The sequence below is a fragment of the Brassica napus genome, chromosome C8 (genome assembly GCF_020379485.1).
Source record: "Brassica napus cultivar Da-Ae chromosome C8, Da-Ae, whole genome shotgun sequence".
NCBI classification, from domain to species: Eukaryota; Viridiplantae; Streptophyta; class Magnoliopsida; order Brassicales; family Brassicaceae; genus Brassica; species Brassica napus.
In genome coordinates this window covers 12,316,954-12,389,042 of record NC_063451.1, presented here as the reverse complement: position 1 = coordinate 12,389,042, position 72,089 = coordinate 12,316,954, and the positions used below count along the sequence as shown (strand labels likewise).

Below are 72,089 nucleotides of genomic sequence, written 5' to 3'. Positions count from 1 at the left end.
GTGTATCGATCGATGTTCCTCTAGAATCATCGATCGACACTTATATCTGGTCAATAGACAAACCTAGAAAGCGAACACCATTCGGTTTGTTCATAACCGATTGAGCTCTATAATATCATGCATACAACTGTTAAGCATCTGTAGGATTATGATAGAACATGGATTTGACCCACTTTTACCCATGGTTTATAAGTGTTTTAACTACTAATTATTATATTATAGAGTCTATTTAGCATATTTATAGGATCAGGAGTGATTTGGAGGAAAATGATGATTTTGGAGCATTTTGGAGATATTTGGAGTAAGCACCCAAGATGACCATCGAGCCCGACCATCGGTCGACAATGAAGATGAACAATATTACAATATTACCCCTAACAAGTTTGGTCTCAGCCGACTTAGAGCCCATGTCTTCACCTATTTACAATATTACCCCTAACGAGTTTTAACCTAATTATATAAGTTTTGCCAACATGTTAGAGGCAAAGTGTGCTTTCTTGTTTTATTATTTTCACAGCAAGGTTTTCTAGGAAAATTAGTAGATTGGAGAGAAAATCCAAAGGGATTTGCGATTGGAACTTCATTGATATCTATTTATTTATCTATGCAGTTTTTATACCTTATTGATGTTACGAATTGTTTGGCCATGTCTGAGTAGTTCTCTTGTTAGATTTTAGGGTTTAAATAGGTTATGAGGGATTAGCCCCAACTATAGATTGCTAAGTTGTGATATTCATCTTTAGGATTGTCATTAATGCCTGTTTCTAGATTAGCTACCTAGAACTTACCCTAGGAGTTGTAGACATAGGCGATAAGCTTGCATCTCACCCTGAATCCATCCTAATTGAGCTAATATTACTAGAGTAAGGCGAGAGCTGATCTAGTAAGCTTAGTGAGCATATTCAATCTGCGCATTAACGCTTGACCAAGAGCGTCGATCGATATTTCAATCGAATAATCGGTCGACGTTTCATCAAGTGTATCGATAGTGTATCGATCGATATTCCTATAGAATAATCAATCGACACTGGTCAATAGAAAAACCTAGAAAGTGAAAGCCTAAGGGTTTGTTGTTAAGTGTTTAGCTCTATAATATCATGCATATAACTTATTAGGTATCTGTAGGATTATAATCCTGATTTCCTGAATAAAAACCCTAACTCTAGCTATTTCCATTTAAGTACCAAAACCCCAATCAATCAATCGAGTAATTACTTGCTCACAAACATGTAACTTACATTTAAATCATTAAAAAGCCTAGCTTAACTAATCTGATTAGATTTATTAGGTTCCCTAGCTCTATGTGGATTCGATCCCTAAGTACTACAACTAAACCTCTTATTTGAGAGAGTAATTCACTCCTTAGGGTAATTTGAGTGATATCAAATTTGGCGCCATTGCTGGAGAGCTTTCATCGCCTTATAGATTTTATCTTGTTTAATCTAGATTTTCATCTTAGAAACCATTTTTGACACAAAATATTCTTGTCTTTTCAGGTACGTGCCCAACAATACTAGAAGCAACAAGGAAACTCAACTGCTATTCTCAACAGATCTTGCAAGTTTGGAACGTTCAATCCGCAATCGCAAAGGAATACCCTCCTCATTGATCGACGACAACACTAGTTCGTCGCTCGATACTCGTCAACCACCGCTGACCCAAACACCAGTCTCGTCGACCGACACTCGCTCCCCTCCGTTGACCAAAGGCACTCTTCCGTCGATCGATATCGTCCACCCGACGTCGATTGACTCTTCAGTCCGAATATAGATCGATACTGAGCTGCGAGACATGGTTGCGACCTTGATTCATGTACGTGATGAGAAGGGATACCTGAATGACCAGGAGGGTCATCTGCGTAATACAACAAGTCAGAAGATAAATGCTCAGGGGGCTGTAATCCCTGAATCTGATACTGATGCTACATGAGCTACACAACCTGTAGATGAGGCTGCTCGACCCAAAACATTGGCTGATTACAACCGTCAAGATCGGTTCTACACCAACATATCAGCCGTTCGTCCTCCAACTATTCAGAGGGAGAACTTCGAGTTGAAGACGCAGTACTACACACTCATGGGACAGACACCATACTATGGGTTATCTCACGTGCATCCTATGGACTATCTGGAAAGGTTCGAGGATCTTATATCTGCTATTAAAGTCGAGGGAGTCTCTAAAGACTACCTCCTATGCATGCTCTTCAAGTACTCACTTGGTGGAGATGCTTCGCATTGGCTTAAGCAGTTACCACCAGGATCTCTCACATCCTGGGGCGACATCAAGAATGCATTTCTATGCAACTTCCTTGATGAGGCGCGTGTTGAAGACTTGAGGAGCAAGATCGCTACATTCACTCAGGAGCCTGCAGAATCATTCAGAAGCTCCTGGATCAGATTCAAGTCTTATCAGAGAGATTGTCCACACCATGGATTCAATGAAGTACAGCTGCTCAGTACTTTCAACCGAGGCATCGCGGTGCAATATCAGATGGCCCTTGATGCTTCCATCAATGGAAACTTCAACACCAGGAATCCATAAGAGGATGTGAGAGTTATTGAAAACTTAGCATCCAGCAGCAGCACCAAGAACACTGACTTTGAGAGGAAGAAATCTGCAACCATTCTTGGGAATGATCAGATGGTTAAAGTGAAGGCAAAGCTGGACAGTGTTCACAAGCTTCTCAGGAGGCAGGTCTGCTTAGTTGAGGAAGCAGAGGCTGTAGACACAGAAGGTAGAGCAGAGGTAGAAGAAGATGTGAACTTCATTAGTGGAACTGGATTCCAAGGTTCTGGAAACCAGAGTGAGAACAGAAACTCCTATGGCAATGGACAGAGGGGTAATTTCAACCAGAGTTCACAGTATCAGAAACCTTACAGCAACAACATGGGTTATGGAAACTCCTACTACCAGAAGCCACCACCACCTACTCAAGAGAACAAGATTGAAGAGATGCTTGATAAGGTTCTTGAGGGACATCAGCGCATGACGGTGGACTTCAATGGAAAGATTGACTCTGTCTACACCAACCCGAACACAAAGTTTGAGACTTTGAGCACTCATGTGAAGAAGCTGGAGATGCAGGTTGTTTAGACAGGAGAAGCTGTTAAGAGGCAAGAAGCCTTAACAAGAGGGGTAGGGGATGATGTGACGAAGCACCACGTGAATTCCATCATAGATGATGATTTCTGGCAAGTAGTGAAGCAGGAGAAGCTGCAAGAAGGAGATTTTGAAGTAGAAAGCTCGATGAGTTTTGGCGGATCGCATTGGTGTCGATCGACGCCGGCCTTCGAACATCGATCGACGGACTTAAATCAAAACCGATCGACATGCTCTCCAGAGCATCGATCGATGACACCTACGGAGTCAACCGCATCTTGCAATGCCGTGAGGATCGTGACTCACGAGGAGTTCGCAGCAAGAAACCCACATCCGCCCAGCCTTGTTTATGTCAAAATTGATTGACAGACACTTCCCGCCATCGATCAACAGAGAGAGACCGCAATCGATCGACAACCTCCAGCGCCCATCGATCGACGCGCACCTCTTACATACCGAGTGCAGATGCCAAAGATAGACGTCGCACGTCTCAATGCACTCAGGCAAGAACCCAAACCTTCAGATAACCCACCAGAGGCCACCAGTACACATTCAGATGATGCAATAGATCCTATGGAAGTTGATAGGGTTCCTTTGGGAAGAACCCTGAAGAAAAGGAAGGAAAAAGTGGCGAAATATCTGAAGAGGGGAGCTAATGAGAAGGAAATGGAAAGTTTCGAAAAGAGAGTCTTTAGGATTCCTTCAGAAAAGCCATTCGAGGAGGACTATTTTACCCACAGATTGTGGATGTTCTTCTGAGACACCAAAGAGACCGAAGAAGACATTAGGAAAATGTTCTGTGAAGCTAGAGAAAAGATGAAGAAGAGGATTACACTGAAAAAGAAGAGTGATCCTGGGAAGTGTGCAGTACCATGCACGGTGAAGGGTATTGAGTTCCCACATGCACTGTGCGACAAAGGAACATCAGTCAGCATCCTGCCTAAGGTTATGGCAGACCATCTGGGTCTCAAGGTTGAGCCTTCCAAGGAGTCATTCACTTTTGTAGATTGTTCTCAGAGAAGCTCAGGAGGAATCATAAGAGACCTAGAGGTGTTGAATGGTAATGTCCTAGTTCCAGTTGATTTCCATGTCTTGGATATTAAGCTAAACTGGAACTCTTCTCTATTACTTGGGAGAGCCTTCTTGTCAACAGTAGGAGCAGTGTGCAACATGCAAACCAACCAATTGTGCCTAACGCTTATAGATCCTCATGTCCACTACAACCTTATTCCAGTCAAGCAGCCACAAACGTTCACCAGAAGAATCGATGATTCAAGACTAATCGCAGCATGCCACTGTGGAGCCGAGTATGAGACGGATTATTAAGCGTCGATCGAAACTCACACTGCGATATCGATCGACAGTGCCCACCAGAAATCGATCGACATTCCCAAAGAAGAATCGGTCGACAGTAGTCCAGACGATTGGCAGAACGACAACTACAATCCCATCATGGCAGTAAACAATGCAACGCCTGAGATCCGCGATGACTTGTTTGATGAAAAATACAGAAGGAAAGAAATTCTCGTCTACAAATTCTGCCCTCTCAAACCAGAAATTCAGGCACAAGCAGAAACATATTCACTTCTTGCAGAAGCCTGTGGGAAACGAACTCGCTTAAGTAGAATAAGTGATGCAGACAGACGCGCAGCGATCAACCGAGGAATACAAGAATCGATCAACGGAGCCAACCACCAATCGATCGACGACAAATTTCCATCATCGATCGACATCCGTCTGAATTCACCATCCACTGTAAGCAAAAACCCTAATTATGATAACCTGTATCTAACACAAGATGAGTTTGGTATTTTCAGGGACCCAGATGGCTATGCAAGAGCAATAGCTGGACATGCACTACAAGTATCCATAGAGGACATTGCAGACATTCTTCAGATGGCTAATGGAGCAGATAATCTCTTCATGCAACAACGCAACGTCCCAGCACATCAGCAGATGGTTACAAACGAGTTCTATGATACAGCTGGTGGTCTAGACAATCGCCTCAAGCAGAAGTATAGACATCCTACTCGACCATCGATCGACGTTGACGTCCCTTCATCGATCGATAGACGTCCAGAATTAGGAAGAAGAGCCTATGACCTTTATGGAACTAGGAGATTCCACTGGGAAGAGAAAGATGATTATGGAGTCTACAGAGATGATCAGGGACTTGCCAGAGATGAAGACGAACACATCATCAGAGTATCCAAGGATGATATCAGAAGTCTTCTAGAAAGAGCTTCAAGAGATGAGCACAGCTACATATGTCTTCCAGAACACGCTAACTCATTCACACAGACCAAGCTGGTACCAGAGATCTACACCAAGGACGAGATCAACGAGATGTTCTATGGAGTCTGTGGAGCCCAAGAAAAGAATGAGGGTGATTTCAATATGAAGCTTAATGGTGTCTACTACCCACTGAATGATAGCATCAGTTGGTTAACTACATGCTTGGAGGAGATGAGGCAAGACATCACCATGATCCAAACACAGCGAGCAGCCGAAGCAACCGCACCAGCATCGATCGACAGTCACCACTCAATATCAATCGACCACGACCCACAACAGTCACATTCGATGAAGTTTCAACCAGATTTTCACACCAGAGCAGAGATTGATCAGTTGGTAGAAGAGATCTACAGAATTCTGGAAACTACAGAAGAGAGGCTTGATAGGAGATGTGATGACATCTATTTCCCAATGGACCTTACCATGAGCTCTTCGACTTCTCAGACAGAAGCAATACAGAGGAAGATACTAGAGATTCAGAGATACATCGCTCGTCGACCAGAAGAATCAGCATCAATCGACAGACGCAACAACAAATCGACCGACAATCATAGACGAACATCGGTCGACGAAGCTACGAACCGAGGCAGGCTAGAAACCAAAGGTAACATTTGACATGTCTGATACACACAACCATGGAGAGGATATTTCAGATGACACTTACGCCACACTTATGAGACATTAGTTCAACCTTGAGAGTCTTGAAGACAGATTGCAGAAGATAGAGAATACAACTGCAACAATGAAGGACATATGGCGCAGAGGAAATGAAGCAACGAGAGACTTCACTGGTACATGGTTCAACAAGCGCAAAGAAGAGATGGAGACTTGTTTCCCAGCAAGTTCCAACTTTGCACATTACTAGCCAAATCACCTCCAAAAGTCAAGCTAACTGACTATAACAAAGCGCTGAGTGGGAGGCAACCCACTATTAGGTAGTATTTAATTGATTTTCATTAATTTAGTATTTTGTTGGTTTTTAATTATTGCAGGTTATAAGAAAAAAGATACGAGTAGACGATTGCCGTGAGTATCGACCGACAAAACACTGCCGACATCGATCGATAGAACATCACCTGCCACGACCGATATCAACACCTTTACATCGATCGACATACATTCCGGTCTGGTATATCATTCTAACTTGTTACATTGAGTCCTTATGATTTAGTTATCACCATAACTCTGACTGAATTTACACTAGGGACAGTGTAGTTTAAGTCTGGGGAGAGGTTTACTGATAGTAGTTTGTTCATGAGTCTAATTAAAATGTTTTCAAAAAAAAAAAAATTTATTGAGTCAAGAAGGGGATGATGAACTATTGATTTTGCTTGTTATCTAACCACACCATTCTAGACTTACTAGTTGCAAATAGTACCAAAGATACCAAAGTGGATCAGCCTGTCAACTATGTTACACTTGCTGAGAGTGTTTGAAGGAACCAAAGCTGAACTCCAAGCTAATTGAGCTCAACTCTGCTTGTCTTGGGGCTTGGTATACATGGGATCAGATTCTTCAAACAAGTCTGGAAGGTAAAGCCTTGTGTAGATTTATCACCCTTTCTCTCTCTATTTTCGAAATATAGATAAAATTATAGATATAGATAAAAAAAATATATATATATATATATATATATATATATATATATATATTTATATATATAGATTTATTAGGAAGGGATTCGAACAGGACTTGGTGACTACAACCATTAAGGCTTGCTTCATAAGAATTCTATACGTACATGATTAGAACATAACTTGGTGGCTACAACCATTAAGGCTTGATTCACAAATAATCCTAGGATATAGGTCAAAAAGATGTGAACATGATTTGGTGGCTAAAACCAGTAAAGATTGATTCATGGAAGCTTGTCCAATCTTGTTCAATGATCTTGCAATATAAGTAGACTTTGACTGAGAGAGAAAATTAGTAGAGAGAGAGAGGATATGAACTATTGTTTACCTGCAGGTCCAGATACTTGTTTGAGCATCGATACCCCAAGGTAAATCCTACATTTTATTTATGTAAGAATTTAGGTTGGTAGAGAGGATTGTTAGACATGATTTGCTAAGTTGTTGACTAGATGAACTTGGTTGCTAGACTAGGATATAGTATGGTGTGCTTCTGAAATTAGGACTGTCTAAGATGTTGATTCTAAGTTTTAATATGTGAGTCCCTGCTGTTTTCAAACCTCTTTCAGAGAGACTACCTGTATGTTTTGCTTGAGGACAAGCAAAAGGGTAAGTCTGGGGGAGTTGATAGACCATGGATTTGATCTACTTTTACCCATGGTTTATAAGTATTTTAACTACTTATTACTATATCATAAAGTTTATTAAGCATATTTATAGGATCAGTAGTGATTTGGAGGAAAATGATGATTTTGGAGCATTTTGGAGATATTTGGAGTAAGCACACGAGATGACCATCGAGCAATACCATCAGCCGACATTGAAGAGGAATAATTTATCGATGTTCACATCTTGACATCGATCGACAGCGAAGCGTGCAGAAAGCCCGTTTGGTCTCAGCCGACTTTAGAGCCCAAGTCTTCACCAATTTACAAAATTACCCCTGACGAGTTTTGACGTAATTATATAAGCTTTGCCAACATGTTAGAGGCAAAGTGTGCTTTCTTGTTTTACTGATTTTACAGCAAAGGTTCTCTAAGATTCTTAGTAGATTGGAGAGAAGATCCAAAGTTATTTGTGATTGGAACTCCATTAATATCTATCTATTATTCCAATGTAGTTTTTATACCTTATTGCTGTTATGAATTGCTTGGTCATGTCTGAGTAGTTCTCTTGTTAGATTTTAGGGTTTAAATAGGATATGTGGGATTAGCCCCAACTATAGATTGATAAGTTGTGATATTCATCTTTAGGATTGTCATTAATGTCTGTTTCTAAATTAGCTACCTAGAACTTGCCCTAGGAGTTGTAGACATAAGCGATAGCTTGCATCTCACCCTGAATCCATCCTAACTGAGCTAAGATTGCTAGAATAAGGTGCGAGCTGATCTAGGAAGTTTAGTGAGCATATTCAATCCGCGCATTAATGCTTGACCAATAGCGTCGATCGATATTCCAATCGAATATCGGTCGACGTTTCAACAAGTGTATCAATCGATATTGCTATAGAATAATCGATCGACACTGGTCAATAGACAAACCTAGAAAGCGAAAGCCTAAGGGTTTGTTATTAAGTGTTGAGATCTATAATATCATGCATACAACTTATTAGGCATCTGTAGGATTATAATTCTGATTTCCTGAATAAAAACCCTAAGTCTAGCTATTTCCATTTAAGTACAAAAACCCCAACCAATCAATCAAGCAATTACTTGCTCACAAACCTGCAACTTTACATTTAAATCATTAAACAACCTAGCTTAACTAATCTGATTAGATTTATTAGGTTCCCTAGCTCTCTATGGATTTGATCCCTAAGTACTATAATTGAACCTCTTATTTGAGAGAGTAATTCACTCCTTACGGTAATTTGAGTGATATCAGGTTATAATCCTGATTACCTGAATAGAAACCCTAAGTCTAGCTATTTCATTTAAGTGTCAAAAACCCAATCAAACCAATTGAGCAACTACCTTGCTCACAACCTGCTATTTACATTTAATCATAATCAACCTAGCTTAATCACTATGATTAGATTTATTAGGTTCCCTAGCTCCTTGTGGATTCGATCTCTAAATACTACAATTGAACATCTTATTTGAGAGAGTAATTCACTCCTTAGGGTAATTTGAATGAGATCAAATTTAGCGACATTGCCGGGGAGCTTTGATCGCCTATAGATCTAGTCTGATTTAGTCTAGGTTACTCTTTTAAACCACTTTCTGACATAAAATTTTCTTGTCTTTTCAAGGTGCATGCCCAACAGTACCAGAAGCAACAAGGAAACACCACTTCTATTCTCATCAAATTCTGCAAGCTTGGAACGTTTGATCCGCAAAAAAAGACGCTCCTCATCGATCGACAACAACACTAGTTCGTCGATCGACACTCACCAACCACCATTGACCCATACACCAATTTCATCGTCTGACACACGCTCACCACCACCGACCGAAGCTACTCTTCCGTCGACCGATATCTTCCATCCGACAACGATTGATACTTCATCCCGAACATCGATCGATGCTAAGCCGCGAGACATGGTTGCGACTTTAGTTCTTGTACGAGATGAGAATGGAGACCTGCATGACCAGGAGGATCATTTGCGTAATGCAGCAGGTCAGAGGATAGATACTCAGGGGGCTGTAATCCCTGAGCCTGATACTGATGCTACAAGAGCTGCTCAACCTGTAGATGAGGCTGCTCGACCTAGAACGTTGGCTGATTACAACCGTCCAGATCAGTTCTATGCCAACATATCAGCTATTCGTCCTCCAGCTATTCAGAGAGGCGATTTCGAGTTGAAGCCGCAGTACTACACACTCGTGGGACATACACCCTACTATGGGTTATCTCACAAGCATCCTATGGACCATCTGGAGAAGTTCGTGGATCTTATATCTTCTATCAAAGTCAATGGAGTCCCTGAGGACTACCTATTCTGCAAGCTCTTCAAGTAGTCGCTTGCTGGAGAGGCTTCGCATTGGCTTAAGCAGTTACCACCAGGATCTCTTACATCCTAGGCCGACATCAAGAACACATTCCTTAGTAACTTGAGGAGCAAGATTGCTACATTCACGCATGGGCCTACAGAGTCATTCAGAAGCTCCTGGATCAGATTCAAGTCTTACCAGAGAGATTGTCCACACCATAGATTCAATGAAGTGCAGCTGCTCAACACTTTCTTCTAAGTGCAGTATCAGATGGCTCTTGATGCGTCTAGCAAAGGGAACTTCAACACTAGGAATCCAGAAAAGGCTGTGAGACTTATTGAGAACTCTTGGTATTCAGCAATATCACCAAGAACACTGATTTTGAGAGAATGAAATCTGCAGCCATCCTTGGGAAGGAGCATATGGATGAGGTGAAAGCAAAGCTGGACAGTGTTCACAAGCTTCTCAGGAAGCATTCTTGCTTAGTAGAGGATGCAGATGTTGTAGATGCAGAGGATAGAGTAGGAGTAGAGGAGGATGTTAACTTCATCAGTGGAGCTGGATTCCAGAGGTCTGGAAACCAGAATGGAATCGGGAACTTCTATGACAATGGACAGAGGAGTAATTTCAACCAGAATTCACAGTACCAGAAACCTCACAGCCAGAACTACAGCATCAACAACAACATGAGTTATGGGAACTCATCTTACCAGAAGCCACCACCACAAACTCAGGAGAGAAAAATTGAAGCAAGGCTTGATCGGGTCCTTGAAGGACAGCAGAACCTGACGGTGGACTTCAATGGGAAGATTGATTCTGTCTACAACAACCTGAACACAAAGTTTGAGTGTGCAGAAGCTGGAGATGCTCTTGTCGAGTTGGAGTACGTCGGTTTCTTCTTGATTCATTGCCATGGCCCTGGCCAATAGCTTGCCTCATCTCTTGTCTCATCTCCTCACGAAATTCCTTCATGCTAGCCTTGAGCAGATCAGCCATAGTAGTGACCATATTCTGATTCAGTTGCTCGGTCATTTGTTCCCTCAGAATCTGGTTCTTCCTCACTAGCTCGGCTTCTTCTTCTGAATCTTTCCCCATTGGTACCTGGAATCAACAACAACACTCAGCCAGTAAAAATAATTCAAGTAAACTGATCGCAATTTTGTAGATGAACAAAGAGATTTAAACCAAAATGAAGCAAGCGGTAACAGAAACTTGATTAATAAGCAAAGAGAATTCAGATCGACAGCTTCAACAATTCGATCAAGTTGATTAGAAACAAGAGATGATGAACTTTTAACAAACGGATACAGATGAACACGATCAAGAACAATCGATTCACACAACTTTTCACATTTTAAAAGCGATCAAAACAATAACGTGATTGACAAGAATCTGATAAGTCTCAAAAGAAATGAGATCAGAGTATGTTATTTGATCAGATTTCGACAACACACAAGGAGATCTAACAGTTCTAGACAGTTTTTAAGAAAAGATCACACGATCAACAGATTCAAACAATAGATCAATACGAGAATATGAATCGATAACAATCGGATCTAAGAACACGAAACCTAGATCTATCAATTTAGAAACTTTAAACAATTAGGTCGACACAAAACGATCAGATCACACAATCAAACAACCACAGATCACAGATCAATCAATGGTTAACGAGATACAAAGAACAGATCAATTGAAAAACAGATAAACAAAACAGATCGATCAAAATCTGAACAAGAAGATGAATAGATTGAATCGACACACGATAGAAACGAGAACTTCCCTAGCCAGAGATGCTCTGATACCAAATAATAAGTCCCTAGATTGCTTCTCTGGTTAGTATGGGATAGTTCCTTGCAAGAACAAATCAAAGAGTCAAGTTCTTCAAGGTTTGTGGATCGAATGGTGACACAAGAGGCTGCAGAAAGGCTTCCTGATACTCCTAAGTGACTAGATCGGATATGACACACCGAGATAGACACTCTTGGGTTGTTGGATATTACACACCAACAAGAACACTCAACAACTCGCAAAACAAGCAGTAGAGAGAACAAGAGAAAAGGTTTATGTGAAAGATAATTGATAATCATTAGAGATTTATGAGCATACTTAAGTAAGAGAAGTTGGAACAGACTCCAAGCTTCTCGAAAACTAAAGAGAGTTAAGGCACACGGCTCTCTTGGAAAAAGAAACACATGACAAGTTTTGAAAACAAAAGCATAACATGAAAGACATAATATAACATTAGGTTGATCCGAGATAAGGTTGGATCGAGATCATCAGCTAGGTGATTTGAGAAGCAAATCTATGGCCTCGTTAAAAACCTATCTTGGAAAACCCAGTGGGACAAAACTAAAGATAGGGAAAAAGAGCACACATAGATTGCTTGCCTAGTTGATGATCAGCTTGATGATGAAGTAGCTTGAATGGTGATAAGTGTGTCTTGGTTGATCAAGCTTCTACCAAGACATTCCTCTTGCTTCCAAAACATCTTAACCAATCCTCCAATAGCTTCCTTGAGCTTCTTTGACCTGGATCGAGTCATAGGTCCTTTAGGCATGGCCAAGACATCCTCATCACTCGGCTCATCTATGTCTCTATCATCTCCATTAGCTAGCTGGTCTATGATCACATCATTAAATATGGTTGCTAGACTAGGATATGGTATAATGTCCTTTTGATATTAGGACTCCATGTATGTTTTACTTGAGGACAAGCAAAAGGGTAAGCCTGAGGGAGTTGATAGACAATGGATTTTACCCACTTTTAGCCATGGTTTATAAGTGTTTTAATAATTAATTACTATGTTTAGAGTCTATTTAGTATATTTATAGGTTCAGGAGTGATCTGGAAGAAAGTGATGATTTTGGAGCATTTTGGAGATAAAAGGAGAGAATGTCCGAGCTGACCATCGAGGAAGACCAACGGTCGACATTCAGACGAAATAATTGATTGATACACACCTTGTGAGATCGATCGACAGCGAAGCACGCAGAAGCCCGTTTGGTTCCAGCCGACGTAGAGGCCAAGACTTCACCAAATTACAAGATTGCCCATGATGAGTTTTTAACCTAATATTTATAGTTTGCCAAAGTGTTTTTAAGAAAATGTGCTTTCTTGTTTTCTTTCACAGCAAAAGGTTTTCTAGGATTTTAGTAGAGTTGGGGAGAAGATCCTAAGAGATTTGTGATTGGAACTCCATTATTATCTATTTAATATCTATGCAGTTTTTATACCTTATTGTTGTTATGAGTTGCTTAGCTATGTCTGAGTAGTTCTACGGTTAGATTTAGGGTTTAAATAGGTTATGAGAGATTAGCCCCAACTATAGATTTCTAGTTGTGATATTCATCATTAGGATTGTCATTAATGCATGTTTCTAGTTTAGCTGGCTAGAACCTTGACCTTGGAGTTGTAGGCACAAGTTAACACTTGAATCTCACCTTGAATCCGTCCTAATTGAGCTAGGATTGTTAGAGTAAGGCGAAAGCTGATATAGTAAGCCTAGTGAGCATTATTCAACCCGCGCGTAAAGCTTGACTATGAGCACGTCGATTGATATTCCTATAGAATAATCGATCGACGGTGCACAAGGTGTATCGATCGATATTCCTCAAGAATCACCGATCGACACTTATATCTGGTCAATAAAAAAACCTAGAAAGCCGACGCTGATCGGTTTGTTCATAACTGATTGTGCTCTATAATATCATTCATACAATTGTTAAGCATCTGTAGGATTGTAATCCTGATTACCTTAATAGAAACCCTAAGTCTAGCTAGTTCATTTAAGTGTCAAAAACCCAATCAAACCAATCGAGCAACTACCTTCCTCACACCCTGCTATTTACAGTTAATCATAATCAACCTAGCTTAATCACTCTGATTAGATTTATTAGGTTCCCTAGCTCCTTGTGGATTCGATCCTTAAGTACTACAACTGAACCTCTTATTTGAGAGAGTAATTCACTCCTTAGGGTAATTTGAGTGAGATCATTTCTCCGAAAGTTATTTGAAAGAAGTACAGCCGTGGGGGATTTGTAACCGATTTGCTGCGCTTCCTTTTTCCACGATTAATCTAGGGATTTTCCGAAAGATATTCGGAAGAAGTACATCGGTGAGTTATGTACCCGATTTGATGTGCTTCATTTTTCCGCGAGTAACCTAGGGTTTTTCCGCAAGATATTCGGAAGAAGTACAACGGTGAGTTATGTACCCGATTTGCTGTGCTTCATCTTTCCGCGATTAACCTTGGGTTTCCGCAAGATATTCGGAAGAAGTACAGCGGTGAGATATGTACCCGATTTGTTGTGCTTCCTTTTGCCGCGATAACCTAGGGTTTTTCGATTAGTTGTGCTTCCTTTGTACCCGATTTGTTGTGCTTCCTTTTCAGAAAATGTCTTTTGGTAAAATACACATTGAGACTTCTTTAGCTCGGTAATGAGCCAAATCTTACGGGGTTTGATAAAATTTATTGTTGCCCTTTTTGTTTAGACAGAGAAATCACGAACTCGTTTTGGTGCTCTTCTCATGGCGAAAATTTGCGACTAGGTTTTGGATTTTCTCAAGAATTGTAGCTTTTGCGTAAGCGTTGGCCATAGGCGTAGTTTTTGCTAGAGTTGTTTTACCAGCGTTGTTGCGAACTGCGATTTTGTCTTTCGTATTGCCAGACATCGTTTTGATCAAGCGTTTTGCGGCTATGAGTTAGAGTAATCCGTACCCACCCCTCCTTCTAGCGCCAAACTGTGGGAACCAAAATTTGCACTGTCGAATTTCGTAATCAGAGGAAAGTCAAGAGACCCTAACTTTCCCTGAGGTCTCGGATTCTCTACGATAGCCAACGACAAGTGACCAAATAAATGCGGAAAATATGAAAAGATAACAAAACGAATTTATAGAAAAGGTAGATCTTATTTCGAATCCACGTAAGAGCATTGCGATCATTACAAGAGATTATAAAGGCTTCGGCCGCAAGAGCTATCAGCGAATTACCTAGTTATATGATCTCATTCAAATTACCCAAATGAGTGAATTACTCTCTCAAATAAGAGGTTCAGTTGTAGTACTTAAGGATCAAATTCACAAGGAGCTACGAAACCTAATAAATCTAATCAAAGTGATTAAGCTAGGTTGATTATGATTAAATGTAAATAGCAGGTTTGTGAGCAAGGCAGTTGCTCGATTGATTTGATTGGGGTTTTGGTATTTAGATGAAATAGCTAGACTTAGGGTTTCTATTCAGGTATTCAGGATTATAATCCTACAGATGCCTAATAAGTTATATGCATGATATTATAGAGCTCAACCCTTATAAACAAACTGATCGCCTCTCGCTTTCTAGGTTTGTCTATTGACCAGATATAAGTGTCGATCGATGATTCTATAGGAATATCGATCGATACACTTGTTGACCCGTCGATCGATTATTCGATTGGAATATCGATCGACGCATTTTAGTCAAGCTTCACGCGCGGGCTGAATGTGCTCACTAGGCTTCCTAGATCAGCTCTCGCCTTACTCTAGCAATCCTAGCTCAATTAGGATGGATTCAGGGTGAGATGCAAGTGATGACTTGAGTCTACAACTCTTAGATGAAGTTCTAGCTAGCTAAACTAGAAAAATGCTTTAATGACAATCCTAATGATGAATATTACAGCTTAGCAATCTATTGTTGGGGCTAATCTCTCATAACCTATTTAAACCCTAAACCTAACAAGAGAACTACTCAGACATGGCTAAGCAATTCATAACACCAATTAGGTATAACTACTGCATAGATAAATAGATAGATATTAATGGAGTTCCAATCACAAATCTCTTTGGATCTCCTCTCCAATCTACAAAAAATCCTAGAAAATCTTTGCTGTGAAAATAAGAAAACAAGAAAGCACACTTTGCCTCTAACATGTTGGCAAGCTATATATAATTAGGTTTAAACTCGTCAAGGGTAATCTTGTTAATTGGTGAAGTCTTGGGCTCTAAGTCGGCTGGAACATAATGGGCTTATGCGCGTTTCACCGTCGATCGATGCCCTAGGGTGTGCATCGATCGATTATTGTCTCTGAATGTCGACCAATTGTCTTGCTCGATGGTCAGCTCGGATGCTTTCTCCAAATATCTCCAAAATGCTCCAAAATCATCACTTTCTTCCAAATCACTCATGGTCCTACAAATATAGTAAATAGACTCTAGAATATAATAATTAGTTATTAAAACACTTATAAACCATGGCTAAAAGTGGGTAAAATACATGTCCTATCAACTCCCCCAGACTTATCATTTTGCTTGTCCACAAGCAAAACATACAGACAATCTTTCTGAAAGAAGTTTGAAAACAGCAGGGACTCACAGATTTAAAACTTAGAATCAACACCTTAGAAAGTCCTAATTTCAGAAGCACACTATACCATATCCTAGTCTAACAACCAAGTTCATATAGTCAATAACTTAGCAAATCATGTCTGACAATCCCCTCTACCAACCTCAATTTTTGCATAAATAAAAGTGTAGGCTTTACCATGGGAATATCGATCACATGATGCAAGGATGCTCAAACAAGTATCTGGACCAGCAGGTAAATAAAAGTTCATTTCCTCTCTCTCTACTAATTTCTCTCTCAGTTAAAGTCTGCTTATATTGCAAGATCATTGACCAAAATTGGACATGCTTCCATGAATCAAGCTTTAATGGTTTTAGCCACCAAATCCTGTTCACTTCTTTTTGACCTATATCCTAGGATTATTTGTGAATCAAGCCATAATGGTTGTAGCCACCAAGTCATGTTCTAATCCTTTACCTATAGAACTCTCATGAAACAAGGCTTAATGGTTGTAGCCACCAACTCTTGTTCGAATATCTTTCCTAATTTATCTATAATTTTATATATATATATTACAATTATTTTTTATATCATATCTATATATTTCGAAATAGAGAGAGTGAGGGTGATGAATCTACACAAGGCTTTACCTTCTAGACTTGTTTGAAGAATCTGATCTCATGTATACCAAGCCCCAAGACAAGCAGAGTTGAGCTCAATTAGGTTGGAGGTAAGCTTTGGTTCCTTCAAACATTCTCAGTAAGTGTAACATAGTTGACAGGTTGATCCACTTTGGTATCTTTAGTGTTATCTGCAACTAGTAAGTCTAGAATGGTGTGGTTAGATAACAAGCAAAATCAGTAAGTTCATCATCCCCTTCTTGACACAATAATTTTTTTTTTGAAAACATTTTAATAAGACTCATAAATAAACGAATATCAGTAAACCTCCCCCCTCCCCAGACTTAAACTACACTGTCCCCAGTGTAAATTCAGTCGGAGTTATGGTGATAAATAAAGCATAAGGACTTAATTGAAAAAGTAAGAACGATATACCAGACCGGAATAGATGTCGATCGATATAAAGGTGTTGACATCGGTCGCGGCAGGTGATGTTCTGTCGATCGGTGTCGGCAGTGTTTCGTCGGTCGATACCCTTGGCAATCGTCTACTCGGATCTCTTCTTTTTTTATGACCTGAAAAAATTCAAAAACTAGCATAAGTACAAAATTAATGAAAACCAAATAATATTACCTAATAGTGGGTTGCCTCCCACTCAGCGCTTTGTTATAGTCATTTAGCTTGACTTTGGAGGTGATTTAGCTAGTAATGTGGAAAGCAGGTACTTGCTGGGAAGCAAGTGTCCATCTCTTCTCTGCTCTTATTGAACCATGTACCAGTGAAGTCTCGCATTGCTTCGTCTCCTCTGCACCATTTGTCTTTCATTGTTGCATTTGTATTTTTTTATCCTCTGAAATCTGTCTCCAAGACATTCAAGTTTGAAATGATGTCTCACAAGTGTGGCATATGCGTAAGCTGAGATCTCCTCTCCATGATTGTTTGTATTAGACATATCTGATTTCACCTTTGGTACTAGCCTTCCTCGGTTTGTTGGTGTAGCTTCGTCGATCGATATCCTTCTGTGACTGTCGGTCGATATGTTGATGCGTCTATCGATCGATGTCCATGCCTTTGGTCGAAGAGCGATGTATCTCTGAATTTCTACTATCTCACTCTGCATTGCTTCTGTCTGAGAAGTCAAAGAACTGATGGTGATGTCCCATGGGAAATAGATGTCATCACATCTCTTATCAAGCTTCTCTTCTGCAGCTCCCAGAGTTCTGTAGATCTCTTACCATCTGATCAATCTATGCTCTGGTGTCAAAATCTGGTCGAGACTTCATCAGATTTGAATGTGACGGCTCAGCGTCGATCGATGTTAGTGTACACATTTGTTTTTACGTAAGAAACTTGGGTTTATCCATGATAACAATATGTACATATATTCCATGATAGAACGATCAGGTGCTTGTACACGATGAGATTGGTGTACATATGGACATCAAAAAAGGTGGACAATATTACAAAGTTGGTTTTGCACATGTAAACACCATTTTCATATCGTGTACTTTTCTTAACTTAACTATTTTAACATCAGTGTCAATGGAATTTTGAGGTATATAGCATATGCTACATTTTTTCCCTTCTAGATTTCTTACATAACTCTTCCACATCAATATGGAGACTTGAAAGTTGAAACTTTAGACATTGTCAAAGGGAATTCGACCAAAAAAAATCTCAACTTTACATGAATTGTCAAAAGAAACATGAACTTTTGGACTGACAAAAAAAAAACACAAAACTTTCATTGACTTTAGAATTAATTAACAATGTTTTTGTTGACTTGCCAATTTAGCACGCCGTCAGAAAATTTAACAGAAAAATTTAATGTCGTTTATATGGTTTGAAAACAAAAATAAGTAGATCTCTGGTTTCGAACCCAGGTTGGTTGGGTCAAATGACAAAGTATTTTACCACTAGGCTAGTGACACTTTCATTGGAGTTAATAACACATTTAATTTTATTTGGTACTCATTGAATATAAAAAAATTCTCTAAAAACTTATAAAGATTTTTAAAATTCCAAAAAATTAAAAAAATATAGAATTTTTTTATAAAATTAATTTCGAACTAAAATTAAAAATAAAATTTTATTATTTCTTTTAAAAAATCAAAAATCTTCCAAAATTTTCATTTTTTTTAAAACAATTGCTAAAAGTTGAAATTAATTATACACACATAAAAAGATACTCACATATTAAAATTAAATTAAAATTCTTAAAATAAATATTGTACCCATTATGAGTGCGATTTTAATTTTTAGCTGATAATTGTAACTTTATTTTTTTGCATTTTCTTTGAATTTTTAAATTTTTTGGAATTTTATTTTTAAAATTATTTTGGAATTTTTTCATTTTTAACAAAAAAAATTTATTTATAATTTAATTTTAATATTACTTTTTCTTGAATTTTTTTATATTTTTTTAGAATTTTAAAGATCTTTTTAAGTTTGTAGAGATTTTTTTTATATTCAATCAGTACCAAATAAAATTAAATGTGTTTGTAACCTCATTGAAAATGTCAGTAGGCCAGTGGTAAAATGCCTTGCTATTTGTCCCAACCAACCTGAGTTCGAAACCAAGGATCTAATTTTTTTTATTTTAAAATCATATAAAACGACGTCGTTTCATCTCATTTGAAAACGACGTCGTTTCATTTAACGCCAACATTTAACGTCTAGTTAACGTTGTTTTAACGGTGGGTTCACGGTGTGTTAATATGGCCAGTCAATCCTAAGTTGCTTAATAAGCTAAAAAAATCAACAAAAGTAAAGTGTTTTTGTGGCCAAGCTCGAGTACAAATTTTTTTTGGCAATTCGTGCAAAGTTTGTGTTTTTTTTGGCTGAATCCTCCATTGTCAAATTATAAAGTTAAGGGCTGAACTGAAAACAACAAGAAGATGGTGAATCATTTGTGCGGTTATGGGAGTCTGCTCTGTATAATTAAAAATTTTAGGGGTTAACTCAAGAGGACTTATATGCAACCCTAGAAGTTTTATGGTGAAAATGATAAGAATTGAAACTACAAGGACGAAAGGTGCAAATTAACAAAACTTTATCTCAAGGTTCAACAATGGCGATCTTCAACATGGAGCAATAACGGCATCGATCTACGGTACACCGAAGGTCACGACTCCGCCTGCTCATCCCGCCTCGTCGTCATTCCCCAGTCGCCAAACCCCATCTCCGATCCAAGAAAAAATCCCGAAATCTCTTTTCCAGTCACCTTTGTGGGAGCACCAATAGAGAAACTGCAAAAAATTAAAACTTAACCCTAGAATATAATCCTTCGTTTCCCTTTGTTTCCTTACAATTAAAAAAAAATTTGATTTTTTGCTGGAGCCCGCAACCCACAATCAACTCAGACGTGAGTTTTGAATTTTAAAACCCAAACCAGAAAAAAATCCACCGCTACTAAATCAAACCTGGTTTGCCTTTTTCAGGGAAAATATGGTATATAACCATCCAAAATGTGTCTGAGTAGCACATTGTGACCCTGTGTGATAGACAAAGTCAAAAAGTGACCTACCACGTAAATAACTCTTTTTATTACAGACCGGATCATTAGTTGCTCTTAGCACATTTTCTCGTACACTTTAACACTTTTTTCATACACTTTAGCACATGAAAATACCAAAATGTCCTTCGACTTCTCTTATTTATTTTTTCTAATTAAATCATAAATATATACTAATCAATTTAATATTTATATTTCTTTTACCTCACTGATAAAGTATCATTCTCTTTTTCTTTTTATCTCTCCCACGGGACTGGACCACCCATCTGATTTTCATGATCCCACAAAGATTAAATCTTGCGATGATGGATTTTCAAAGCCCAGATGTCGAGCCCATCACCGCCAAGATTCTCCCTTTCTGGCCCTTAGACTTTTGGGATCAAGACATCGTCGACTACTGGCTCATGGTCTCGCTTCTTCACAGCGGCTACGAAGGAAAAGATGCCTTTAAGGGTTTTGATTTAGAATTGCTTATCATGGCAGCGACTCTTGCTTCGCTTCCATAATCCTCATTTCAAATCAAGGGTTGTCTCATGATGAGTTTTTTTTTCTTCTTAACTAGATGAATTTCATTTTTGCGGTATTCAAGAAATCCAAAGAAGCTAAGGTTTTTGCCTCTAGAGGATGGTGTTTGCTCCTCCACTTCAAGGACTAGTAGTCCAGCGAGAAATCAAGTTCTGTCTCAGGTCATAAGGAGAATCAGCTCTCCACTTCTCTTGTATTTTTTTTCACGTTTTTGTCCTCTTTTTTTTGTGCAGCTTTGAGATGTCATGATATCTGAATGAAATGTCATGGTTGTCTGAATTCTATGTACATTTGGAAAATATCTTGATTCGGAGACAGACTGAGATCCGAGCAGAAGAATATCCATCGATCGACGATCACACTCGACCATCGATCGACGCCAACCACGCATCTTTCAGGGGAAGGCTGGTAACAGTGAAGTTGTTAGAAGACAAGCTTGATGAGATTAATTTTTCTCAAGACTTGCTGAAGGAGGATATTTCCCAGAGATTTGAGGACATCTTAGAAACAACACATGCCAGAATTAGAATGCAGCAAGGCTGTATTGGACATCTTCGGAAAAGAATGCATTCTAATTAGATTGCTAAGGAGATAATGAAAAACCAGTGGACCATAGGAGATGAAGCCATAAGAAGTTTCGTTGGTACATGATTTCAGATAAGCAGAGAAGATGTAGACACTTGTTTTCCAACAAGTAGTCACTTACCTCCATACTAGCCAAACATCCTCCAAAGAGTCAAGCTAAATGACTGTAACAAAGCGATTAAAGGGAGACAACTCATTGGTAAGTCTTACTTAGTTTTTTTTTGAATCTATTACTGATTTTTCGTATTTATTTTATTGCAGGTAAAAAGAAAACTAAAAAAAAAAAATATAAGATCCAAGGAAACGATTGCTCAGCAAATCGACCGATGAGACCTAGTCAACATCGATCGACAATATTACACCAGCAACGATCGACATACACTTAATGGTGTCGATCGACACTAACATCAGCGAGAAGGTATATCGTTCTTCCATGTTACATTATGTACTTATGATTTATGTTCTCACCAAACTTCGACTAGATATACACTGGGGACAATGTTATTTAAGTCTGGGGGAGGTTAACTGAAATTTAGTTTATCTAAGAGTTTTATAAAATGTTTTCAAAAAGTTTTTATTGAGTCAAGAAGGGGACAATGAACTTTTTTCAATTTCACTTAGTATCTAACCACTCTCTAGCACCACTCTTAGATTTATTAACTGCAGAGTTTATTAGAGATACTAACGTGGATCACCTGCCAAATATCCACACTTGCTGAGAATGTTTGAAGGAACCAAAGCTGACCACCCACCTAATTGAGGTTAATCTGCTTGTCTTGGGGCTTAGTATACAATAGATCGGATTCCTCTTCCAAGTGTGGAAGGTAAAAGTCTGTGTGTTTCTGATTTCCTTCTCTCTCTCTCTCTTCATCATCCATATCAATAAAAGATTGAAATGATTTCATGCGGTTTAGAGGGGTAGGAGTGCCTTGTTCACCTTGCTTTCATATAATTTACTGCTTTAATATTGATCGCCTAGCTTAATCTTAATATCTATAGTCTATTGTGTGCCCATGCTCTATGTGGATTCGATCCATAAGTACTAAAATTGATCCTCTTATTTGAGAGAGTAAAAATCACTCCTTAGAGTAATTAGAGTGATATCAAATTTGGCGCCATTGCCGATGAACAAGGATTCACCATTAGACTTGATTAATAGGTTTAGTCTAGGTTTTATTTACTGTCATAGTTACTTACATAAAAACAAATTTCTTGTCTTTCAGGTACATGCTTATCAGTACCAGAAGGAGCAATGAGGAATTACTTTTATTCTCAGACCCATCATATTTGGAACGCTCGATCCGCAAAGAGAAACGCGCAGCATCGATCGACACCACCTCTACTACGTCGATCGACACTTGTGACAGAGCGACGATCGACGGTTCAACTCGAACATTGATCGATACCAATCCGCGAGCAGACATGGCTGCGACACTTCTGCTACATAGGGATGAGAATGAAGACCTGCATGACCCTGAAGGTCATCTGTGTATTGCAGCAGATCAGAACATAGATGGACAAGGGGCTGCAATCCTTGAGCCATCTGCTGCCACTGAGGATGCTAAAGTTCTTCGACAGAGAACACTAGGATATTAGATTTGATCAGATTTGAACACCAACATGTCTGCGATTCAACCTCTAGAAATCCAGGGATTTCAAATACACCCCCGCACACTTCTCTCATGTGGGTCAGCACCCTTATTGTGGTCTTCCTCATGAAAATCCTCTGGACCATATTGAGACACCAAAAGATTTTGTGTCTGGCATCCATGAGAATGAAGCAACCAAAGACTACATCATCTGCAAGCTGTTCAAACATTCTCTCTCTGGGATTTGCTGAGACGCCTACCACCAGGATCCCTCACTACATGGAATGATGTCAAGACTACATTTATTACTGAATTTATGCAAGGGCTAAAGAGATGAGTGATAAAATTTGGACATTCTCTCAGGGACCTACAGAAGCTTTCAAAAGCTCTTAGGAGAGGTTTAGGAGATACAAAAGGGATTGTCCACGTCATGGTTTTACGGAGATTCAGCCGCTGAAGAAGTTCCGCAAGGGTATTGATGTGCGATATCATATGATGTTGGATACTGCAAGCGAAGGAAACTTCGAGACAAGGACCCAGAGGAAGCTAAGAGATTGATTGAGAACCTGATGTCTAGCAACAGTTCCAAAAATCTGGATATGCACATGATAAAATCAGCTGCGATGGATACCGACAAGATCGTTGAGGCTGAGATTGGTTTTGTACATGAAGTTTCATTGGTGGAACAAGACGTAGAAAAGGGTGAGAATCAGAACCATATTCATATGATGGAAAAGATCCTAAAAATTAAGCAGGCGACGAGTGACTGCTTAAATATGAGGTTGGATTGTGTCTACAGGGAGCTGACTATAAAATTTGAAGCCTTAGACGTCTATGTCAACCCAGGTTTCTCAGATTGCAGAAGCTGTGAAAGAGCAAACTCTTTTTAAAAGGAACGACATTGTTCAATCCGGTATTGTTCATCGGGATACTGTTCATCCCGACACTGAGGAACACCAGGTCAATTCCATCTTTGATAATTACTTTGGGGAAGTAATCAAGCAAGAGAAGCTAGACGAAGAAGCTTTCTAGTCGAGAGTTGCATGTCCATTGGTAGCTCGTATTTGTGTAGATCGACACTATCAGCCGAACATCGATCGACACCACTTTTGGGATCGTGCCAAACTGTTCGATTTTAGAGCCACTCAGTTTTCACCGCTTGACACCCGCATCCTCCCACCCTAGCTCGAGTTAAATCAGATGACGCTGATCCACAACAACAAGACTGAATCGATCGACAACAACAAGAGAGCGTCGAACAACAGAAGAGCAGCGATCGACAACCACCAATGCCATACCGAGTACGTTTACAAGATCTTGATGCACACCGCTTGAAGGAAACTTGAAATCCATCTTAGACATCAGTTTGCTTGAAGACAATATAGAAGATAAGTCTGCAATCTGCAGAAGCAACAGAGCAAGAGAAATCAACCCTAACTGAAACCTCTTTTGTTGAGAGTGTCAATCGACGACATATACCAGGTATCGATCGACACCAAATAGACGGATATGAACCTGCCATGGAAAGGCAGGCAACAAAAGAAGAAATTCCAGTTGAGAAGAGAGTGAAATCTAGGAAACCCTATATTCCCAAACGCCTCAAGAGAGAAATTAACAAAGTGGAACTTGATGGATTTCGCAAGAGGGTTCCTAAGGATATGTCTTTCGAGAATGCATATCATAAGTGTAGACTTGGTAATTTCTTCAGAGAGAGCAAAGAGACAGATAAGGACATTGAGCTGCTATTCAACAAGGTCACCGTAAACCCTAGAGGACATTGAAGAAGAAACATGACCCTGGAGAGTTCCTAATTCCACGCTCTATACGTAGCGATAATTTACCAAACGCCCTCTGCGATACTGGATCTGCAGTCAGCATCATGGCCATAGCCACTGCTGAGCTCTTAGGAGTAAAGATGGAACCTTCTAAAAATAGTTTCACTTTCGTGGATAACTCCCAAGCAAACTCAACATGCATGATCAAGAATGTTAAGGTGGAGATAGGGGAATGCATTATCCCTTTGGACTTTCATGTTGTGGATATCAAATCCGGCAAGACATCTCCACTTCTTTTTGGAAGAGCCTTCATGGCTACAGTGGGGGCAGTTTGTGATCTAAAGAGAAATAAGATGTGTCTGACTAATGTTGATGAAACTGTCTTCTATGATCCCATGGAAAATAAGAAAAGTGAGGAGCTTATTTCATGCATAGAGATACTTGAAGATCCAGGACATACAGCTGATTCAAATTGCGAGCATGCAATACCAGAATCAGAGTCGGTCGACATTAGAATTGCAGCATCGGTCAACTTCCAGTCCTCAGAATCGATCGACAATCAGCCTTCAGCATCGGACGACTCTCAGTCCTCAGAATCGATCGACACGAAGCCTTCAGCATCGGTCGACACCCTCTGAATTTCAGAACAGCCCAAAAATGAAAAGTCTAAGTCTGGGGGAAGGACTATGAATATGGAAACGTAAAAGAAAAGGAATGTAGATGCAGATTTCCTGTCACTAGTCCCTTTGTAATGTCAAGAGGAAAGTCTTCAGTATAGAGTGCACTGCAGAGGAGGTCCATAACCTTTTACCAAGGTTAAAGTGTTATGTGATCCAGAGCTGAGAGGAAAAGGAGAAGTTTCTGCAAGAGCTTTTCTCAACTGCATCAACAAAATAAGGAAGAGAGACACTGAGACTTGTTTTGGAGCAAGTACACATCCTCATCCGGACTGAATCAGATCTCCAGAATTCAAGCTAAAATGACTATAACAAAGCGCTGAGTGGGAGACAACCCACTATTAGGTAATTTCATTTAGTTTAGTTTAGATCGTTACTGATTTTCGTTTTATATTTAATGGAGATAAAAAAAAGATGAACAGTAATGACAACACTGTAACAGCGCCGAACGACATTGTAGCAAGACCATCGACAGACACTGTAGCAGCACCATCGACCGACACTGTAGCAGCACCATCGACCGACACTGTAGCAGAAAACTAGGAGTTACTGTAGCTGAGATACTGTAACAGGGCTACTGTAGCAGAGTCACTGTTCACCCAAAAAAAATGGTTTTATTTTTTATTTATCACTGACTGTTCGTTTTTTATAAAGATACGAGGAAGACGAGTTATGCACCATCATTGACAAACACTTGATCACTGCCGCTCGACAGAGCATCAGAAGAATCAATCACCACTTAACTGTGTTGATCGACACTAACATCAATGGCATGCATACTCGCGAAACCTTGTTCAATTTAGTGCCTAAGGTTTATTTTCCCACCAATCTTAGACTGTATAACACTGGTGACAGTTTTGTTTAAGTCTGGGGAAGGTTGTACAAATATTGTGTTTTAGTTAGCTGTTTAGAAAAAAAAAGATCCGAGTAGACGATTGCCCAGCATATCGGCCGATGAGAGCATGTCGATATCGATGGACAGTACATTACCTGCAGTGACCGATGGTATATCCTTTCCATCGATCGACACTTAATCCGAGCAGGTATATCGTTTTCCTTGTTAAATTGTGTACTTATGATTTATGTTCTCACCAAACTTTGACTGGATATACACTTGAGACAGTGTAATTTAAGCCTGAGGGAGGTTTACTGATATCTAGTTTATAGTGAGTCTTATTAAATGTTTTCAAAAAAGTTTTTATCGTGTCAAGAAGGAGATTATGATCAAATACAATTTGATTGCTACTCTAATCACTTTCTATCACCATCTAGATTTACTGATTGCAGGATGTATTAGATAGAAACACCGCAGTGTATCACGTAATGCTAACATCCACACCTTCTGAGAATGTCTAGAGAAACCAAAGCTGACTTCCAACCTTAATTTACTCTACTTGCTTGTTTTGGGGCTTGGTATACATTAATTCACTCTGCAAGTTTGGAAGGTAAAAGTATGTGTTCTTCTGATTCCCTTCTCTCTCTCTCTTCGGCATCTCAAGATACAAAAAATTGAAATGATTTCTTGGAAGAGGCAGAGGGGATGGAGTGTCTCATGTGACCACGCTATTCTAAGTCTGAAGGGAATGATCACACATTGTAGAAACGAGGGGTAGGAGTGTCTCCTGTGACCCCGGTATTTGCTACATTTTGTCAAATAGAGCTACAAAAGTAGACAAGTCAATAAGACGAACAAGATGAACTGCATCAGCATAAACGTTCATTAGAATTGAAACTACAGAGATTCAGAGAAGAGAGAAAGAGGGAAGAAAGGGATCAGAGAAGACTACATGTGTGTTCAGAAACTTGCTTGAGTAAGATTTCATATGTCTCTTGATCAATACTCCCAAAACGTAGCCTACACATCTATATTTATGCAGAAATGAGGTCAGTAGAGAGGTACGTCAGGCGCTATCAGTAGTGTTGTGTGATTGTATGGGACTAAGCTAGTGTGTAGTATATTGAAAGCATCCAAGGTTAGTAATGATTCACTTCCACCTATCATATTTGCAGAACTGAGAATAGTGATTTTAAATTATTTGAGTCCCTGCTGTTTTCAAACCTCTTTAAGAGAGACGGCCGTTTGTTTTGCTTGAGGACAAGCAAAATGGTAAGTCTGGGGGGGGTTGATATACCATGGATTTTACTCATTGTTAGCCATGATATATAAGTGTTTTAATATATTTACTATGATATAGAGTCTATTTAGAGTGTTTAGAGGTTCATGGATAACTGGGAGGAAAGTGGTGATTTTGGTGTCTTTTGGAGTCTTTTGAGTGCAGAACTGCACAGACGCGTCAGATGTCTAGCTATGGATGGAGACTTTCCAACCGTTAGATACAAGATAGAGTTTTGAGTAATATTTCCAATGCCACCGTTTTGAGGTCAATCAGCATCCTATAGCAGAAGTTATGCATGTTTTACTGAAGAGTGGTCAATCTGCCTCGTGAGACGAAGCTGTCGAGGAGATGAAAGACTGTGGATCGATGGTGCACCCTTGGTGTCGATCGGCGGTGATGCCAGAATGCGGGCCGGCCATATTTCAAGACCGATTGAAGCCCAGAAACAACACAAAGTTACCAAAATACCCATGGACGACCAGAAACTATATTTATGTATTTCTAAGCCATTGTTGACGGCTACAAGCTTTCTATTATTCTATTCTATTGTTTTCTCTTAGGTTTGGAGAGAAAATCAATTCTCCTTCAGAGATTTATTGGAACTCCATTGGTTTTATCATTTTCTTTATCTATTATATTATTCAGACTATGATTTTTGTTATTGATTCTATGTCTGAGTAATCATCTTTTTAGGTTTAGGGATTTCATGAGCTTTATGTCAAACTGATAATCAATTAGGACTGCTAGAATACCTATAGATCTCTACACCAGGATGATTTGTAATACTAGGATATGGAGTAGTTAGAAAGCACGACAGTGTGACTGATTGCTTGAACCTAGAAACATGGGACAATTGAGATGCACGGAACCCGAACCCTGTTGGATTAGATACCTAGGCGCATATGATAGTTGGTCTAGGAATCTAGTTGAACATAATCGATTTGGTCGTTAATGCTTGTCTGAGGAAGTATCGATCTTCGCTCATGCCATAGCATCGATCGACGCTCGCTCCTTGTTCATATACGAAAGCTGGAACAAAGACTTAGACATCTGATTAGTAATTGCATGTGAGAGATGAATTACTTACTTATTAAAATCGAGTTCTAGAATTGAATCTATAAACCATTAGCATCCTTGAATTGTAGTTTTGAATCTCTTTATTGATAAATCCCTAGGTCTAGCTATTTCTCCTTATTGTTTACAAACTCAACAATCGAACAGCTGCCTTGTTCACCTTGCTTTCATATAATTTACTGCTTTAATATTGATTGCCTAGCTTAATCTTAATATATATAGTCTATTGTGCGCCCATGCTCTCTGTGGATTCGATCCCTAAGTACTACAACTGATTCTCTTATTTGAGAGAGTAAAAATCACTCCTTAGGGTAATTTGAGTTATATCAACAAGCCCATGAATAATCAAAATCAAGTGGTTTTTTGCTGTCCAAGAAGAGTGACGAAAATCAGAAATTAAATTGCATGGAACGTTTCTCCCTCTTGTATGCAAAGAATGTTTATTCCAAGAACATTCTCTCTCTTCCATGCATTGCTTTTATGATTTCCTAGAATAATAAATATCTAGGTTTGTTTGCAAGTTTTGTTTTCCTATAAATAAGTTGTAATCTCCATTGAAATAAAATAAGCTTTGAGTACTATTTTTGGAACCTTGAGAGTGATTCTCACTTTTCTTTCAATGGTGTGTAATATCCATTGATCTTTTGGATCTGTCTTGGTGCGTCATATCCAAGGGATCAAACCGATTTGTCCTTGTGCGTCATATCCAGGGAATCAACCTCATTGTCGTCTAGGTGTGTCATATCATAGGGCATTGAGTTGGAATATCAGAGGCCTTCCGCATCATCTTTTATGTCACCTTTCAATCCACCGCCTTGTTTCTTTGGAATATTATGTTCCATTGAAGTCAAGGATTATCCATGTCAATTCAGAGTGCCAAGTCATTGGGAGATTCTCATTATTTACTATGATTCTATCATTTTCTTATTGTTTCATTTAGCAAGATTTGGGGTCAAATCTTTTTGAAGAGGAGTATGATGTGATCTTGGGCTGGTTTGTGAATTTCTGGCCATGGAAAATATTCAGAAATCAACCCTTGATGTTAGCTAACAAATCCAACCAATTTTTATGAAGTTACAAGCCCGAGAAGAATCAAAATCAAGTGGTTTCTTTACTGTCCAAGAAAAGTGTCGAAAATCAGAAATTAAATTGCATGGAAAGCTTCTCTATCTTGCATGCAGGGAATGTTTATATTAAGAACATTCTCTCTCCTCCACACATTGATTTTGTGATTTCCTAGAATAATAAATATCTAGCTTTGTTTGCAAGATTTGTTTTCCTATAAATAAGATGAAGAAGTTATCCCACTTTCAAATCAGGTGATCCCACTTTCAAATCAGGTGATTCCAGTTTTTCTGTTTGGGAATATGACAACTTTTTCGTCATTCTAATCAAAACAAGGATGAATCGCGTTGTACAAAACTTGATTTGGATACATAAAGTAGAGGAGAATCACCAAGAAGTTGAATAAATCTCATAGGAGTTAGGATGAAGAAGTTATCCCACCTTCAAATCTAGTGATCCCAGTTTCCCTGTTTGGAATATGACAATTTCTTTGTCATTCTAATCAAACCAGGATGAATTGAGATGTACAAAGGTTGATTTGGATACATTAAGTAGTGGAGAATCACCTGGAAGTTGAATAAATCTCATAGGAGTTAGGATGAATAAGTTATCTCACTTTCAAATCAGGTGAACCCAGTTTTTTTGTTTGGGAATATGACAACTTCTTCGTCATTCTAATCAAACCAGGATGAATTACGATGTAAAAAGCTTGATTTGGATACATAAAGTAGTTGAGAATCACAAGGAAGTTGAATCAATATCATAGGAGTTAGGATGAAGAAGTTATCCCACTTTCAAATCAGGTAATTTCAATTTTTCTGTTTGGGAATATGACAACTTCTTCGTCATTCTAATCAAACCAGGATGAATAGCGATGTAAGAAGCATGCTCAGGATACATAAAGTAGTGGAGAAACATCTGGAAGTTGAATAAATCTCATAGGAGTTAGGATAAAGAAGTTATCCCACTTTCAAATTAGGTGATCCCAGTTTACCTGTTTGAGAGTATGACAACTTCTTCGTCCTTCTAATCAAACCAGGATAAATCGCGATAAGAAAAGCTTGATTTGGATACATAAAGTAGTGGAGGATCACCAGAAAGGTGAATAAATCTCATAGGAGTTAGGATGAAGAAGTTATCCCACTTTCAAATCAGGTGATCCCAGTTTCCCTATTTGGAATATGACAATTTCTTTGTCATTCTAATCAAACTAGGATGAATCGAGATGTACAAAGCTTGATTTGGATACATAAAGTAGTGGAGAATCACCTGGAAGTTGAATAAATCTCATAGGAGTTAGGATGAAGAAGTTATCCCACTTTCAAATCAGGTGATTCCAGTTTTCCTGTTTGGGAATATGAAAACTTCTTCGTCATTCTAATCAAACCAGGATGAATAGCGATGTAAGAAGCATGCTCAGGATACATAAAGTAGTGGAGAAACATCTGGAAGTTGAATAAATCTCATAGGAGTTAGGATAAAGAAATTATCCCACTTTCAAATTAGGTGATCCGAGTTTACCTGTTTGAGAGTATGACAACTTCTTCGTCCTTCTAATCAAACCAGGATAAATCGCGATAAGCAAAGCTTGATTTGGATACATAAAGTAGTGGAGGATCACCAGAAAGGTGAATAAATCTCATAGGAGTTAGGATGAAGAAGTTATCCCACTTTCAAATCAGGTGATCCCAGTTTCCCTATTTGGAATATGACAATATCTTTGTCATTCTAATCAAACTAGGATGAATCGAGATGTACAAAGCTTGATTTGAATTCATTAAGTAGTTGAGAATCACCCGGAAGTTGAATAAATCTCATAGGAGTTAGAATGAAGAAGTTATCTCACTTTCAAATCAGGTGAACCAAGTTTTCCTATTTGAGAAATATGACAACTTCTTCGTCATTCTAATCAAAATAGGATAAATCGCGATGTACAAAGCTTGACGTGGTTACATAAAGTAGTGGAGAATCACCAGGAAGTTGAATCAATATTATAGGAGTTAGGATGAAGAAGTTATCCCACTTTCAAATCAGGTGATTCCAGTTTTCCTGTTTGGGAATATGACAACTTTTTCGTCATTCTAATCAAACCAGGATAAATTATGATGTAAGAAGCTTAATTTGGATAAATAAAGTAGTGGAGAATCACCTGGAAGTTGAATAAATCTCATAGAAGTTAGAATGAAGAAGTTATCCCACTTTCAAATTAGGTGATTCCAGTTTTCCAGTTTGGGAATATGACAACTTCTTTGTCATTCTAATCAAACCAGGATGAATAGCGATGTAAGCAGCTTGATCACAATACATAAAGTAGTGGAGAATCACTAGAAAGTTGAATAAATCTCCTAAGAGTTAGGATGAAGAAGTTATCCCAATTTCAAATTAGGTGATCCCAGTTTCCCTGTTTGAGAGTATGACAACTTCTTCGCCATTCTAATCAAACCAGGATAAATCGCGATAAACAAAGCTTAATTTGGATACATAAATTAGTTTAGAATCACCAGGAAGTCGAATAAATCTCATATGAGTTAGGATGAAGAAGTTATCCTACTTTCAAATCAGGTGATCCCACTTTCCCTATTAGGAATATGAAAATTTATTTGTCATTCTAATCAAACCAGGATGAATCGAGATATACAAAGCTTCATTTGGATAAATTAAGTAGTTGAGAATCACCAGGAAGTCGAATAAATCTCATAGGAGTAAGGATGAAGAAGTTATCTCACTTTCAAATCAGGTGAACCCAGTTTTCTTATTTGGGAATATGACAACTTTTTCGTCATTCTAATCAAATCAAGATAAATCGCTATGTACAAAGCTTGATTTGGTTACATTAAGTAGTGGAGAATCACGAAGAAGTTGAATCAATATTATAGGAATTAGGATGAAGAAGTTCTCCCACTTTCAAATCAGGTGATTCCAGTTTTCCTGTTTGGGAATATGACAACTTCTTCGTCATTCTAATCAAACCAGATAAATCGCGATGCAAGAAGCTTGATTTGGATACATAAAGTTGTGGAGAATCACCTGGAAGTTGAATAAATCTCATAGGAGTTAGGATGAAGTAGTTATCCCACTTTCAAATTAGGTGATCCCAGTTTCCCTGTTTGAAAATATGACAACTTATTCGCCATTCTAATCAAAACAGGATAAATCGCGATAAGAAAAGTTTGATTTGGATACATAGAGTAGTGGAGGATCACCAGGAAGACGAATAAATCTCATAGGAGTTAGAATGAAGAATTTATCCCACTTTCAAATCAGGTAATCCCAGTTTCCCTATTTGGAATATGACAATTTCTTTGTCATCCTAATCAATCTAGGATGAATCGAGATGTACAAAGCTTGATTTGGATACATTAAGTAGTTGAGAATCACCCGGAAGTTGAATAAATCTCATAGGAGTTAGGATGAAGAAGTTATCTCACTTTCAAATCAGGTGAACCCAGTTTTCCTATTTGGGAATATGACAACTTCTTCGTCATTCTAATCAAACAAGGATAAATCGCGATGTACAAAGCTTGATGTGGTTACATAAAGTAGTGGAGAATCACCAAGAAGTTGAATCAATATTATAGGAGTTAGGATGAAGAAGTTATCCCACTTTCAAATTAGGTGATTCCAGTTTTCCTGTTTGGGAATATGACAACTTCTTCGTCATTCTAATCAAACCAGGATAAATCACGATGTAAGAAGCTTAATTTAGATACATAAAGTAGTGGAGAATCACCTTGAAGTTGAATAAATCTCATAGGAGTTAGGATGAAGAAGTTATCCCACTTTCAAATCAGGTGATTCCAGTTTTCCTGTTTGGAATATGAAAATTTCTTTGTCATTCTAATCAAATTAGGATGAATCGAGATGTACAAAGCTTGATTTGGATACATTAAGTAGTTAAGAATCACCCGGAAGTTGAATAAATCTCGTAGGGGTTAGGATGAAGAAGTTATCTCACTTTCAAATCTGGTGAACCTAGTATTCCTATTTGGGAATATAACAACTTCTTCGTCATTCTAATCAAACTAGGATAAATCGCGATAAGCAAAGCTTGATTTGGATACATAAAGTAGTGGAGGATCACCAGGAAGTTGAATAAATCTCATAGGAGTTAGGATGAAGAAGTTATCTCACTTTCAAATCAGTTGATTCCAGTTTCCCTATTTGAAATATGACAATTTCTTTATCATTCTAATAAAACTAGGATGAATCGAGATGTACAAAGCTTGATTTGGATACATTAAGTAGTGGAGAATCACCAGGAAATTGAATCAATATTATAGAAGTTAGGATGAAGAAGTTATCCCACTTTCAAATTAGGTGATCCCAGTTTTCCTGTTTGGGAATATGACAACTTCTTCGTCATTCTAATCAAACCAGGATAAATCGCGATGTAAGAAGCTTGATTTGGATACATAAGGTAGTGGAGAATCACCTGGAAGTTGAATAAATCTCATAGGAGTTAGGATGAAGAAGTTATCCCACCTAATTAGGATGAAGAAGTTATCCCACTTTCAAATTAGGTGATCCCAGTTTCCCTGTTTGGGAATATGACAACTTCTTCGTCATTCTAATCAAACCAGGATGAATAGCAATGTAAGAAGCTTTATCAGGATACATAAAGTAGTGGCGAATCGCCAGGAAGTTGAATAAATCTCCTAGGAGTTAGGATGAAGAAGTTATCCCACTTTCAAATTAGGTGATCCAAGTTTTCCTGTTTGAGAGTATGACAACTTCTTCGCCATTCTAATCAAACCAGGATAAATCGCGATAAGCAAGGCTTGATTTGGATACATAAAGTAGTTGAGAATCACCAGGAAGTCGAATAATTCTCATAGGAGTTAGGATGAAGAAGTTATCACAATTTCAAATCAGGTGATCCCAGTTTCCCTATTTGGAATATGACAATTTCTTTGTCATTCTAATCAAACTAGGATGAATCGAGATGTACAAAGCTTGATTTGGATACATTAAGTAGTTGAGAATCACCCGAAAATTGAATAAATCTCATAGAAGTTAAGATGAAGAAGTTATCTCACTTTCTAATCAGGTGAACCCAGTTTTCCTATTTGGGAATATGACAACTTCTTCTTCATTCTAATTAAACTAGGATAAATCGCGATGTACAAAGCTTGATGTGGTTACATAAAGTAGAGGAGAATCACCAGGAAGTTGATTCAATATTATAGGAGTTAGGATGAAAAAGTTATCTCACTTTCAAATCAGGTGATCCCACTTTCCCTGTTTGGGAATATGACAACTTCTTCGTCATTCTAATCAAACCAGGATAAATCGCGATGTAAGAAGCTTGATTTGGATACATAAAGTAGTGGAGAATTGATACCACTCAAATTATCCTAAGGAGTGATTTATACTCTCTCAAATAAGAGGTCGAGTTATAGTACTTAGGGATCGAATCCATATAAAGCTAGAGCACACAATAGACTATAGAAATCAAGATTAAGCTAGGCAAACAGTTTATAAAGCAGTAAATAAATGAAAACAAGGTGAACAAAGTAGTTGTTCGATTGGTTGATTGAGGTTGTAAACAATTAGGAGAAATAGCTAGACCTAGGGATTTATCAATCAAGAGATTCAAAACTACAATTCAAGGATGCTAATGGTTTATAGATTAAATTCTAGAACTCAATTTTAATAAGTAAGCAATCCAGCTTTCGCATGCAATTGCTAATCAGATGTCTAAGTCCAGTCTCAGCTGTCGCTTATTGACTTGGAGCGAGCATCGATCGATGCTTCCTCATACAAGCATTAACGACCTAATCGATTATGTTCAACTAGATTCCTAGACCAACTCTCGTATGTGCCTAGGTATCTAATCCAGTAGAGTTCGGGTTCCGTTAATTGATTACACTTTTGTGCCTCTCAACTATCCTATGATTCTAGGTTCAAACAATTAGTCACACTGTCGTGCTATTCTAACTATTCCAGATCCTAGTATTACAAATCACCCTGGTGTAGAGATATATAGATAATCTAGCAATCCTAATTTATTATCAGTTTGACATTAAGCTCATGAAATTCCTAAACCTAACAAGATGATTACTCAGACATAGAAGCAATAACACAAATCATAGTAAATAATATGATAGATAAGAAATCAATGATAAAACTGTGGGAACCGAAATTCGCACTGTCGATTTCCATTTAAATAAGGAAACTAGGAAAACCCTAATTTCCCACAGGTCCCGGATATCTGCTAATACCACACGCCAAGCAAATCAGAACACGATAATGACAACGATAAAGTATAAAAATCGTAAGAAGAGAGCAAAGAGAAGTCTTATTCCGAATTTTCGTATGAACATTTACAACAAGGTATAAGCCTGGGCTCGAGAGCTGTCGGCGAGATTCCTAGTTCTAGCAACCCTAAGACGGCTAAACCTAATTGAGTCGCAGCTCGAAATAACAAAAAAATGGAAACTTGCCTAATTGCTCTAAGTGCTAAGTTTTCTCTGAAAAAGTCCTCCCCATGCCTCTCGCCTAGGACCCCTTATATACTGGCCCCAAGGTCGGTTTATGCCTTTTTCTCTTCTGCACTTAAGCCGCCATAGCATAAAAATGGAGATTTTCCATTTTTTCCGATCTTCGTAATTATCTTCAAAATTTCGTATTTATCCGCGGAAACTTGACATTTATCTTCCCTTGCGAACCAAACGTAAACCGACATGCGGTTTACGGGCTGTTGGTTAAGAAATCATAAGTTGGGCCTCGAGTCGTGTCTTAGGTCCCTTTGGGCCGTCTTTCGACTCGAAGCATTTATTACGGCTTCTTTCGATAAAGAATGAACTTTCCGCGGTTTTTACGGTAAAGTTTGATTGATAACTTAGAAATGGCGGGGAACGTGAGATGGGTTCGCTACGGTATTCGGGAGATAGCATCGAAGGGTAGACGAGAATGGATGGACTGATGTCGTATTTACGCGACCGAACACGCTACGTAGCGACCGAGAACGCTACGTAGCGACCGAGCACGCTACGTAGCGACCGAGCACGCTACGTAGTGACCGAGCACGCTAGGTAGCGACCGAGCACGCTACGTAGCGACCAAGCTTTGGTGAGAGCTCGGTCGCTACGTAGCGACCAGCTTTTGCGCTGGTTGCCTTGTTCGCGTCTTTCTCTGATTTTTCGTAAATGTGTTTTCTCCGCAAGATACTTCGTAATAATAGATCTTTTTCTAAGATTTATTTTTCGTAAAAACGTTCATGCCGATTTTTACGGACTTTCAGACATTGATTCCGTCGTGACCGATTTTGACCCCAACAGTTAGCCCCCCAGCTCGTTAGAACCATGAGCTTCTAGCGTGAGGTTTTAGCGAGTGGCTTGGCAAGTTAGGTGAGTTAGGCAGAATTAATAGTCGAAAAGGTTCGTGGTAAGTGGTCTTCTCGCTCTTCTAAGAGTTGAACGCGATAAGATTGGGGCTGCGCCTTATGACGGCTGCCTACGTACCCTTTTTGAAGGGATCAAGCCTTTCATAGTTCGTCTTGGAGTTAAGGTTCTTATGACTTGTTTTCCAGCGAGACCTTTACGGTCTAGTTTTTATGTAGCGGTTATCAGGCGTGTTGCTGCCGATGGCATTTTATATGGGTGTAGAAGGAAGATTACGAGTTGTCATCTCGTAATCTAACTCTGTGTGAACTGCTATATCCGTGATCTGTTTTGAGAGTTTTCAGTGTGTAAATCTTGCGAAATTTCTGAAGACGCTCGAATATTGGCAAAGAGACAAATTTTGGTATCTCGTATCAAGGTTTTTGATACTATGCCTAGAGATGTTAGAGACCAGTGCGCTGGGTTTAGGGCAAGACCTAGGTTTTCTCCTGGTTTTAGAGGGTGCGATGACTAATTTGACTTACGTATCCCGTTTCAGTTTCATCCTGATTCCATACCGATTTAAAGTCCGCGATAGGTTCTCGGCTTATACGACTTGTATGGTTGGAACCGAGCATCTCTCCAAGGACAATTTTTAAGCCTCCTGGAAGTGCTGACCAAAAATTTTGGGTTTCTTTTATAGCGCTATTATCCTTGTGTCGGATGTACGAGGGTCATCTCCACGAGATGGCTAAGTCTGTTTAGGACGTTAAGAGTTTGTTGTGATCTGCAACAAACTTAATGGTAAAAAATACCGTTTCGAGTCTTCGCGAAGGATATGTTTTGAGAAGATGTTAGTGCGTACGACTGTCTGGTCTTCCAAGAAAATGTTTTTATCGAGGAGGGAAATTTCGTCGAAGAATGAATCTTCAGGCGTCTGCGACGTCTCGCGAGGCTGAAGATTTGTTATTCTTTCGTATGCCGCGTTTCTTGCTTGAAATGTTCGCGGGCTTGAAGATGTTTTACGATGTTGCAAGGTTTTAGTCTTAGCCCTGCGTTTGAGAAACGTTCTTGTTTGACTACGGATGTTCGCAGCCAAAATTGTTGTTCCTGTTTGGATTCTAATAATTTGATTTGCGATCGAGGAATTAGGACTGAGGTGTCGCGTAAATGTTTTTCATGGGAAGAAGCGTTTTCCTTCATAGTGCTTTGTGAAGTGTTGGTTTTCCGCGATCTATTTCTTGCATTTTTTTTTAGGATGTTTCGTATAGCTCTAGAGGCTTTGTTACGGATTTTTCCTTACATGACGCGTATTATGGGTAAAACGTTGCGGGCTTAAATTGAATTGTGGAGCGTATTGAACTCGGTCAATTTTCGAAAAGTTTAAATCCTCCTTTAACCATTTGGTTGTTAGGACTGAGTTTCGTTACGAAGAATTTATCATATGACTTCTGACTGTAGGCTATACGATAATTATTCTCTTAATAGTCACACGACGTTTTTAGACAAATCGTAGATTGTCGTTTAGCCGTTAAGTGATAGAGCTATGGTTTCTCAAATAGTTTGGCTTAGCGTGAGGGATGTGTTCACTCAGATAGCCGAGGATGTTGTAGGTCAAGGATTAGACTATGGTACTTTAATATTTAAGGTCATGTTAGTTTACGATCGTCCTTAAAGGGGATGCCAAATATTGGTTTGGACCTTTAGTGGAAGGCGTAATTGACCGAGGGCCAAAGAGAGCTTGTTGAGATTGATAGGCCAAGTTTGCCGGGGTTATCCATGCTAATATGGCCGATAGTCGTAGAAAACGATTCTCCGCTCTAGGTTTCAGTTATACGACGAATATTTCGTACAATGTGACCTATAGTCTTATGAAAATCGAATCTTTTTTGCTTGAGGAAGACGAAGCCCAAGAGGTTTGCTACATAACCAGTATGGAGTCAGTGGCGGGGCGACTGCCTTCTCGGATGTGACCGAGGGAAAAGAAAAGAAGAAGCCAGCGAGCCGCATGGTTCTTCATAAAGCCTGTTATGTTAACTTTAGAAAATTTCTTCGTAAGACTTGGTCCGATTGTACGAAGGATTTTTCGCGTAAGTAACGGGACCGGTTTTAAAAAGTTTGTAGATCGGTGATATGTAAACATATGTTAAAGTAGCGTTGTTTCTGTGAGTTTCACGAGAAACGTTTCTGCCGTGATTTTGATCCTAGGTGAAAGTTGCTTGGAGTTACTCATGGAGTGTTACCGAAGTTTATTTCATTACGATCTAGTCGCAGAACGTTTTTCATAGGTTTTATGAAAGGATTCTCATGACACATTCGTTTCTGGAACGAATTGGTCGACCAGAGGTGGATCTAGCCACCATCGGGAGGAAAGCGTCTCTTTGTGCACGATGCTACATCTATTCTCGAGTTTTCTTCGTCACAAATGTTTTCGATGCTTTTCCGTGGCTCACTTGGTACAACGGAAACTGAAAGAAATGCTTTGGTGAATGAAGATTTCTCGTAGAAATTTTTAAACGAAACTGGCTTTCTAAAACTGGAAAGGGCTTCAATACTTTGGCTAATCGTCGAGTTTCAGTTTGATATTGGTATATGTTTTCTGTACGCATGATTGTGACAAGAAATGATGTATAGTCTTTGAGATTATATTCATGATTGTCTGGATATGTTGCTAGCGTTTAGACAAATTTTAGATTGTCGTTTGCCTATTTGAGACGATTTGCTTTGACAAAATCGTTTTCTTGACGATTTGCAAAAGTTTTTGAAGTTTGGGAGTATACGAGTATAGTATACGTACCTACTCCCCCTTTTTTTTTTACGAAAGAAAACAGTTGAACCAATACTTTGAAGGGTTGTGTACGTTTCTTCTTCTAAGGTTTGAAATGATCAATAATCCTGGACGATTTAAAGACGACGCTTGGACTGTGATTTGGTTTGTTTTCACTTTGACGACTTGGAATATGTCGGTTCGGAGAAAATTGCTAGAAACGAATCGGTTTTAAGACGACGTTCATGTCTCTAGTGTTTTCTCTCTTTAGGAAGCGAGCTTGATATGCGTGGTGATCATTTCTCGATTTTTGGAGAGTTTAGATCGGTTTGCAAGATCTGGCTGAACAGTTATGGAACTATATATCGAGACAAGACAAATCGCCTAAGACTTAGTTCGCTAGACTATCCACTTAGGTTTTACGTTCCCTAAAGTTGTATGGCAGTCTCAAAGGCGTTTTTATTTCTTAGTAATTTGAAAATTCCAAGTCTGATTTCAAAAATCTCAAGTCGGAAATACCTTAGTTCTCTTGAAGATGCTGTTTTGTCTCTTCTCAGTTTTGCTTGCTTATTTCCCCTTCCTCTTCTCGTGTATGTTCACCATTTTCGCTATTGGTCTTTATCCTTTAAACTTGACTTTTATCTTCTCCTTAGATACGACGTTAATTTTTATAAAAAGGTTCAACGTAATCGTATAGTTGAGACGACTAAGTTGTTAAGTTAACTGTTGTCGTTTTATATGATTAATCTGAATCCAAGCGAGAAAACAAGTCTTTGCGGGTTTTTTTTATCGTAAAGTTTCAATGGTAACTCCAATCAAGACAAAACAAGAGACGTTTCGATCGAGATTTGAAGGAGAACACAAAGATGGAGGTAAGGGCGAGTAGGAGCAAGCGAAGGAGTTTGGACGAGTCCTACTTGTTTTTGTCGTAAAATCTCAACGGAAACTCCGATTGAGACGAAACGAAAAGCGTTTCGATGAGGGTTCAAAAGAGAACCTAAAGGAGGACCTTTCTGAGGCCTGACAGGTTCCTATGTAGCGAGTGAAGGTCAGACAGGTCGCTACGTAGCGAGTGGAAGCAAGCCAAGAAGAATCCTACTTGTTTTCGTCGTAAAATCTCAACGAAAACTCCGATTGAGACAAAACGAAAAGCGTTTCGATGAGGATTCAAAAAAGAACCTAAAAGAGGACCTTTCTGAGGCCTGACAGGTCGCTATGTAGCGAGTGAAGGTCAGACAGGTCGCTATGAAGCGAGTGGAAGCAAGCCAAGAAAAGTCCTACTTGTTTTCGTCATAAAATCTCAACGGAAACTCCGATTGAGACGAAACGAAAAGCGTTTCAATGAGGATTCAAAAGATAACCTAAAGGAGGACCTTTCTGAGGCCTGACAGGTTGCTATGTAGTGAGTGAAGGTCAGACAGGTCGCTACGTAGCGAGTGGAGGCAAGCCAAGAAGAGTCCTACTTGTTTTCGTCGTAAAATCTCAACGGAAACTCCGATTGAGACAAAACGAAAAGCGTTTCGATGAGAATTCAAACGAGAACGCAAAGGAGGGCCTTTCTGAGCCCTTGCAGGTCGCTACGTAGCGAGTGGAGAGTTGGCTTGAGCTCGTTCGCTACGTAGCGACCGAGCTGTGTGCGTGCTCGGTCGCTACGTAGCGACCGAGCTGTGTGCGTGTTCGGTCGCTACGTAGCGACCGAGCTGTGTGCGTGCTCAGTCGCTATGTAGCGACTGAGCTGCGTGTGTTCTTGGTCGCTACGTAGCGACCGAGCTGTGTGCGTGCTCGGTCGCCACGTAGCGACCGAGCCTTGTGCGTGCTCGGTTGCTACGTAGCGACCGAGCCTTGTGCATGCCCGGTCGCTATGTAGCGACCGAGCTTAGCTAGAGCTCGATCGCTACGTAGCGACCGAGCTGTGTAATCGATTTGCTGCGCTTCCTTTTTCCGCGATTAACCTAGGGGTTTTCTGCGGTTTTTGGGAGAACAAGTTTTACCTTCCGAAAGGTTTTCGGAAAAAGTGTTTTGGTAAAACTCATACGCATTGAAACTTCTTTAGCTCGGAAATGAGCCAAACTTACGGGGTTTGATAAAATTTATCGTTTCCCTTTACTTTAGACAGAGAAATCGCGAGCTTGTTTCGTTGCACTTCCTGTGGCGAAGAGTCGCGGCTAGGTTTTCAATTTTCTCAAGAACTGTGGCGTTTGCCTAAGTGTTCGCCGTAGGCGCAGTGGCGGCTGGAGTTGTCTTACCAGCGTTATTGCAAACCACGATTTTGTCTTTCGTGTTTCCAGACATTGTTTTGATCAAGCGTTTTGTGGCTGAGAGTTAGATTGATCCGTACCCCTCCTCCTTCTAGCGGCAAACTGTGGGAACCAAAATTCGCACTGTCGATTTCCGTTTAAATAAGAAAACTAGGAAAACCCTAATTTCCCAGAGGTCTTGGATATCTGCTAATACCACACGCCAAGCAAATCAGAACACGATAATGACAACGATAAAGTATAAAAAATAGTAAGAAGAGAGCAAAGAGAAGTCTTATTCCGAATTTGCGTATGAGCGTTTATAACAAGGTATAAGCCTGGGCTCGAGAGCTGTCGGCGAGATTTCTAGTTCTAGAAACCCTAAGACGGCTAAACCTAATTGAGTCGCAGCTCGAAATAACAAAAAAATGGAAAGTTGCCTAATTGCTTTGGTGAGAGCTCGGTCGCTACGTAGCGACCAGCTTTTGCGCTGGTTGCTACGCGGCAACCTTGTTCGCGTCTTTCTCTGTTTTTGTTCGCGTCATGCCGATTTTTACGGACTTTCTGACATTAATTTCGTCGTGACCGATTTTGACCCCAACAAAAACCAATGGAGTTCCAATCAATCTCTGAAGGAGAATTGATCTTCTCTCCAAACCTAAGAGAAAATAATAGAATAGGATAATAGAGAGCTTGTTGCCATCAACAATGGTTTAGAAATACATAAATAGGGTTTTTGGTCGTCTATAAGCATTTTGGTAACTTTGTGTGGCTTCGGGGCTTCAAACGGTCATAAAATATGCTCAGCCCATATTCTGTCATCACCGTCGATCGATGGTAAGGGTTCACCGTCGATCGACATTCCATTTGTTCCGTAAACAGCTCTCTCTCGCGAGACAGACTGGCCACTCCTGAGTAAAACGGGTATAACTTCTGGTCTAACTGTTAAATTGACCTCAAACAGGTGGAATTGGAAATCTAACTCTAATTCCTATCTTGCGTCAAAAGATGAGCTCAATCGCACCGATGGAAGGTCTCCATCCATATCTAAACATCTGACATGTCTGTGCAGCTCTGCACCTCAAAAGGCTCCAAAAGACACCAAAATCACATCTTTCCTCCAAATCATCCCTGAACCTGTAAACACTCTAAATAGACTCTATATTGTAGTAAATATATCTTAAAGTACCTATATACCATTGCTAATAATGGGTAAAAATCCATGGTATATCAACTCGCCCAGACTTACCATTTTGCTTGTCCTCAAGCAAAACATAGAGTAGTCATGTGAAAGAGGTTTGAAAACAGCGGGGACTTACACAATTTTAAACTTACTACTTTTATCTCTGCAATATTGCAAGCCACATCAGATCAGTGCCAACTTAAGAGGCACTTCATGTACTAGAGCTTAGCTTAGCAACCAAACCTTCCAGCCCACAGTTTAGCTGATTCCGCCTGACATACCCCTCTACTGACTTCATTTATGCATATAAATATGTAGGCTAAATCTTGGGAGTAACGACCAAAGGACACATGGACTCTTACTTTAGTAGGTATCTGAGTAAACATGTAGTCTTATTCTAGTTTCCTTTCTCCCTATATGTCTCTTCTTTGAATCTCTATAGTTTCAATTTCAATGAATATTGATTCTGATACAGTCCACCTTGTTCATCTCATTGACTTGTTTACTTTTGTAGCTTTTATTTGACAAAGTGTAGCGCATACCGGGTTCACAGGAGACACTCCTACCCCTCGTTTCCACAATATGTGATCATTCCTTTCAGACTTAGAATAATGGGGTCACAGGAGACACTCATACCCCTCTGCCTCTTCCAGGAAATCATTTCAATCTTTTTTTTTTTCTGGATGCCAAAGAGAGGAGAGAAGGAAACCAAAAATTTACAGACTTATACCTTTCAGACTTGAAAGAGAAATCTGATCCAATGTATACCAAGCCCCAAGACAAGCAAGTTGAATTGATTAAGGTTGGAAGTCAGCTTCGGTTCCTTTAGACTTTCTCAGCTAGCGTGGATGTTATTGGCAGGTGATTCACTTTAGCATTTCCATTTAGTACACCCTGCAGTCAATAACTTCAAGGAATGGTGCTAGAGAGTGGTTACATAGTAAGTAAAATTGTATTTGATCATAATCCCTTTCTTGACTCGATCAAACTTTTTTTGTAAACATTTGATAAGACTCACAATAAACAAGGTATCAGTAAACCTCCGCCCAGACTTAAATTACATTGTTCCCAGTGTATATCTAGTCGGAGTTATGGTGATAAATAAATCATAAGTACTCAATTTAACAAGTTATAACGATATACCTGACCGGATTAAGTGTCGATCGATGGAAAGGAGTGACCATCGGTCGCTGCAAGTAATGTACTGTTGATCGATATCGACATGATCTCGTCGATCGATATGTTGGGCAATCGTCTCTTCTTCTAAATAGCTAACTGACTTCGATGTGAGTTTCGACCAGCACAGTTAAGTGGCGATTAATACTCTTGAAGCTCTGTTGATCGACACAATTAAGTGGCGATCGATCAATGCTAGTGATGCTCTGTCGATCGATCCTGCGCAGCCATCATCGATCCTCGTGCAAACTCGTCTTCCTCGGAATTTTTTTTTTTTTTTTGACCTGCAATAAATAAAAACTTTAATCAGTAACAATCTAAACTAAACTGAAAGAAATTGCCTAATAGTGGGTCGCCTCCCACTCAGCGCTTTGTTATAGTCATTTAGCTTGACTTTGAAGATGTGATTTAGTCCGGATAAGGATGTGTACTTGCTCCAAAACAAGTCTAAGTGTCTCTCTTACTCATTTTGTTGATGCAGTTGAGAAAGGCTCTTGCATAAACTTCTCCTTTCTCTCTCAGCTCTGAATTACATAGCACTCTAACTTTTGTAAAAGGTTTAGAATCTCCTCTGCAGCGCACTCTATACTCAAGACTACCCTCTTGACATTGCAAAGGAACTACTGATAGGGAATCCGCATCTGCATTCCTTTTCTTTTTCTTCTTTCTATTCTTGGACAATCCCTCAGACTTAGACTTTTCAGTCTTGGGCTGTTCTGAAAGTCGGAGGGTGTCGACCGATGCTGAAGGCTTCGTGTCGATCGATTCTGAAGACTGAGAGTCGTCCGATGCTGAAGGTTTATTGTCGATCGATTTTGATGACTGGATGTCGACCGATGCTGCAATTCTAATGTCGAACGACACTGATTCTGGTTTTGCAGGCTCGCGATTTGAATCAGCTGTAGGTCCTGCATCTTCAAACATCTCTATGCATGAAATAAGCTCCTCACTTTTCTTCTTTTCCGTGGGATCATAGAAGACAGTTTCATCAACATTAGTCAGACACATCTTATTTCTCTTAAGATCACAAACTGCCCCCACTGTAGCCATGAAGGCTCTTCCAAAAAGAAGTGGAGATGTCTTGCCTGATTTGATATCCATAGCATGAAAGTCCACAAGGATAATGCATTCCTCTATCTCCACCTTAACATTCGTGATCATGCCTGCTGACTTTACTCGGGAGCTATCCACGGAAGTGATACTATCTTTAGAAGGTTCCATCTTCAGTCCTAATAGCTCAGCAGTGTCTATGGCCATGATGCTAACTGCAGATCCAATATCGCATAGGGCGTTTGGTAAATGGTGGCTACGTATAGAGCATGGAATCAGGAACTTTCCAGGATCTTATTCCTTCTTCAGTGTCCTCTTGGGTTTACGGCTGACCTTGTTGAATAAGAGCACAATATCCTTATCAGTCTCTCTGCTCTTTCTGAAGAAATTACCAAGTCTATACTTATGATATGCATCCTCGAAAGACGTATCCTTAGGAACCCTCTTCACCCTCTTGTGAAATCCTTCAAGTTCCTCTTTGTTAACTTCTCGCTTGAGGTGTTTGGGAATATAGGGTTTCCTAGATTTCACTCTCTTCTCAATTGAAATTTCTTCTTTCGTTGCCTGCCTTTCCATGGCAGGTTCATATCCGTCTGTTTGGTGTCGATCGATACCTGGGAGATGTCGTCGATCGACACTCTCAACGAAAGAGGTTTCAGGTAGGGTTAATTACTCTTGCTCTGGTGCTTCTGCAGATTGTTGACTTATCTTCTGTGTTGTTTTCAAGCAAACTAAGGTCTGAGATGGATTTTGAGTTTCCTTAAAGCGGTGTGCATCAAGATCTGGTAAACGTACTCGGTATCGCATTGGCGGTTATCGATCGCTGCTCTTCTACTGTTGTCGATCGACGCTTTCATGTGCAAAACTTTCATGGAATCCACTATCTGCCCAACTGCCTATGGAATAGTCATCTCGTCCGTTCTTGTTGGGTTGTTGAAAGGCAAAATCTGGATAGTATTGATCTGGTAATGTGGAGTGGTCTACCGGTTGCTTCCCGTCGAGCGACGTGGAATAGCGTTCATCTGTCGTCGGTGACTCATTGGAATCGATCGATGTGATAGTGTGAGTGTCGATCGATTCCGAGTACTCGGTTTCGTACTCTACTCCACAATGGCATGCTGCAATGTAGCCAAGATCATTTCTAAGCTCCATGACGTTGACCTGTTGTCTCAAATTCGAACTAGGTCATAGTGGATGTCTGGATCTATCAGTGTCAGACACAATATGTTGGTGTTCATGTCACATACAGCTCCTACTGTGGCTAGGATAGCTCTTCCAAGCAGAAGTGAAGAGTTCCAGTTAAGCTTGATGTCCAGGACATGAAAATCTACTGGGACAAGGGCATTACCAATCTGTACCTCGAGGTCCCTTATGATGCCTCCTGAGCTCCTTTCTGAAAGATCCACGAAGGTGAAAGATTCTGATGAGGGCTCTATTTTCAGACCCAGCTGGTCTGCCATAACCTTAGGTAGGATACTGACTGATGCTCCTGTGTCACAAAGTGCATGGGGAAATTCAATACCTTTTACCATACAGGGTATTGCAAACTTCCCAGGATCACTCTTCTTCTTCAATGTGATCCTTAGTTTCATCCTTTCCCTGATGTAATGAAACATTCTCCTAATGTCCTCCTCAGTCTCCTTAGTTTCTCTGAAGAACATCCACAACCGGTGTGTGTAATAAACTTCATCAAAATATTTCTCCACTGGGATTCTGAGGACTCTCTTAGTGAAACCATCCATCTCCTTCTCATTAGCTTCCCTCTTAAGGTGTTTAGGAATCTTCTCCTTCCTTTTCCTTAACACTCTTCCCTCAGTTGCCTCATCAACTTGCATAGGCTCTGGTGTAGTGTCTGAAGGGTTGGTGGTAGGTTCTGGTGGGTTTGCTAAAGGTTTAGGTGGTGGTCTGAGTGCGTTGATTCCGTTACTATCAATAGAAGGTAATCGCACTCTGTAGGTGAGAGGTGCCCGTCGATCGATGGGAGGTGAGGGTGGTCGATCGATGTCGGTCTCTCTCTGTCGATCGATGGCTGGCTCATGCGGTCGATCGATTTTGACGTAGAAAGGGGTGGGTGGGTGAGGATGTTTTTCTGCGAATTCCTCATGAGTCATGATTCGAACTGCACTACACTCCGCAGTCGATTCAGCAGATGACGTCGATCGATGTCCAGAGTAATCCGTCGATCGATCTTCGTCCTGGTCTGTCGATCGATGTGCATCCATTGACATCGGTCGACACCAATGTGATCCGCCAAAACTCATGGAGCTTTCAACTTCGAAATCCCCTTCTCAAAGCTTCTCATGCTTCACCACTTGCCAGAAATCAGCATCTAGGATGGCATTCACGTGGTGTTTTGCTTTCTCAACTCCTACCTCTCTAGCCAAGGCTTCTTGCCTCTTTACAGTGTCTCCAGTCTGAACCACTTGCATTTCAAGCTTCCTTACTTGAGTCCCTAAGGTCTCAATTTTGTGTTCAGACTGTTGTAGGCTGAATCTATGTTCCCATTGAAATCCACAGTGATTGTTGCTATCCTTCCAGAACTCTGTCAAGCATTGCTTCGATCTTGCCTTCCTGAGTCTGTGGTGGTGGATTCTGGTAGTATGAGTTTCCATAGCCTCTGCTGTTGTTGCTGAAGGGTTTCTGGAACTGTGAACTCTGGTTACTCCTCTGACCATTGCCATAGAAGTTTATGTTTCCACCCTTGTTTCCAGACCTCTGAAATCCAGTTCCTCCAATGTAGTTCACATCTTCTTCTCCTTCATTGTCTACAACTACTTCTTCTTCATCTGAGCAGACCTGCTTCCTAAGAAGCTCATGAACTACATCTAACTTCGCTCTAACTTCGTCCATCTGTCCCTTCCCTACGGATGCAACAGACTTCTTCCTCTCAAAGTCAGTGTTCTTGGTGCTGCTACTGTTTGCTATATTTTCTATCAGTCTCATAGCCTCCACCGGATTCCTGGTGTTGAAGTTTCCCTCACTAGCTGTATCAATAGCCATCTGATACCTCAAGGTGATACCTCTGAAGAAAGTGCTCAGCAGTTGCACTTCATTGAATCCGTGGTGCGGACAGTCTCGCTGGAAGAACTTGAATCTGATCCACGCATCTTTGAAAGACTCCCCAGTTTCCTGCGCGAATGTAGCAATTTTGCTCCACAAGTCTTCAGCGCGTGCCTCATCAAAGAAGTTTCTCAAGAAAGCATTCTTGATGTCGGTCCAGGATTTTAGAGATCCTGTGGGTAGCTGCTTAAGCCAGTGCATCGCTTCTCTAGTCAGAGTATACTTGAAGAGCTTGCACAATAGGTAGTCCTCAGGGACTCCATCCATACGAATAGCAGCGATAAGATCCTCGAACCTCTCCAGATGGTCCATAGGATGCTCGTGCGGTAACCCAGAGTAGGGTATCTGCGACACGAGTGTGTAATACTGAGGCTTCAGCTCGAAATTCTCCTTCTGAATCTCTGGAAGTCGAATAGCTGATCTGTTGGCGTAGTACTCGTCTGGACGATTGTAGTCAGCCAGTGCCTTTGGTGGAGCAGCCTCTTCTACAGGTTGAGCAGCTCATGTAGCATCAGCATCAAGGATTACATTCCCCTGAGCGTCCAGTTTCTGACATGTTGCATTACGCATATGACCATCCTGGTCATACAGGTTTCCATTCTCATCCGGTCTGAGAATAACAATCGCAACCATGCTTCACGACTGAGGATCGATCGATGTAGGCGGTGTAGGATCGATCGATGTACGCGGTGTTAGATCGATCGATGTCGAACGATGTGGATCGGTCGACGATGAAGGTCGGGTGTCGGTCGATGGGTGGGTGCGAGAATCAGTCGACGTAAAAGCTGCTGCGTCGAGCGATGTGGAACGGTGGTCTTTGCGGATCGAGCGTTCCAAGTAAGCATGATCTTCTGAGAATAGCAGGTGTGTTTCCTTGTTGCTTCTGGTACTGCTGGGCATGTACCTGGAAAGACAAGAAAAATTTTGTGTCAGAATGGGGGTAAAGAAAAGAAAAGAATTAATAACACTAAATCTAAAGGCGATCAAAGCTCCCCGGCAACGGCGCCAAATTTGATACCACTCAAATTACCCTAAGGAGTGAATTACTCTCTCAAATAAGAGGTTCAATTGTAGTACTTAGGGATCAAATCCACAAGGAGCTAGGGAACCTATTACATCTAGTAATCTATTAATTCTAAGTGTTTGTTGTTTTATGGTTTAAATGTAAATAGCAATCCTAATTGAGCAAGTCTATTGCTCGACTAACAAGATGATTTGGGGGTGTAACTTATTGGAAAGGTATTAGATGCAGGGTTTCTATTCAGGTGTTGGAGATTATAATCCTATAGATGCCTATCAGTTGCATGCATGATATATTAGAGCTCAACCCCTTGAACACAGTGATCAGCAATGGCAATGTTTTGCTGATTAACTAACTAGATCTTGGATCTCAACTGTCGTCTGTTGATCACAAGAAAGTGTCGATCGATGGTCCTATAGGGATATCGATCGATACACCTTTCACAAATATCGATCGATTGTCAGAAGAAAATATCGATCGATGCTTCTAGTTAAGCCCTAGGCACATGTTAAAAACTAGTCAGGGGTAAGTATATAACTATTCTTGCCTCCTAACACTTAGGCAAGTATATAACTATTAGGTTAAAAACTCGTCAGGGGTAATCTTGTAACTTGGTGAAGTCTTGGGTTTAAAGTCGGCTGAAACCTAGTCGTGCTTACGCGTCTCGACATCGATCGATGGTACAGAATGTACATCGATCGATAATAATATTCAATCGTCGAAGCTTCTCTTCTGTATTGATCGACGTCACTGGATGTGCATCGATCGATTGTTTCTTCTTCGTATCGACCTCTTATGGTCAGCTCGGATGAAATCTCTTTTAAGCTCCTAAATGCTACATAATCATCACTTTACTCCAAGATACTTCTGAACCTGGAAACATACCTTATAGGATAGAATATATAGTATATAGATAGTAAAATACTTATATACCATGGGTAAAAATGGGTCAAATCCATGGTATATCATAACTTAAACCCAAAGTGGAAGCTCGCTTTAAAACAACCATCAACCATAACACGGAAAACTCCGCTATACTTGGCCTATCAATCTCAACAAACATTTTTTGGCCCTCGGCCAACTACGCCTCCCCGTAAAACCCGAACCAGAATTCAGCATCCCCTTTGAGGATAATCGGAATACAAAAGTTCCATGGTCTGGTCCTTTACCAACAACTTCCTTGGCTATACGGCTGAACACAGTCTTCATCCAAGCCATAATAATTAAGCGACCACCGCTCCAATCACTTAAACGGCTAAAGAACAATCCACGATTTGTCATAAAATGCCAAGTGACGATTACACAGACTATTTGTCGTATAACCCATAGCGGAAATATAACCCATAGCGGAAATTATACGATAAATTTTTCCATAACAAAGTTGAGTCCTAACAACCAAACAGTTAACGGAAAAATTAAACTTGTCGATAATCGACCAAGTTTCACAATTCACTTTAAGCCTGCAATGTTTTACCTGTAAAACGCAAAATGTTAGGAAAAACTCGTAACAAAGCTCCTGCAGCTATACAAATCATCTTTAAAAATGCACGAAATAAAATCTCGGAGGGCCGACTCTTCACAAAAGCACAGTGCAGAAAAACGCTTCTTCCCAGGGAAAAATCTATGCGACCTCTTGATCCTAATCCCTCAATCATAAATCAAACTACTTAACATAAAAAATGGAACCAACAATTTTGGCTGCGAACATCCGCAGATAAACCAAGACGTTTCTCCAACGCAGGGTTAAGACTAAACCCTTGCAACACCGGAACACCTTCAAGCCCGCGAACATTTCAAGCACGAAACGCGACATATGAAAGAATAACAAATCTTCAGCATCGCGAGACGTCGCACACGCCTGAAGATTCGTTCTTTGACGAAATTTTCTTTCTCGATAAAAACACCTTCTTGGAAGACCAGACAATCATATGCACTAACATCTTCTCAAAACATATCCTTCGCGAAGACTCAAAATATTAATTTTTACCATTAAGTGTGTTGCTGATCACAACAAACTCTTAACGTCCTAAACAGACTTAGCCATCTCATAGAGATGACTCTCGTACATCCGACACAAGGATAATAGCGCTATAAAAGAAACCTAAAATTTTTGGTCAGCACTTCTAGGAGGCTTAAAAATTGTCCTTGGAGAGATGCTCGGTTCCAACCATACAAGTCGTATAAGCTGAGAACCTATCGCGGACTTTATATCGGTATGGAATCAGGATGAAACTGAAACGGGATACGTAAGTCGAAATAGTCATCGCACCCACTAAAACCAGGAGTAAACCTAGGTCTTGCCCTAAACCCATCACACTGGTCTCTAACATCTTAAGGCATGATATCCAAAAGTGATAACGAGATCTTAAATCATGTCCCTTCGTCAATATTCTAACTCTCTCGAAATTTTTTGAAAAATCAAATTCTTCGAACAATGCCATCTAGAATGAGCAGCGAATACGATCTCTTTGAAAAAGATAGTCTTCAATTCATTTAAAGTCCGCAAAGCGGCAGGCAATCGAAGTCACATGGCTTAGTCCTGAAAACGTAAATACGGCCACACTCGGCCAAAGCAAACAGCCTTCCAGGCTAATCTCGAGGCCGACAAAGGTCCACTACAAAATGCCATTAACGGCAACATAACCAGACCGTAAAAGGTTTCACTGGAAAACAGGTCATAAGAATGTTAACTCCAAGATGAACTACGAATGGCTTGATCCCTTTTGACAAGGGTACGTAGGCAGCTTTCATACGGCGCAGCCCCAATCTTACCAAATTGCACTCTTTTTTAGAGTGAACGTACAACTTTCAACTAAAATTTTCAACCATTAATTCCGCCTAACTTGCCTAAACTTTTCTTATCGCTCGCTAGAACCTCACATCTACGATCCACAGTACTAACGAGCAGGGGGGCTAACTGTTGGGGTCAAAAATGGTCACGACGGAATTAACGCTTGAATGTCGTCGAAAAATACTTTTCAAAGAACTAATTTTCGTAAAAATTACTGAAAAGAATTTTTAGTATAAATTTCTTGGAAAAACTTATCCGAAACACGAAAATGACCAATCGTCTAAAAACATACTCGGAGCAACCAGACCGAACTCACAGACCGCTCGACGATCATCGAGTGATCAGAGCATCGAGCAACTCGACGATCGTCGAGTGGTCTGCCCGAGCAGGCCACTCGACGATCGTCGAGTGGTCCGAGCATCGTACCACTCGACGATCGTCGAGTGGTTGACCCAAGCAGGCCACTCGACGATCGTCGAGTGGTTGACCCAAGCAGGCCACTCGACGATCGTCGAGTGGTCTGAGTGCATCGAACCACTCGACGATCGTCGAGTGATCCGAGCATCGAACCACTCGACGATCGTCGAGTGGTCCAACCATCAAAACACTCAACGATCGTCAAGTGGTCGACCCAAGCAGGTCACTCGATAATCGTCGAGTGGTCTGACCATCGAACCACTCGACGATCGTCGAGTGGTCAGTCCAAGCAGGCCTTGCGACGATCATCGAGTGGTCCGACCATCGAACCACTCGACGATCGTCGAGCGGTCTGTCCCGAAACGCCGATCCAACCCGAAACTGTCGGGTCGACACCAATTCATGCACTCTCGTCTAAACCTCGATACGACCTCTTATGAACTACGGCTATACTGTCCCTTACTTCATCCTAAGTGGAGTTTTCGTCGAGACATTACGATAAAAACTGCGGTAACTTATTCAAAAATCGTAATAAACGCGATAAGTCCAAAAACGGCCCAAAGAGGCCTAAAACGGGACTAAGAGTCGACTTACGATTTTATTCGGTAAAAGCCCATCAGTACTACGACGGTTTATATTTTATCCACGAGAAAGGATAAACGTTGAATTTCCGAAGATAAATGTTAAGTTTTCGAAGATAATTACGAAGATCGAGGAAAATGGAATATTTCTGAAAGATGCTAAAGTCGGCCAAAGTGGATAACATGAAAGCTTAAACCGACCTTGGAGGGAGTATATAAGGAGTTCTAGGCGAGAGACACAAAGGAGAACTTTTTCAGAGCAAACTTAGCACTTAGAGTATTTAGGCAACTTTCCGTTTTTGTTATTTCAAGCTGCGACTCAACTAGGTTTTGCAGTCTTAGGTTGTTAGAACTAGGAATCTCACCGACATCTCTCATAGCTGAGGCTTCTACCTTGTTGTAACGCTCATACGCGAATTAAAAATAAGACTCCTTTTGCTCTTTTTTATGATTTCTTATTTCTTTTCGTCTTTACTTTCGTGTTCTGATTGCTTGGCGTGTGGTTTAGCAGATATATGAGATCTCTAGGAAATTAGTGTTTTCCTAACCTTCCTAATTTGAACGGAAATCGACGGTGTGAAATTCGATTCCCACATATTACAAATCACCCTGGTGTAGATCTATAGATAATCTAACAATCCTAATTTATTATCAATTTGACATTAAGCTCATGAAATCCCTCAATCTAACAAGATGATTACTTAGACATAGAAGCAATAACACAAATCATAGTCTGAATAATATAATAGATAAAAAATCAATGATAAAACCAATGGAGTTCCAATAAATGTCTGAAGGAGAATTTGTCTTCTCTCCAAACCTAAGAGAAAACAATAGAATAGGATAATAGAAAGCTTGTTGCCGTCAACAATGGCTTAGAAATACATAAATAGGGTTTCTGGTGGTCCATGGGTATTTTGGTAACTTTGTGTGGCTACTGGGCTTCAATCCATCATAAAATATGCTCAGCCCATATTCTGGCATCACCGTTGATCGATGGTAAGGGTTCACCGTCGATCGACATTCCATTCGTTCCGTCGACAGCTCTCTCCCGCGAAACAGACTGACCACTCCTCAGTAAAACATGCATAACTTCTGATCTAACCGTTGGATTGACCTCAAACTGGTGACATTGGAAAGCTAACTCAAAGCTCTATCTTGTGTCAAACGATGAGCTCAATCGCACCAAGAAAAGGTCTCCATCAATATCTAAACATCTGACATTTCTATGCAGCTCTGCACCTCAAAAGGCTCCAAAAGACACCAAAATCACATATTTCCTCCAAATCATCCCTGAACCTGTAAACACTCTAAATAGACTCTATATCGTAGTAAATATATCTTAAAACACATATATACCATGGCTAATAATAGGTAAAATCCATGGTATATCAAGAATCACCAGGAAGTTAAATAAATATCAAAAGAGTTAGGATGAAGAAGTTATCCCACTTTCAAATCAAGTGATCCCAGGTTTTCTGTTTGGGAATATGACAACTTTTTCGTCATTCTAATCAAAACAAGGATGAATCGCGATGTACAAAACTTGGTTTGGATAAGAATCACTAGGAAGTTGAATAAATCTCATAGGAGTTAGGATGAAGAAGTTATCCCACTTTCAAATCAAGTGATCCCAGTTTCCCTGTTTGGAATATGACAATTTCTTTGTCATTCTAATAAAACCAGAATGAATCAAGATGTACAAAGCTTGATTTGGATGCATTAAGTAGTGGAGAATCATCTGGAAAATGAATAAATATCATAGGAGTTAGGATGAAGAAGTTATCTCACTTTCAAATCAGGTGACCCAGTTTTCCTGTTTGGGAATATGAAAACTTCTTCGTAATTCTAATCAAACCAGGATAAATTGCGATGTACAAAGCTTGATTTGGATACATAAAGTAGTGGAGAAACACCAAAAAGTTGAATCAATATCATAGGAGTTAGGATGAAGAAGTTATCCCACTTTCAAATTAGGTGATTCCAGTTTTCTTGTTTGGGAATATGAAAACTTCTTCGTCATTCTATTCAAACCAGGATAAATCGTGATGTAAGAAGCTTGATTTGGATACATAAAGTAGTAGAGAATAACATGGAAGTTGAATAAATCTCATAGGAGTTAGGATGAAGAAGTTATCCCACTTCCAAATTAGGTGATCCCAGTTTCCCTGTTTGAGAATATGACAACTTCTTCGCCATTCTAACCAAGCCAGGATAAATCGCGATAAACAAACCTTGATTTGGATACATAAAGAAGTTGAGAATCACCAGGAAGTTGAATAAATCTCATAGGAGTTAGGATTAAGAAGTTATCCCACTTTCAAATCAGCTGATCCCAGTTTCCCAGTTTGGAATATGACAATTTCTTTGTCATTCTAATAAAACCAGGATGTGTCTAGATGTACAAAGCTTGATTTGGATACATTAAGTAGTGGAGAATCACCTGGAAGTTGAATAAATCTCATAGGAGTGAGGATGAAGAAGTTATCTCACTTTCAAATCAGGTGATTCCAGTTTCCTGTTTGGGAATATGACAACTTTTTTGTCTTTCTAATCAAACCAGGATGAATCGAGATGTACAAAGCTTGATTTGGAAACATTAAGTAGTTGAGAATCACCAGGAAGTTGAATAATTCTCATAGGAGTTAAGATGAAGAAGTTATCTCACTTTCAAATCAGGTGAACCCAGTTATCCTGTTTGGGAATATGACAACTTCTTCGTCATTCTAATCAAACCAAGATAAATCACGATGTACAATGCTTCATTTGGTTACTTAAAGTAGTGGAGAATCACCAGGAAGTTGAATCAATATTATAGGAGTTAGGATGAAGAAGTTATCCCACTTTCAAATCAGGTGATCCCAGTTTCCTTGTTTGGGAATACGACAACTTCTTCGTCATTCTAATCAAACCAGGATAAATCGCGATGTAAGGAGCTTGATTTGGATACATAAAGTAGTAGAGAATCACCAGGAAGTTGAATAAATCTCATAGGAGTTAGGATGAAGTTGTTATCCCACTTTCAAATTAGGTGATCCCAGTTTCCCGGTTTGAGAATATGACAACTTCTTCGCCATTCTAATCAAACCAGGATAAATTGCGATAAACAAAGCTTGATTTGGATACATAAAAGAGTGGAGAATCACCAGGAAGTTGAATAAATTTCATAGGAGTTAGGATGAAGAAGTTGTTCCACTTTCAAATCAGGTGAACCCAGTTTTCATGTTTTGGAATATGACAACTTCTTTGTCATTATAATAAAACCAGGATGAATCGAGATGTACAAAGATTTATTTGGATACATTTAGTAGTGGAGATTCACCTAGAAGTTGAATAAATCTCATAGGAGTTAGGAGGAAGAAGATATCTCACTTTCAAATATAGTGATCTCAGTTTACCTATTTGGAATATGACTATTTTTTGTCATTCTAATCCAACCAGGATGAATTGAGATGTACAAAGCTTGCTTTGGATTCATTAAGCAGTGGAGTATCACCTAGAATTTGAATAGATCTCTTGGGAGTTAGGATGAAGAAGTTATGTCACTTTCAAATCAGGTGATTCCAGTTTTCCTGTTTGGGAATATGAAAACTTCTTCGTCATTCTAATCAAACCAGGATAAATCCCGATGTAAGAAGCTTGATTTGGATACATAAAGTAGTGAAGAATCTCCTGGAAGTTGAATAAATCTCATAGAAGTTATGATGAAGAAATTATCCCACTTTCAAATCAGGTGATCCCAGTTTTCCTGTTTGGGAATATGACAAATTTTTCGTCATTCTAATCAAAACAAGGATGAATCGCGATGTACAAAACTTGATTTGGATACATAAAGTAGTGGAGAATCACCAGAAAGTTGAATAAATCTCATAGGAGTTAGGATGAAGAAGTTATCCCACTTTCAAATCAAGGATCCCAGCTTCCCTGTTTGGAATATGACAATTTCTTTGTCATTCTAATAAAACCAGGATGAATCGAGATGTACAAAGTTTGATTTGGATACATTAAGTAGTGGAGAATCACCAGGAAGTTGAATGAATCTCATATGAGTTGGGATGAAGAAGTTATCCCACTTTCAAATTTGGTGATCCCAATTTCCCTGTTTTAGAATATGACAACTTCTTCGTCATTCTAATCAAACCAGGATGAATCACGATAAATAAAGCTTTATTTGGATACATAAAGTAGAGGAGAATCACCAAGAAGTTATTCCACTTTCAAATCAGGTGATTCCAATTTTCTTGTTTGGGAATATGACAACTTCTTCGTCATTCTAATCAAACCATGATAAATCGCGATGTAAGAAGCTTGATATGGATACATATAGTAGTGGAGAATCACCCGGAAGTTGAATAGATCTCATAGGTGTTAGGATGAATAAGTTATGTCACTTTAAAATTAGGTGATTCCAGATTTCCTGTTTGGGAATATGAAAACTTCTTCATCATTCTATTCAAACCAGGATAAATCGCTATGCAAGAAGCTTGATTTGGATACATAAAGTACTGGAGAATTATCAGAAAGTTGAATAAATCTCATAGGAGTTAGGATGAATAAGTTATCCCACTTTTAAATCAGGTGATCCGAGTTTTCCTGTTTGGGAATATGACAAATTTTTCGTCATTCAAATCAAAACAAGGATGAATCGCGATGTAAAAACTTGATTTGGATACATAAAGTAGTGGAGAATCACCCGGAAGTTGAATAAATCTCATAGGAGTAAGGATGAAGAAGTTATCTCACTTTCAAATCAAGTGATCCCAGTTTCCCTGTTTGGAATATGACAATTTCTTTGTCATTCTAATAAAACCAGGATGAATTGAGATGTACAAAGCTTGATTTAGATACATTTAGAGGTGGAGAATCACCTGGAAGTTGAATAAATCTCATAGGAGTTAGGATGAAGAAGTTATCTCACTTTCAAATCAGGTGAACCCAGTTTTACTATTTGGGAACAAGGTAACTTCTTCGTCATTCTAATCTAACCAGGATGAATTGCGTTGTACAAAGCTCAATTTGGATACATAAAGTAGTGGAGAATCACCAAATAGTTGAATCAATATCATAGGAGTTAGGATGAAGAAGTTATCCCACTTTCAAATCAGGTGATTCCAGTTTTCCTGTTTGGGAATATGACAACTTCTTCGTCATTCTAATCAAACTAGAATAAATCGCAATGTAAGAAGATTGATTTGGATACATAAAGTAGTGGAGAATCACCTGGAAGTTGAATAAATCTCATAGGAGTTAGGATGAAGAAGTTATCTCACTTTCAAATCAGGTTATTCCAGTTTCCTGTTTGGGAATATGACAACTTCTTCGTCTTTCTAATCAAACCAGGATGAATCGAGATGTATAAAGCTTGATTTGGAAACATTAAGTAGTTGAGAATCACCAGGAAGTTGAATAATTTTCATAGGAGTTAAGATGAAGAAGTTATCTCACTTTCAAATCAGGTGAACCCAGTTATCCTGTTTGGGAATATGACAACTTCTTCGTCATTCTAATCAAACCAAGATAAATCACGATGTACAAAGCTTGATTTGGTTACATAAAGTAGTGGAGAATCACCAGGAAGTTGAATCAATATTATAGGAGTTAAGATGAAGAAGTTATCCCACTTTCAAATCAGGTGATCCCAGTTTCCCTGTTTGGGAATACGACAACTTCTTCGTCATTCTAATCAAACCAGGATAAATCGCGATGTAAGAAGTTTGATTTGGATACATAAAGTAGTAGAGAATCACCAGGAAATTGAATAAATCTCATAGGAGTTAGGATGAAGTTGTTATCCCACTTTCAAATAAGGTGATCCTAGTTTCCCTGTTGGAGAATATAACAACTTCTTCGTCATTCTAATCAAACCAGGACGAATCGCGATAAACGAAGCTTGATTTGGATACATAAAGTAGTGGAGAATCACCAGAAAGTTGAATAAATTTCATAGGAGTTAGGATGAAGAAGTTGTTCCACTTTCAAATCAGGTGAACCCAGTTTTCCTGTTTGGGAATATGACAATTTCTTTGTCATTCTAATAAAACCAGGTTGAATCGAGATGTACAAAGCTTGATTTGGATACATTAAGTAGTGGAGAATCACCTGGAAGTTGAATAAATCTCATAGAGTTAGGATGAAGAAGATATCTCACTTTCAAATCAAGTGATCTCAATTTCTCTATTTGGAATATGACATTTTATTGTCATTCTAATCAAACCAGGATGAATCGAGATGTACAAAGCCTTATTTGGATACATTAAGCAGTGGAGTATCACCTAGAAGTTGAATAGATGTCTTAGGAGTTAGGATGAAGAAGTTATGTCACTTTCAAATCAGGTGATTCCAGTTTTTCTGTTTGGGAATATGAAAACTTCTTCGTCATTCTAATCATACCAGGATAAATCACGATGTAAGAAGTTCGATTTGGATACATAAAGTAGTGGAGAATCACCAGGAAGTTGGATAAATCTCATAGGAGTTAGGATGAAGAAATTATCTTACTTTCAAATCAGGTGATCCCAGTTTTCCTGTTTGGGAATATGACAAAATTTTCGTCATTCTAATCAAAACAAGGATGAATCGCGATGTACAAAACTTGATTTGGATACATAAAGTAGTGGAGAATCACAAGGAAGTTGAATAAATCTCATAGGAGTGAGGATGAAGAAGTTATCCCACTTTCAAATCAAGGATCCCAGTTTCCCTGTTTGGAATATGACAATTTCTTTGTCATTCAAATAAAACCAGGATGAATCGAGATGTACAAAGCTTGATTTGGATACATTAAGTAGTGGAGAATCACCAGGAAGTTGAATAAATCTCATAGGAGTTAGGATGAAGAAGTTATCCTACTTTCAAATTAGGTGATCCCAATTTCCCTGTTTTAGAATATGACAACTTCTTCGTCATTCTAATCAAACCAGGATGAATCACGATAAATAAAGCTTTATTTGGATACATAAAGTAGAGGAAATCACGAGGAAGTTGAATAAATCTCATAGGAGTTAGGATGAAGAATTTATTCCACTTTCAAATCAGGTGATTCCAATTTTCTTGTTTGGGAATATGACAACTTCTTCGTCATTCTAATGAAGCCAGGATAAATCGCGATGTAAGAAGCTTGATATGGATACATATAGTAGTGGAGAATCACCTGGAAGTTGAATAGATCTCATAGGTGTTAGGATGAAGAAGTTATGTCACTTTAAAATTAGGTGATTCCAGATTTCCTGTTTGGGAATATGAAAACTTCTTCATCATTCTATTCAAACCAGGATAAATCGCTATGCAAGAAGCTTGATTTGGATACATAAAGTACTGGAGAATTACCAGGAAGTTGAATAAATCTCATAGGAGTTAGGATGAATAAGTTATCCCACTTTCAAATCAGGTGATCCGAGTTTTCCTGTTTGGGAATATGACAACTTTTTCGTCATTCAAATCAAAACAAGGATGAATCGCGATGTAAAAAACTTGATTTGGATACATAAAGTAGTGGAGAATCACCCGGAAGTTAAATAAATCTCATAGGAGTTAGGATGAAAAAGTTATCCCACTTTCAAATCAAGTGATCCCAGTTTCCCTGTTTGGAATATGACAATTTCTTTGTCATTCTACTAAAACCAGGATAAATTGAGATGTACAAAGCTTGATTTGGATACATTTAGAGGTGGAGAATCACCTGGAAGTTGAATAAATCTCATAGGAGTTAGGATGAAGAAGTTATCTCACTTTCAAATCAGGTGAACCCAGTTTTCCTATTTGGGAATATGACAACTTCTTCGTCATTCTAATCAAACCAGGATAAATATTGATGTCCAAAGCCATATTTGGTTACATAAAGTAGTGGAGAATCACCAGGAAGTTGAATCAATATTATAGGATTTAGGATGAAGAAGTTATTGCACTTTCAAATCAGGTGAACCCAGTTTTCCTGTTTGGGAATATGACAACTTCTTCGTCATTCTAATCAAACCAGGATAAATCGCGATGTAAGAAACTTGCTTTGGATACATAAAGTAGTGGAGAATCACCAAATAGTTGAATCAATATCGTAGGAGTTAGGATGAAGAAGTTATCCCACTTTCAAATCAGGTGATTCCAGTTTTCCTGTTTGGGAATATGACAACTTCTTCGTAATTCTAATCAAACTAGGATAAATCGCAATGTAAGAAGCTTGATTTGGATACATAAAGTAGTGGAGAATCACCTGGAAGTTGAATAAATCTCATAGGAGTTAGGATGAAGAAGTTATCTCACTTTCAAATTAGGTGATCCCAGTTTCCCGGTTTGAGAATATGACAATTTCTTCGCCATTCTAATCAAACCAGGATAAATCGCGATAAACAAACCTTGATTTGGATACATAAAATAGTGGAGAATCACCAGGAAGTTCAATAAATTTCATAGGAGTTAGGATGAAGAAGGTGTTCCACTTTTAAATAAGGTGAACCCAGTTTTCCTGTTTGGGAATATGACAATTTCTTTGTTATTATAATAAAACCAGGATGAATCGAGATGTACAAAGCTTTATTTGGATACATTAAGTAGGGGAGAATCACCTGGAAGTTGAATAAATCTCATAGGAGTTAGGATGAAGAAGATATCTCACTTTCAAATTAAGTGATCTCAATTTACCTATTTGGAACAAGACTATTTTTGGTCATTCTAATCAAACCAGGATGAATCGAGATGTACAAAGCTTGATTTGGATACATTAAGTAGTGGAGAATCACCTGGAAGTTGAATATATCTCATAGGAGTTAGGATGAAGAAGATACCTCACATTCAAATCAGGTGAACCCAGTTTTCTTGTTTGGGAATATGACAACTTCTTCGTCATTCTTAACAAACCAGGATGAATCGAGATGTACAAAGCTTGATTTGGATACAATAAGTAGTTGAAAATCACCATGAAGTTCAATAAATCTCATAGGAGTTAGGATGAAGATGTTATGTCACTTTCAAATCAGGTGAACCCAGTTTTCCAGTTTGGGAATATGACAACTTCTTCGTCATTCTAATCAAACCAGGATAAATCGTGATGTACAAAGCTCGATTTGGTTACATAAAGTAGTGGAGAATGACCAGGAAATTGATTTAATATAATATGAGTTAGGATGAAGAAATTATCTCACTTTCAAATCAGGTGATCCCAGTTTTCCTGTTTGGGAATATGACAACTTCTTCGTCATTCTAATCAAACCAGAATAAATCACTATGTATGAAGCTTGATTTGGATACATAAAGTAGTGGAGAATCACCAGGAAGTTGAATAAATCTCATAGGAGTTCGGATGAAGAAGTTATCCCACAATCAAATTAGGTGATCAGAGTTTTCCTGTTTGGGAAGATGACAACTTTTTTGTCATTCTAATCAAATCAAGTGATCCCAGTTTCCCTGTTTGGAATATGACAATTTCTTTGTCATTCTAATAAAACCAGGATGAATTGATATGTACAAAGCTTGATTTGGATACATTTAGTAGTGGAGAATCACCTGGAAGTTGAATAAATCTCATAGGAGTTAGGATGAAGAAGTTATCTCACTTTCAAATCAGGTGAACGCAGTTTTCCTGTTTGGGAATATGACAACTTCTTCGTCATTCTATTCTAACCAGGATGAATTGCGATGTACAAAGCTCAATTTGGATACATAAAGTAGTGGAGAATCACCAAATAGTTGAATCAATATCATAGGAGTTAGGATGAAGAAGTTATCCCACTTTCAAATCAGGTGATTCCAGTTTTCTTGTTTGGGAATATGACAACTTCTTCGTCATTCTAATCAAACCAGGATAAATCGTGATGTAAGAAGCTTGATATGGATACATATAGTAGTGGAGAATCACCTGGAAGTTGAATAAATCTCATAGGAGTTAGGATGAAGAAGTTATCCCACTTTCAAATTAGGTGATCCCAGTTTCCTGGTTTGAGAATATGACAACTTCTTCGCCATTCTAATCAAACCAGGATAAATTGCGATAAACAAAGCTTGATTTGGATACATAAAAGTGTGGAGAATCACCAGGAAGTTGAATAAATTTCATAGGAGTTAGGATGAAGAAGTGGTTCCACTTTCAAATCAGGTGAACCCAGTTTTCATGTTTGGGAATATGACAACTTCTTTGTCATTATAATAAAACCAGGATGAATAGAGTTGTACAAAGATTGATTTTGATACATTTAGTAGTGGAGATTCACCTAGAAGTTGAATAAATCTCATAGGAGTTAGGAGGAAGAAGATATCTCACTTTCAAATCTAGTGATCTCAGTTTACCAATTTGGAATATGACTATTTTTTGTCATTCTAATCCAACCAGGATGAATTGAGATGTACAAAGCTTGCTTTGGATTCATTAAGCAGTGGAGTATCACCTAGAATTTAAATAGATCTCTTGGGAGTTAGGATGAAGAAGTTATGTCACATTCAAATCAGGTGATTCCAGTTTTCCTGTTTGGGAATATGAAAACTTCTTCGTCATTCTAATCAAACCAGGATAAATCCCGATGTAAGAAGCTTGATTTGGATACATAAAGTAGTGAAGAATCTCCTGGAAGTTGAATAAATCTCATAGAAGTTAGGATGAAGAAATTATCCCACTTTCAAATCAGGTGATCCCAGTTTTCCTGTTTGGGAATATGACAAATTTTTCGTAATTCTAATCAAAACAAGGATGAATCGCGATGTAGAAAACTTGATTTGGATACATAAAGTAGTGGAGAATCACTAGGAAGTTGAATAAATCTCATAGGAGTTAGGATGAAGAAGTTATCCCACTTTCAAATCAAGTGATCCCAGTTTCACTGTTTGGAATATGACAATTTTTTTGTCATTCTAATAATACAAGGATGAATCGAGAAGTACAAAACTTGATTTGGATAAATTACGTAGTGGAGAATCACCTGGAAGTTGAATAAATTTCATATTAGTTAGGATGAAGAAGATATCTCACTTTCAAATCAGGTGAACCCAATTTTCCTGTTTGGGAATATGAAAACTTCTTCGTCATTCTAATCAAACAAGGATAAATCGAGATGTACAAAGCTTGATTTGGATACATTAAGTATTTGAAAATCACGAGGAAGTTGAATAAGTCTCATAGGAGTTAGGATGAAGAAGTTATCTCACTTTCAAATCTGGTGAACCCAGTTTTCCTGTTTGGGAATATGACAACTACTTCGTCATTCTAATCAAACCAGGATAAATCGTGATGTACAAAGCTTGATTTGGATGCATAAAATAGTGGCGAATCACCAGGTATTTGAATAAAACTCATAGGAGTCAGGATGAAGAAGTTATCTCTCTTTCAAATCAAGTGATCTCAGTTTCCCTGTTTGGAATATGACCATTTCTTGTTCATTCTAATCAACCCAGGATGAATCGAGATGTAAAAAGCTTGATGTGGATACATAAAGTAGTAGAGAATCACCAGGAAGTTGAATAAATCTCATAGGAGTTATGATGAAGAAGTTATCCCATTTTCAAATTAGGTGATCCCAATTTTCCTGTTTTAGAACACGACAACTTCTTCGTCATTCTAATCAAACCAGGATGAACCATGATAAATAAAGTAGAGGAGATTTGGATACATAAAGTAGAGGAGAATCACCAGGAAGTTGAATAAATCTCGTAGGAGTTAGGATGAAGAAGTTATTCCACTTTCAAATCAGGTGAACACAGTTTTCCTGTTTGGGAATATGACAACTTTTTCCTCATTCTAATCAAAACAAGTATGAATTGGGATGTACAAAACTTGATTTGGATACATAAAGTAGTGGCGAATCACCAGGAATTTGAATAAATCTCATAGGAGTTACGATGAAGAAGTTATCCCACTTTCAAATCAAGTGATCTCAGTTTTCTTGTTTCGAATATGACAATATCTTTGTCATTCTAATCAAGCCAGGATGAATCGAGATGTACAAAGCTTGATTTGGATACATTAAGCAGGGGAGTATCACCTGGAAGTTGAATAGATCTCATAGGTGTTAGGATGAAGAAGTTATGTCACTTTCAAATTAGGTGATTCCAGATTTCCTGTTTGGGAATATGAAAACTTATTCGTCTTTCTAATCATACAAGGATAAATCGCTATGTAACAAGCTTGATTTGGATACATAAAGTAGTGGAGAATCACCAGGAAATTGAATAAATCTCATAGGAGTTAGGATGAATAAGTTATCCCACTTTCAAATCAGGTGATCCGGGTTTTCCTGTTTGGGAATATGACAACTTTTTCGTCATTCTAATCAAAACAAGGATGAATCACGATGTACAAATCTCGATTTGGATACATAAAGTAGTGGAGAATCACCAGGAAGATGAATAAATCTCATAGGAGTTAGGATGAAGAAGTTATTCCACTTTCAAATCAAGTGATCTCAGTTTCCCTATTTGGAATATGACTATTTCTTTGTCATTCTAATAAAACCTGGATGAATCGAGATGTACAAAGCTTGATTTCGATACATTTAGTAGTGGAGAATCACCAGGAAGTTGAATAAATCTCATAGGAGTTAGGATGAAGAAGTTATATCACTTTCAAATCAGGTGAACCCAGTTTTCCTGTTTGAGAATATGACAGTTTCTTCGTCATTCTAATCTAACCAGGATGAATTACGATGTACAAAGCTCGATTTGGATACATAAAGCAGTGGAGAATCACCAGGAAGTTTAATAAATTTCATAGGAGTTAGGATGAAGAAGTTATCCCACTTTCAAATCAAGGGATCTCAGTTTCCCTGTTTGGAATATGACAATTTCTTTGTCATTCTAATAAAACCAGGATGAATCGAGATGTACAAAGCTTAATTTTGATACATTAAGTAGTGGAGAATCACCTGGAAGTTGAATAAATCTCATAGGAGTTAGGATGAAGAAGTTATCTCACTTTCAAATCAGGTGAACCCAGTTTTCCTGTTTGAGAATATGACAACTTCTTCGTCATTCTAATTTAACCAGGATGAACTGCGATGTACAAAGCTCGATTTGGATACATAAAGTAGTGGAGAATCACCAAAAAGTTGAATCAATATCATAGGAGTTAGGATGAAGAAGTTATTCCACTTTCAAATCAAGTTATTCCAGTTTTCCTGTTGGGGAATATGACAACTTCTTCGTAATTCTAATCAAACCAGGATAAATCGCGATGTAAGAAGTTTGATTTCGATACATAAAGTAGTGGAGAATCACCTAGAAGTTGAATAAATCTCATAGGAATTAGGATGAAGAAGTTATCCCACTTTCAAATTAGGTGATCCCAGTTTTTGTATTTGCGAATATGACAACTTCTTCACCATTCTAATCAAACCTGGATAAATCGCGATAATCAAAACCTTGATTTGGATACATAAAGTAGAGGAGAATCACCAGGAAGTTGAATAAATCTCATAGGAGTTAGGATGAAGAAGTTATTCCACTTTCAAATCAGTTGAACCTTGTTTTCCTGTTTGGGAATATGACAATTTTTTTCGTCATTCTAATTAAAACAAGTATGAATCGGGATGTACAAAACTTGATTTGGATACATAAAGTAGTGGCGAATCACCAAAAATTTGAATAAATCTCATAGGAGTTAGGATGAAGAAGTTATCCCACTTTCAAATCAAGTGATCCCAGTTTCTCTGTTTGGAATATGACAATTTCTTTGTCATTCTAATAAAACCAGGATGAATCGAGAAGTACAAAGCGTGATTTGGATAAATTAAGTAGTGGAGAATCACCTGGAAGTTGAATAAATCTCGTAGGAGTTAGGATGAAGAAGATATCTCACTTTCAAATCAGGTGAACCCAATTTTCCTGTTTGGAAATATGAAAACTTCTTCGTCATTCTATTCAAACAAGGATGAATCAAGATGTACAAAGCTTGATTTGGATACATTAAGTAGTTGAAAATCACCAGGAAGTTGAATAAGTCTCATAGGAGTTAGGATGAAGAAGTTATCTCACTTTCAAATATGGTGAACCCAGTTTTCCAGTTTGGGAATATGACAACTACTTCGTCATTCTAATCAAACCAGGATAACTCGTGATGTACAAAGCTTGATTTGGTTACTTAAAGTAGTGGAGAATCACCAGGAAGTTGAATCAATATTATAGGAGTTAGGATGAAGAAGTTATCCCACTTTCAAATAGGGTGATCCCAGTTTCCAAGTTTGGGAATATGACAACTTTTTTGTCACTAATCAAACCAGGATAAATCGTGATGTAAGAAGCCTGATGTGGATACATAAAGTAGTGGAGAATCACCAGGAAGTTGAATAAATCTCATATTTAGGTGATCCCAATTTCCCTGTTTTAGAATACGACAACTTCTTCGTCATTCTAATAAAACCAGGATCAATCGTGATAAATAAAGCTTGATTTGGATACATAAAGTAGAGGAGAATCACCAGGAAGTTGAATAAATCTCATAGGAGTTAGGATGAAGAAGTTATTCCACTTTCAAATTAGGTGAACCCAGTTTTCCTGTTTGGGAATATGACAACTTTTTCATCATTCTAATCAAAACCAGTATGAATCGGGATGTACAAAACTTGATTTGGATACATAAAGTAGTGGCGAATCACCAGAAATTTGAATAAATCTCATAGGAGTTAGGATGAAGAAGTTATCCCACTTTCAAATCAGGTGAACCCAGTTTTCCTGTTTGGGAATATGACAACTTCTTTGTCATTATAATAAAACCAGGATTAATCGAGATGTACAAAGATTGATTTGGATACTTTAAGTAGTGGAATATGACTATTTTTTGTCATTCTAATCCAACCAGGATGAATTGAGATGTACAAAGCTTGATTTGGATTCATTAAGCAGTGGAGTATCACCTAGAAGTTGAATAGATCTCTTGGGAGTTAGGATGAAGAAGTTATGTCACTTTCAAATCAGGTGATTCCAGATTTCCTGTTTGGGAATATGAAAACTTCTTCGTCATTCTAATCAAACCAGGATAAATCGCTATGTAAGAAGCTTGATTTGGATACATAAAGTAGAGAAGAATCTCCAGGAAGTTGAATAAATCTCATAGGAGTTAGGATGAAGAAATTATCCCACTTTCAAATCAGGTGATCCCAGTTTTCCTGTTTGGGAATATGACAAATTTTTCGTAATTCTAATCAAAACAAGGATGAATCGCGATGTAGAAAACTTGATTTGGATACATAAAGTAGTGGAGAATCACCAGGAAGTTGAATAAATCTCATAGGAGTTAGGATGAAGAAGTTATCCCACTTTCAAATCAAGTGATCCCAATTTCACTGTTTGGAATATGACAATTTATTTGTCATTCTAATAAAACCAGGATGAATCGAGAAGTACAAAACTTGATTTGGATACATTACGTAGTGGAGAATCACCTGGAAGTGGAATAAATCTCACAGGAGTTAGGATGAAGAAGATATCTCACTTTCAAATCAGGTGAACCCAATTTTCCTGTTTGGGAATATGAAAACTTCTTCGTCATTCTAATCAAACAAGTATAAATCGAGATGTACAAAGCTTGATTTGGATACATTAAGTATTTGAAAATCACCAGGAAGTTGAATAAGTCTCATAGGAGTTAGGATGAAGAAGTTATCTCACTTTCAAATCTGGTGAACCCAGTTTTCCAGTTTGGGAATATGACAACTAGTTCGTCATTCTAATCAAACCAGGATAAATCGTGATGTACAATGCTTGATTTGGATACATAAAATAGTGGCGAATCACCAGGTATTTGAATAAAACTCATAGGAGTCAGGATGAAGAAATTATCCCACTTTCAAATAAGGTGATCCCAGTTTTCCTGTTTGGGAATATGACAACTTCTTCGTCATTCTAATCAAATCAGGATGAATCACGATGTAAGAACCTTCATTTGGATACATAAAGTAGTGGAGAATCACCAGGAAGTTGAATAAATCTCATAGGAGTTATGATGAAGAAGTTATCCCACTTTCAAATTAGGTGATCCCAATTTCCCTGTTTTAGAATACGACAACTTCTTCGTCATTCTAATCAAACCAGGATGAACCGTGATAAATAAAGCAGAGGAGATTTGGATACATAAAGTAGAGGAGAATCACCAGGAAGTTGAATAAATCTCATAGGAGTTAGGAAGAAGAAGTTATTCCACTTTCAAATCAAGTGAACCCAGTTTTCCTGTTTGGGAATATGACAACTTTTTCGTCATTCTTATCAACACCAGTATGAATCGGGATGTACAAAACTTGATTTGGATACATAAAGTAGTGGCGAATCACCAGAAATTTGAATAAATCTCATAGGAGTTAGGATGAAGAAGTTATCCCACTTTCAAATAAGGTGATCCCAGTTTCCCTGTTTGGGAATATGAATACTTCTTCGTCATCCTATTCAAACCAGAATGAATCGCGATGTTAGAACCTTCATTTGGATACATAAAGTAGTGTAGAATCACCACGAAGTTGAATAAATCTCATAGGAGCTAGGTTGAAGAAGTTATCCCACTTTCAAATAAGGTGATCCCAGTTTTCCTATTTGGGAATATGACAACTTCTTCGTCATTCTAATCAAACCAGGATGGATCGTGATATAAAAACCTTCATTTGGATACAAAAAGTTGTGTAGATTCACCAAGAAGTTGAATAAATCTCATAGGAGTTAGGATGAAGAAGTTATCCCACTTTCAAATAAGGTGATCCCAGTTTCCCAGTTTGGGAATATTACAACTTATTCGTCATTATAATCAAACCAGGATGAATCGCGATGAAAGAACCTTCATTTGGATACATAAAGTAGTGGGGAATCACCAGGAAGTTGAATAAATCTCATAGGAGTTAGGATAAAGAAGTTATTCCACTTTCAAATAAGGTGATCCCAGTTTCCCTGCTTGAGAATATGACAACTTCTTCGACATTCAAATCAAATCAGGATGAATCGCGATGTACAAAGCTTGATTTAGATACATAGAGTAGTGGAGAATCACCAGGAAGTTGAATAAATCTCATAGGAGTTAGGTTGAAGAAGTTATCCCACTTTCAAATAAGGTGATCCCAGTTTTCCTGTTTGGGAATATGACAACTTCTTCGTCATTCTAATCAAACCAGGACGGATCGTGTTATAAGAACCTTCATTTGGATACAAAAAGTTGTGTAGATTCACCAGGAAGTTGAATAAATCTCATAGGAGTTAGGATGAAGAAGTTATCCCACTTTCAAATAAGGTGATCCCAGTTTCCCAGTTTGGGAATATTACAACTTATTCGTCATTCTAATCAAACCAGGATGAATCGCGATGTAAGAACCTTCATTTGGATACATAAAGTAGTGGGGAATCACTAGGAAGTTGAATAAATCTCATAGGAGTTAGGATAAAGAAGTTATCCCACTTTCAAATAAGGTGATCCCAGTTTCCTTGTTTGGGAATATGACAACTTCTTCGACATTCTAATCAAACCAGGATGAATCGCGATGTACAAAGCTTGATTTAGATACATAGAGTAGTGGAGAATCACCAGGAAGTTGAATAAATCTCATAGGAGTTAGGATGAAGAAGTTATCCCACTTTCAAATAAGGTGATCCCAGTTTCCCTGTTTGGGAATATGACAACTTCTTCGACATTCTAATCAAACCAGGATGAATTGCGATGTACAAAGCTTGATTTGGATACATAAAGTAGTGGAGAATCACCAGGAAGTTGAATAAATCTCATAGGAGTTAGGATGAAGAAGTTATCCCACTTTCAAATAAGGTGATCCCAGTTTCCCTGTTTGGGAATATGAATACTTCTTCGTCATCCTATTCAAACCAGAATGAATCGCGATGTTAGAACCTTCATTTGGATACATAAAGTAGTGTAGAATCACCACGAAGTTGAATAAATCTCATAGGAGTTAGGTTGAAGAAGTTATCCCACTTTCTAATAAGGTGATCCCAGTTTTCCTGTTTGAGAATATGACAACTTCTTCGTCATTCTAATCAAACCAGGATGGATCGTGATATAAGAACCTTCATTTGGATACAAAAAGTTGTGTAGATTCACCAGGAAGTTGAATAAATCTCATAGGAGTTAGGATGAAGAAGTTATCCCACTTTCAAATAAGGTGATCCCAGTTTCCCAGTTTGGGAATATTACAACTTATTCGTCATTCTAATCAAACCAGGATGAATCGCGATGTAAGAACCTTCATTTGGATACATAAAGTAGTGGGGAATCACCAGGAAGTTGAATAAATCTCATAGGATTTAGGATAAAGAAGTTATCCCACTTTCAAATAAGGTGATCCCAGTTTCCCTGTTTGGGAATATGACAACTTCTTCGACATTCTAATCAAATCAGGATGAATCGCGATGTACAAAGCTTGATTTAGATATATAGAGTAGTGGAGAAACACCAGGAAGTTGAATAAATCTCATAGGAGTTAGGATGAAGAAGTTATCCCACTTTCAAATAAGGTGATCCCAGTTTCCCTGTTTGGGAATATGACAACTTCTTCGACATTCTAATCAAACCAGGATGAATCGCGATGTACAAAGCTTGATTTGGATACATAAAGTAGTGGAGAATCACCAGAAATTTGAATAAATCTCATAGGAGTTAGGATGAAGAAGTTATCCCACTTTCAAATCAAGTGATCTCAGTTTTCTTGTTTCGAATATGACAATATCTTTGTCATTCTAATCAAGCCAGGATGAATGGAGATGTACAAA

The 72,089-nt window shown here is 38.7% G+C and overlaps 1 protein-coding gene and 1 non-coding gene across 2 annotated transcripts; one reads left to right on the top strand and one right to left on the bottom strand.

The window, feature by feature from the left end:
- Window positions 1–44,950: 44,950 nt before the first annotated feature.
- Window positions 44,951–45,760, bottom strand: LOC106412517. The gene has a single exon (XM_013853425.1). It carries the CDS (start codon window positions 45,758–45,760, stop codon window positions 44,951–44,953), a length of 810 nt encoding a protein of 269 aa, XP_013708879.1.
- A 2,848-nt stretch (window positions 45,761–48,608) lies between these two features.
- On the top strand, window positions 48,609–48,716 carry LOC125592182. The gene has a single exon (XR_007328029.1). It is a non-coding gene; the product is annotated as a small nucleolar RNA R71 (small nucleolar RNA).
- The last annotated feature ends 23,373 nt before the right edge of the window (window positions 48,717–72,089 follow it).

Coding starts and splice junctions, on each gene's coding strand:
- LOC106412517 (XM_013853425.1), bottom strand. CDS start 45,760: ATGGCCATAGACACTGCTGAGCTATTAGGACTGAAGATGGAACCTTCT.